Below are 64,541 nucleotides of genomic sequence, written 5' to 3'. Positions count from 1 at the left end.
AGGACTACATTGATCATCCTAAAATTAGCAAGGGACCGCCAAGGGTTGACCTTGATAAAAATCTAAAAAATAGAAGAAAACTAAACAAGAAGATAAAAGGTTAAAGAAAAAATAATGCTATTTATCCTGAATTTAATTTCACGACATGTATTTTCCACCAAGCCATTTTTGTTGACTTCCCTATTTACATAATAACTCCCCTATGATTTCCGTTAGTCCTTCTTTTTTATTGGTGGATTGTTGTTTCGCGGTGCATTCGGGAAAACTGCATTCGCTGTATATAGCATTTCTGAAAAACTATTTTAGCCAAAAAAATCAAAATGTGCCACTTAAAAACCAAAGAGCATGATATAAGTAATAGTGCAACATCGAAATGGTTTGTTTAAAACATTGCTTGAAAACTAAATTATGGGTGAAAACATAAGCATTAAATCAAAGAGGTGGGGGACGCAAAAGTAAAAAAATAAATAATTTGTTCAAGAGATAATAGTTTCACCTTTGTTGTTTATGTCATCTACATTATTGATCGTTGTTTCGTCTCAATAGCATTAGCCAAACGAAACAAAAAAAACTCATATTAAACGGGTTTGTTTTCAAAATCAAAATATCTATGTATAATTTTATTCACACATCAACATGAAACCATGAACACAACTATATACCCCCAGAATCTAAATGTTGTTTTAGACTATTTGTTAATCTATCAGATATTCATCCAACAAATAAATGTCGTGGTCGTCGTCATCATCATTATGATCAATAGTAATAGAATTCATAATATTACTTCGATTGCATTTTGACACCTTCCATGGTATCATTTTTTAATAGTAAAGTCCTTTGATTTTGTGAAAGTGTTGCCTTCATCTTCACTTTGTTAGTACAATCGGTTACAATATTCAGACACTACATCTCATGCATCACCATCGAATCCCCCGACTCATATATGAGTTTTGGCAAAAAGACATAATTGCATTTTCAAGAGATTCACCTTATCATCCTCAAATATTTAAGTATCACTAATTTCTAGTGGATCATTTAGGGCTTCAGTAACCTCATTATAAGTCACCTCGATTTTCATTCGAAAAAGTTCTTTTACAAATTAGTCTTTAACATTCACATGAGATTTTCTAGTCTTTTGGTTTTCAAACCCAAATGGTAGATCATGATTTGATCTTCCTACCACAACGCATGCTTTTTTGAGTTTCTTTGGCTTCGCCTTTTGAAATTGTCACTTGGCCTATTTGCCAACCTTTGGTTGTTGGTAGCTATAAGCTTCTTTGCCTTCACCTTGTAATGTTTGAAATACTCTTCACAATGAAGGCACGGGATCAACAATCTTTCCTTATTCTTTTTTTTCATGAAATAAGAATGAATTTCATTTGGATGTCAATGGAAGTTGTGAGGTTCTATGGTGACAAGTCTTCTTGTAACAGCTTTAACCATATTGACAAGCATGGAAAACGAATAAATAAGGACAAGAATAATGAAGAAGTCAACACTTGCATGCCTTATCATTGCCATGTCACTAAGGAGAACGATAAATCATCAAAAAATTACGAGGGACTAAAAATAACCAAGAATTATAAAATAGGAGGTCCAAAATAGCGGTTTTAAAAATGGAGAGATTAAAATTTCGATTAAGTTTAAGTAAGGAAATAAAAAATGCATTTAAATCTTTAAAGAATAACTCTTTCATACATACGAAAGATGAAAAATATGGCTAAAATTAAAATAAATTAAAATTTAAACGGAAAATTTAATTAAATAAAAGGTTACAAAAAGAAATTTGCAAAATCACCTATCCTAAAGCCAAAATAACAGCCAATATAATAAAGTGGTACGAGACCAATTGAAATTATTCGAAGCATATATATAACAATATAAGATACTGCTAAGAGCTACTGACAAGAAACACAGAGGAACAAACATGACTCCAATAACAAAAAATATTTTTGATATGATCATCTTTCTTTCCCCATTTATTGTTACAATGAGCATGAGAGGTAAAACAATTTTTTTTCCTTTTCAACATTCTTCGTTACTTCGTACTTAATATTTTCTCACATTTTAGTAACATTTTTTTTTTTTTTTTATAGTTCTATGCGGCAGGGATGGTCGTTGTCCAAATTAAGTTCATGTGCGGACCTGATATTTTAGCAAAGTGTGTAGGACGTTTTTGTGAGTGTTAGAATGATTTCATATATTACAAAGTACAGGACCCAAGCGAGACACAGATTCTCTCCTGGATTATTCAATGAGCTTTCATTTACTTATTGTGTTGTCATGCAATAATTTGATTTTTTTTTTTTTAGTTTTTCTTATTGTTTTGTACTCTAAGATTATGCTAATGAAATGAAATAAGACATCAAAAATTATTATCTAGAATCTAGATTGTCTTCTTCTCTCATAACTTCAGAGATATTATCATGACCTTAAATTAAAGTATATCACATTTACTTTCCAACCCTACCAACTACCAAAATATATTTATAATTTGATGTTATGCTTATAATTTTATATTTGTGCCATAATCTTGTTACACTTTTGGTTTTTACCACACTTCAACTTAAATTTCTCAATCTTGTTATCAAGTCCGTGAAATTCTACATGTGAAAATAATTAAGAAATGCAAGATGTGTTTTTTTTTTTTTTTTTGTGTCCGGGGTGTGAATTTCAGACCTTGCATATATTATGCATTGTCCCTACCAACTGAGCTAAGCTCACGATGACAGAAATGCAAGATGATTGTCACAAGAGGACGTGTTCCCAACAAAAAGATGTAACCTAGGTAGCGGAAAGCATGGTGAGCGAGTTGGCTACATCCTCTTCTTTTGTAGGATTTTCGTTGTAGTTAAACACAAAGCAAGTGATGCTTGAGGTGCTAGCTCACTTTAAAAGTTTGTCTTTGCAACCTCAATTTAGCCTGTATTTTTATCTGATGTTATTCGACAGGTAAAAGAAAGTTTCAAGCTACAAAATTCTCTAAGTCCAAGTTGCTTAGTTCGATAGATGCTGAGAGTGTTCGACATAAACCATAATTCGATAGACAGTTAACTTAGCAAAGAAGTTGGTCTCAAGTGTCCAGACACGTAGAAGGCATGCAGTTTTCGACAAAGACATGCAGTTTCTAGCAGTTTAGGTTCTGCAATTATTTTCTCTATGTATATATAGTAGTTTTTCATAAGAAAAAAGGGTCTCAAATCACTTACAGAATTCTAGCACTCGAAGTACCAAAGTCTGGAGAAAAGAGTCGCACAGAATGTATGCAATCTAACTGTTGAACCACATTTACATTAATGCAATGCAATTTACCTTTTCTTTAAGTTTCTGCATTTAAATTTTAAAGTCTTTTACTTGCATTTTCTTCACTAATCTCTGTCGAAAGACAATTATCTTCATACAAAAAACAGTTTTCTTCATCTTGTTCATAAAGCAACCTATGAATATGAAGAACATTCATATAATTTTTAAAAAAAGATTGCACAACATGTTCTAGGACTTCTGGTTTGATCCTGCTTGTAATAATCGAAACTAGTCATATTGTTTACCAAAAACACCGGTAAACACAAGAATGATTGTAAAATGAGAAATTGAGCCACCTTAATTAACACTAGTACAAATTTTCCCCTATCTTAGTTATTAAAAAAAAAAACATGACATAGATTTGGATCCTCGATAGCCCAAATCCCTACAGCTCCCTCTGCTGCTCCATTTCCAACCATCATATCAAATGAACGGTGGATAAAACTTTGAAACAATAAAATAAAATGTAAAAACAAAATACCAGACACCGATTCAGAGAAACTATTGATGTTAAGAAAATAGTTGATATTTTCAATGCATATTCGGTGTAAGTATATACTATTGCAACAAGTAAGAAAGTGTAAATAAAGTATCGACCTAACGAGGATTAAAATGGATAAGTTCTAAGTATTTCCAAATGTGAAGTTTAGTTATTTAAGATCCAAAATGACAAACAACAAATATAAAAGGGTTGTTTAAAAAAACAAACATAAAAGGGATTTAGAGATTCAAGTGAAAAAGTGTGATTAATGAATTAACTTGATAAAAATAAAGGTTTGCAAGATTTAGAAAGTTACAACTCTGAGTTATGGAAGTTATAAATCCGTACATTGATAGAACTATGTAGAGAGCTATAGCTTCGCACAACTTACTCGCAACCTGGTGGCCGTTGGGATTTTTCAACTCAGTCATCAATCATCATGTTAAACATGGGAAGACACACATTTTAAAGTACGATCACATACTTTAATATGCAACGTTTTACTAGGTTAAGTCATTAGTAGCTTTCCATCATAGGAGAGGTAGAGCCGTGGCCGCATCTCAATGCATTTCCAAGATATGGGTTGAGAGAAAACACATTATTTTTTGTAAGAATAAAAAATAAGAGAGAGAAATCACACTTTTTTCTCTTAAATGTAATTACTCCATTGTCACCGTCTCCACCAACTCTCCTCGCCATTGCCAACTCTAAGACCATCTACAATGCAGCATTTCATTTGGGTGTTTAAATGGATTCCGACTGTACATGTCATTCGTTTTATAATTAATACTGAATAAACACTCAATCTCTACAACCCAGCACCTCAAAATAATTATGAATTGGGTCTCATCAATAACTCTATCATCAAATTTTAACAATAATTTATATACTCATTCATAATTATATAATTTTAAAATATTGAAGTAATTTAATTATAAATTATAAAAGAAAAGCGGACATTTTTTTATTTTTATTAATAATTCAAGAAACTATTATTTGCAACTATTATACTCCATCCGTTTCAAAATGAATGTCGTTTTAGCCAATTGCACACAGATTAAGGAATGGAATGAAATAATCATTAGACATAAACCGCCCTTACTTTATAAGAAAAAGACAAACTTAAAGTTGAATTGAAAATTGTGCGGGAGAAAAGTTGGAGTATTTATTGAGGGTAAAGTTGGAAGAAAAAAATTAAAGTTGTATTGGAAATGTAAAGTGACATTCATTTTGAAACAATTTTTTTTTGCTAAAGTGACACTCATTTTGAAACGGAGGGAGTATAATTTAACTATTATTTGCAACTATTATATAATTTATTTTTAATAGTAAAATAATACAATATTTGAACATAGAGAAAAAATAGAATTAATTGTACATGTAGGACCCATGAGTAATAGGAGAGAGATGATGCCTATAAAAGCATCCATCTTTATAAGCATCATATTCATTGATGTCACAATGGAGGTGCCTATTTAACATGGTGTTAAATAGGGGAAGGACCCCATTCTAGATGGTCTAAGTTGCAATCTCTCCTGGTTTCCGTTTCAATTACAAGTTATAGTGACGGTGAAAAAGAGGAATTATTCTAACCTTTTCCCTTTTGAGAGAAACTAGCAATAAACCCGTGTGCTAAGCACGGGCCCGTGCTCCGCACGGGTTAATTCAAAGTGGTGGGCTATGTATCAAAGCGCATTGCAATGCTATATAAATTGAGAAATTAAGAAAAAAAAACTAATGATAAAGCCGACGTTAATGATAAAAGGGCAAATTACTTTGACTTCCCTTGAGATTTTCTATAACACAAGCAACCCTTCTAATATTCAAACACATCAATCTCCCATCATTTTATCCATTTCAATAACTTTGTAAATATACAATTTAATTTCAGTCATTTTGGTTTGTTTGTATCTGTTTTCTCTTTTCACAATTAAGTTAAATAAGATTTTTTTCTTGATTTGTTTGTATCTGTTTTCTCTTTTCAAAATTAAGTTAAATGAAGTTTTTTTTTTCTCGCAATGGAGAAACAACAACAACATTTGTTTTTACCACCAAATAGAATCAAACATCGGCAATTACATAAGAGATCAAAGGAGAATATAGAGATGAGAAGAATTTTGGTGGATGAATATTGTGGTTGATCGATGAAAAGGAAATAATCTTCGATATATCCATTTTATTACATTAGAGATTAAAAATTAAACCACCTTGACTGAGGAACAATAAGTTGAGAAAAATCACCAAGTGAAAATTGGAAGAAAAAATTGTTAAAAATTAAATGAAGAAGTTAGTTGCTCAAAATAAATAAAATTAACAAAGTTTAAATCGTGTTATATTATAAGAGAAATGCTTGTCAATTTGATAAAAAAAAATAAGAGAGATTGGTGTTTAGTTAAATAATAGAGAGGGTGTTGTGTTATTTAAGAAGACCTTAAGGGAGGTTAGTGTAATATTATGTAGAAATATTTAAAATAGTAAAGATTTCATTATTGATATAGATGTCGTTATGAGTCGCGTGTATGAATTGTACAACAATATTATTTAGTGACTCATTTATCATGTTTTCATTGTTTTTTATAGTCATTTTTCTAAAAGATATAATAATTAATATACAACAATAAAAAATAATATTTTATAATATGACATGATGGTCTGACTTCTTTGATTCTCAGTTGTTTTCAAATATGTTGAGATATGCAGGTTTGAAAGTGTGTTGTTTGTCTACACTCTGGTTCTTCAAGCTCGAAAGAGTTTTTATGCTTGTTGATTTGTTTAGGGAGTTCTTGCCACTTGGATTTTGATATTGTGCTCACAGTCGATCCATTAATTGTTTTTCGCAGAGGTCCACTTTTCATTTTTTTTTTTGTAACCTGGTTTCGCGCCCGTGTATATGTTCGCTTGTTGATTAGTGAATTTTTATTATGATAGATTTGGGTTGATCCACTTGTTCTGATTTATTATGTGTATCCCCGTTTTTTGTTGTACCTGAGTCAGGTTTAATGCCCTCAGTCTCTTTATCTATTTTTTTATTTAATATATTTTTTCTTTTCACTATAAAAAAGATAAAAAAAAAAACAAATGCAAATTCTTTTTTTAAAAAAAAACAAAATTGAAAATGTGTAATTTTTTGAAAAGTAGGTATATGCCTTGTAATAAATATTTTGTAATTTTGTTTACCTCTTTAAATATTTAAAAGTTGAATTATAGAAAAATTTGTTTTAATTGGAATTAAGATTATATTTGTTTGTTCTTTAAAAAAATATTCAGTTGGTGTGTTTTATTGAGTGAATTTGTTTTATTTTGTTTTTAAGAGAAAAAAATATGGGGAAGTTGAAGCAAAAAACACAAAAGGATATAATTTTGATAACGTGTCAAATTTAATAGGGGGTAAGATTGTATTTTTGGTAAACATTAATTTCATAATTAAAGAATAGAAGATTGTATTTTTTTAACTCTTGATATTCAGAAGTTGAATTATAGGAAAATTTGTTTTGATTGAGATTAAGATTAAGTTTGTTTGTTTTTTTAAAAAAGATTGAGTTAGTGTGTTTTATTGAGTAAGTTTGTTTTAATTTGTTTTTTGAAGAGGAAAAATAGGGGGAAGTTGATGCAAAAGACACAAAAGGATATAATTTTGATGACGTGTCAAAAAATTAAGAAGGGGTATGACATGATGGTCTGACTTCTTTGATTCTCAGTTGTTTTCAAATATGTTGAGATATGCAGGTTTGAAAGTGTGTTGTTTGTCTACACTCTGGTTCTTCAAGCTCGAAAGAGTTTTTATGCTTGTTGATTTGTTTAGGGAGTTCTTGCCACTTGGATTTTGATATTGTGCTCACAGTCGATCCATTAATTGTTTTTCGCAGAGGTCCACTTTTCATTTTTTTTTTTTTGTAACCTGGTTTCGCGCCCGTGTATATGTTCGCTTGTTGATTAGTGAATTTTTATTATGATAGATTTGGGTTGATCCACTTGTTCTGATTTATTATGTGTATCCCCGTTTTTTGTTGTACCTGAGTCAGGTTTAATGCCCTCAGTCTCTTTATCTATTTTTTTATTTAATATATTTTTTCTTTTCACTATAAAAAAGATAAAAAAAAAAACAAATGCAAATTCTTTTTTTAAAAAAAAACAAAATTGAAAATGTGTAATTTTTTGAAAAGTAGGTATATGCCTTGTAATAAATATTTTGTAATTTTGTTTACCTCTTTAAATATTTAAAAGTTGAATTATAGAAAAATTTGTTTTAATTGGAATTAAGATTATATTTGTTTGTTCTTTAAAAAAATATTCAGTTGGTGTGTTTTATTGAGTGAATTTGTTTTATTTTGTTTTTAAGAGAAAAAAATATGGGGAAGTTGAAGCAAAAAACACAAAAGGATATAATTTTGATAACGTGTCAAATTTAATAGGGGGTAAGATTGTATTTTTGGTAAACATTAATTTCATAATTAAAGAATAGAAGATTGTATTTTTTTAACTCTTGATATTCAGAAGTTGAATTATAGGAAAATTTGTTTTGATTGAGATTAAGATTAAGTTTGTTTGTTTTCTAAAAAAAGATTGAGTTAGTGTGTTTTATTGAGTAAGTTTGTTTTAATTTGTTTTTTGAAGAGGAAAAATAGGGGGAAGTTGATGCAAAAGACACAAAAGGATATAATTTTGATGACGTGTCAAAAAATTAAGAAGGGGTATGACATGATGGTCTGACTTCTTTGATTCTCAGTTGTTTTCAAATATGTTGAGATATGCAGGTTTGAAAGTGTGTTGTTTGTCTACACTCTGGTTCTTCAAGCTCGAAAGAGTTTTTATGCTTGTTGATTTGTTTAGGGAGTTCTTGCCACTTGGATTTTGATATTGTGCTCACAGTCGATCCATTAATTGTTTTTCGCAGAGGTCCACTTTTCATTTTTTTTTTGTAACCTGGTTTCGCGCCCGTGTATATGTTCGCTTGTTGATTAGTGAATTTTTATTATGATAGATTTGGGTTGATCCACTTGTTCTGATTTATTATGTGTATCCCCGTTTTTTGTTGTACCTGAGTCAGGTTTAATGCCCTCGGTCTCTTTATCTATTTTTTTATTTAATATATTTTTTCTTTTCACTATAAAAAAGATAAAAAAAAAAAACAAATGCAAATTCTTTTTTGAAAAAAAAACAAAATTGAAAATGTGTAATTTTTTGAAAAGTAGGTATATGCCTTGTAATAAATATTTTGTAATTTTGTTTACCTCTTTAAATATTTAAAAGTTGAATTATAGAAAAATTTGTTTTAATTGGAATTAAGATTATATTTGTTTGTTCTTTAAAAAAATATTCAGTTGGTGTGTTTTATTGAGTGAATTTGTTTTATTTTGTTTTTAAGAGAAAAAAATATGGGGAAGTTGAAGCAAAAAACACAAAAGGATATAATTTTGATAACGTGTCAAATTTAATAGGGGGTAAGATTGTATTTTTGGTAAACATTAATTTCATAATTAAAGAATAGAAGATTGTATTTTTTTAACTCTTGATATTCAGAAGTTGAATTATAGGAAAATTTGTTTTGATTGAGATTAAGATTAAGTTTGTTTGTTTTTAAAAAAAAGATTGAGTTAGTGTGTTTTATTGAGTAAGTTTGTTTTAATTTGTTTTTTGAAGAGGAAAAATAGGGGGAAGTTGATGCAAAAGACACAAAAGGATATAATTTTGATGACGTGTCAAAAAATTAAGAAGGGGTAAGATTGTATTTTTAGTAGACATTAAGTTTCATATATAGAGAATAGACGATCGATACAATGGCTATGGCTGCTACCGAAGAGAATGGATTTCAATTCCACTTCTCCTGATTATTCTCAACTCAATAATTTATCCTTACAATCCAATCTTTTCTTAATAAACTCTTTCACGAATTTTCAAATGCATTCCAGCTTGATACCCTCACACTGTGAGATAATAAAAATTTGTGATAAAAATGCTATCTCATTCTAAAGAGTTTCTAAGCTCATCGAATATACCCTAAACTCTAAACCCAAAACCCTAAAATATTTCAGTATCACTAATTTATAGTGGATCATTGAGATCATTTAGGACTTCAATGACCTCATTATAAGTCATTTCCGATTCATCGAGCGATCAATTTGGCTAAAATATTTGTGATTGCTTATCTGGGTCTTAGAAAAGGTTCTTTTACAAATTTGTCTTTAACATATTCACTTGAGATTTTCTAGTCTTTTGGTTTTCAAACCCTAATGGTAGATCATGATTTGATCTTCCTACCACAATGCATGTTTTTTTTGAGTTTCTTTGGCTTCACCTTTTGAGAATTGTCACTTGGCCTATTTACCAACCTTTAGTTGTTGGTAGGTATAAGCTTGTTGGCCTTCACCTTGTAATGTTTGAAATACTCCTCACAATGAAGGCACAAGATCAACAATCCTTCCTTATTCTTTCTTTTCATGAAATAAGAATGGATTTCATTTGGATATCAAAGGAAGTTGTGAGGTCCTATGGTGACAAGTCTTCTTGTAACAACATTAACCATATTGACAAGCATGGAAAACGAACTAAAAAGGACATGAAAAATGAAAAAGCCAACACACGCATGCCATATCACTGTCATGTCGTTAAGGCGAACGACAAATCACCAAAAAATGACGAGGGACTAAAAATAACCAAGAATTGTAAAATATGAGGACCAAAATAGTGGTTTTAGAAATGAAGAGATTAAAACTTTGATTAAATTTAAATAAGGAAATAAAAAATGCATTTAAATCTTTAAAGAGTAACTCTATATTCATACATACGAAAGATGAAAAATATGGCTAAAGTTAAACGGAAAATTTAATTAAATAAAAGGTTAGGTGCTAACCCAAGCAAGATAAACAATGTCTTAATCGACACAACCAACCACAATACAAAAAGAAATTTGCAAAATCACCTATCCTAAAGCCAAAATAACAGCCAATATAATAAAGTGGTACGAGACCAATTGAAATTATTCGAAGCATATATATAACAAACAATATAAGATACTGCTAAGAGCTACTGACAAGAAACACAGAGGAACAAACATGATTCCACTAACAAAAAATGTTTTTGATATGATTATCTTTCTTTCCCCACTTATTGTTACAATGAGCATAAAAGGTAAAACAATTTTTTCCTTTTCAACATTCTTCGTTACTTCGTACGTAATATTTTCTCACATTTTAGTAACATTTTTTTTTTATAGTTCTATGTGCCAGGGATGGTACTTGTCCGAGGTTCATGTGCGGACCTGATATTATACCAAAGTGTGTAGGACGTTATTGTGACTGTTAGAATAATTTCATATATTACAAAGCACAAGACCCAAGAGAGTACACAAATTCTCTCCTAGATTATTCAATGAGCTTTCATTTACTTATTGTGTTGTCGTGCAAAAATTTGATTTTCTTTTAGTTTTCCTAATTAAACCGTTGTAGTTATGGATTTGTACTCTAAGGTTGTCATGCAATAATTCAATTTTCTTTTAGTTATTATAATTACACGGTTGTAGTTATGGTTTTGTACTCTAAGATTATGCTAATGAAATGAAATAAATCATCAAAGAATATTATCTAGATTGTCTTCTTCTCTCTTAACTTCAGAGATATCACCATGTCCTTCTATTCAAGCATATCACATTTACTTTCCAACCCTACCGACGACCAAAATATCTTTAATAGTTAAATTAAAAAAAATAATTTTACGTTACTTCTAAGCTTATAATTTTATATCTGCGCCATAATCTTGTTACACGTTTGGTTTTTCCCACACTTCAACTAAAATTTCTCAATCTTGTTACCAAGTCTATGAAATTCTAGATATGAAAATATAATAATTAAGAAATGCAAGATGATTGTCACAAGAGGACGGTTTCCCAACAAAGGATGTAACCTAGGTAGCGGAAAGCATGGTGAGCGAGTTGACTACATCCTCTTCTTTTGTAGGATTTTCGTCGTAGTTAAACACAAAGCAAGTGATGCTTGAGGTGCTAGCTCAGTTTACAAGTTTATCCTTGTAACCTCAATATATAAAGCTCAAATATTTTCAAGGATGATTGCAAAACGAGCATTCATGCCACTTTATTTAATTAATAGTAGTACAAACTTTCTCCTATCTTAGTTATCATAAAAAAACTAACAAACACAACAATTTGGATCCTCGACAGCCCAGATTTCTGCAGCGTCCTCTGTTGCTCCATTTCCAACCATTAGATCAAGTGAACAGTGGATATAAACTTGAAACAATAAAATAAAATGTAAAAACAAAATACTAGACATTGATTCAGAGCAACTACTAATACTTAGAAAATAGTTGATTATTTTCAATGCATATCCGGTGCAAGTATACACTATCGCAACAAGTAATAAAAATTATGTAAAGTATTGATCCAACGAGGATTGAAGGTGATAAGTTCTAAGTATTTCCAAATACCAAATTTAGTTATTTAAGATCCAAAATGACAAACAACACATAAAATTTTAAGATTCTGATATACTAAAATAGAATGCAGAAGTAAATAAAGCGTATAAAAAGGATTCAAAGATTCAAGTGAAAAGTGTGATTAATGAATTAACTTGGTAAAAATAGAGGTTTACAAGATTTAGAAAATTACAACTCTCAGTTATGGAAGCTATAGCTTCATGTACATCGATAGAATGATGTAGAGAGTTATAACTTTGCATAGCTTACTGGCAACATAGTGGCGTAAGAGTTTTTCAACTTAGTCATCATGTTAAGCATGGAAAGACGCACCTTTTAGAGTACAATCACAATACTTTAACATGCAATATTTTACTAGGTTAGATCATTAGTAGCTCTCCATCATAGGAGAGATGGAGCCGCATATATATGCTTTTCCAAGATATGGTTTAAGAGAAAACGCATTATTTGTTGTAAAAATAAAAAATATGAGTGAGAGAGAGATCACATTTTTCCTCTTAAATTTAATTACACCATTGTCACCATCTCCACCAACTCTCCTCGCCATTGCCAACTCTCTAAGTTGCAATCTCTCCTGGTTGCCGTTTCAATTGCAAGCTATGGTGACAATAAAAAAGAGGAATTATTCTAACCTTTTCCCTTTTGGAGAAAGGAATGATTTGTTCTTGTGTTATCTCAATGGCTATGGCTACCGAAGAGAATGGATTTCAATTCCATTTCTCCTAATTAATCTCAACTCAATAATTTATCCTTACAATCCAATCTTTTCTTAATAAATTCTTTCACGAATTTTCAAATGCATTCCAGGTTGATACCCTCACACTGTTAGATAATCAAAATTTGTCACAAAAATGCTATCTCATTCTAAAGAGGTTCTAAGCTTTAGCTATTGAATATACCCTACACTCAATCCTATAATTCAAAATCATTATAAACACAATAAACATGGATCACAAGCAAGACTCTATGAAAATTGGAGTGTTGCATTGTCTAACAATATTGTTCTTGTTTTGAGATTTCCCATTGTCTTTCATGAAAGGTTATAAAATAATGAAAATTTGGTAAAAAAAAAAAAAGAAGAGAATTTTTATGATTGGTAAGTTTTTTACGTGACAATTTTATCAAGTGGGCAAATACAACATATTGATATAATTAAGAGACATTTAGTAATTATTATTATTACTATTATTATTATTATTATTATTATTATTATTATTATTATTATTATTATTATTACTATTATTATTATTATTATTATTATTATTATTATTATTATTATTATTATTATTATTATTGTTTTATCGTAATTTAGAGACATTTAGTAATTAATTATTAACATTATTAATCTTGTTTTATTGTTTTTTTCTTTTCAAATAATTCAGTGGTAAAAAATTCACCTCTTAAGAGGGTTGTTTGGGGTTCGAACTTCACCCACCACATCGTTTTCCTTTTCTATCATGAAAGGTTACAAAGTAATAAAGAATTGGTAAAAAAAAAAAAAAAGAAGGAATTCTTTGGTATATGGTAAGTTTTTTATATGACCTCCTTTTTAAGTGTGGTAAAGGGTCAAAAACAAGACATTGATGTAATTAAGAGATATTTAATAATTTTAAAATTTTTTGAAAGTTTTATTTACAACTCTATAAGCGCTAAAATCTATTACTTGATTTAAAGAGATCACAAACTTTATAAATTTTAAAATATGATTCTATTTCAAATATGCAAAGGATTAAAAATATGACTAAAATTAAAAAAAAATTAAACGGAAAATTTAATTAAATTAAAAGTTAGACACAAGGGGTGCTAACCCAAACAAGATAAACAATGTCTTAATCGACACATCTAACCACAATACAAAAACAAATTTGCAAAATCACCTATCCTAAAGCCAAAATAACAGCCAATATAATAAAAAGTTAGGAGACCAATTATAATGATTCGAAGCCTAGATATTACATTATAAGATACTGCTAAAAGCTACTAACAACAAACACAGGAACAAACATGATTCCACCAAGAGCAAATGTTTATGCCGTCTTTTCATATTTTTTGTTACAGTGATCGTTAAAGGTAAAACCATTTTTTATCCTTTTTTAATTTTTTTTCGTTACTTCATACTTACTATTTTATCATATTTTAGTAATATTTTTTTTTTCTTGTCTTTCTTCATTATAGTGAGTCATTCTCATTGTGTCATTGATGCTGATTGTCCACGCAATATGTGCGGATTTCATTTTCCACCAAGGTGTGAAGAAGGTGATTGTGTCTGTTAGAATGGTTTCATTTCATTTCATATATTACAAGAGTACAAGACCCAAGAGAGCAGTCAAATACTCTACTGGATTATTCAATGAGCTTTCATTCATTTATTGTGTTGTCATGCAATATTTCTAATTGCACGGTTGTAGTCACGACTTTGTACTCCAAAATTATGCTAATGAAATGAAATAAGGTATCAAAAAATATTGTATTCTTCTCTCTTAACTTCAGAGATATCACCGTGACCTTCAATTCAAACATATCACATTTTCTTTCGAACCCTACTGTCTATCAAAATATCTTTAATAGTTAAATTGAAAAATAGTTTCATGATACTTCTAAGCCTATAATTTTATATTTGTGACATAATCTTGCTGTACTTATAACCTACTTGGGTTGGCCATCGCAAGTCGCAACAATTTTGACGACACTGATTGTTGTTAATCTGCATTGTATCTGATTCATAAAAAAAAAGTGGTTATTACTGTTTTGGATGGCTATCACTTGTTAATTTTGACAAGTTTCCAAGGCTATAGTTCCATGGCCGGGAAACACGAACGAATGAGAGGGAAGTGTAACATACTTGACCTTTTGTTGTTAATTGGCTTGAAAACATGTCCAAAAGTTTGAGTACAATCAAATCAATATTTTAAGTGTAACATACTTCTGTTAAAAAAAGTGAAACATTACTTTCAAGTTGACATAATACATTGATTTTTTGAAAAAAAAATTTATGGTATCCCAGCTACGCAGTTGATTTCTATGATTCAAATGTTTTTTTTCTTTAACATTTATGGTATCCCAGTTATGCAGTTCATTCAATGATGTTCTTATAATGATATTTTATTCTTTAAATAATGAATAAAATAAAGGGTGTCAACGTTGCACATGATAGGAAGTAACCAAAAGTCAGAGGAAATTAAACTGATCATAGATGCACCCTGTCATTCACATGAGATGAGATGTGAATAATGATAATACACGCCTAATACTAATAGCCATCATCAAGAATCTATTACCTCCAATCAGACATTAGTTTCTACAATCAACATGGTATCCAAATGTCTCAACCTCAATGTCTCTTCTTCTCATCCAAATAATTTTCTCACATCAATTTCAAATTCAAAATATCCAAAGCTCTCTAACTCTCTTACCCTTCTTCCATCATCAAAAAAACTAAACAAGACCTTCCATGCACAAAACCATGCCTTGCATAATAATGTTTCATCGAGATACTCCAATTCTATAGTCCCTTTTTCTTCACATGGTTTTGAAATAGAGCCTGATCCCACACTTACCAATGATGATCTTAAGCCAACTACACCTAGCCAAAGGACTTTTTCTGGGTTAGAAATGGCTAGCCTTTGGGTAGGACTTGTTGTGGGAGTCCCTTCTTATTACCTTGCTGGTAGCCTTGTTGATCTTGGGATGGCTTGGTGGCAAGGCATAGCTACGGTGGTTGCAGCCAACATTATCCTTTTTGTTCCCCTGATCCTCACTGGTCATCCAGGTATAAAGGGATGGATCAACATGTTATACATTAGAACTTAGAAGCATTTTCTCCCACTGATTTTGATCTTTCTCAATATATAGATTCCTAACTATGTCTTGGTTTTTGAGAAATTTTTTGTGACTATTTATATGCTATTTGCAAGTTCAAAGGAACATTAACTATTATCACACAAAGTTAAGTGATTAGATGGTAAACATAGAAGGATATCATAGGAAAAAGACAATTTTGCTAAACACATTAAATTAATTGATTTTCTTGATACGTGTAAATAATCGTATGCAGACACAAAAATAGTGTATATATTAGCTGCCAAACATATATGGTTCCATTATATATTTGGTATTCCACTTGAAATTATATATGAGTATTGTCTCGTCAACTTAAAATCTATGGATCCGTTACTGCAGGTATGCGTTATGGCATATCATTTCCGGTTCTTGCTAGATCATCTTTTGGAATCCATGGTGCTCACATTCCCACCCTTTTAAGGGCCTTAGTTGGTTGTGGTTGGTATGGAATTGAAACATGGATTGGTGGAGAGACAATTTTCCTTCTTTTGCCAAATTCAATAAAACAAAGTACATTGTCAAAATCTCTACCTTGGCTTGGCACTTCCCCACTAGAATTTTTTTGCTTCATAGCCTTCATGGTGGTTCAATTATCAATTGTATGGAAAGGAATTGAAGGGATTAGAGAACTTGAGAAGTACTCAGCTCCAATACTCATTCTACTAACTTCCTTACTCTTGATTTGGTCTTATGTTAAAGCTGGTGGATTTGATCACATGCTCTCTTTATCCTCTAAACTCTCAAATTCAGAATTTTGGTCTTTATTCTTCCCTTCTCTAACTGCTAATATAAGTTTTTGGGCTGCTCTAGCTCTTAACATACCTGATTTTACAAGATATGCTAAGAGCCAAAATGATCAAATTATTGGTCAAGCTGGTCTTCCTATTTTTATGGGAGCATTCACATTTGTTGGTATAGTAGTAACATCATCAACAAAGATTATATTTGGTCATGTTATTTCCAACCCAATTCAATTACTTGGTAAAATTGGTGGATTTGTTACTACAATCTTAGCAATTCTTGGTATAAGCCTAGCTACAATTACAACCAATATTGCTGCCAATGTTGTAGCACCAGCAAATGCTCTTGTAAATCTTAGTCCAATGTGGTTCAATTTTAGAAGAGGAGCTATACTAACAGCATTTCTTGGAATTGCATTTCAACCTTGGAAGCTTCTTAAGTCAAGTGAGAGCTTTGTATATACTTGGCTAGTTGGTTATTCTGCATTGATGGGTCCTATTGGAGGAATTATTCTAGTGGATTATTATCTTGTGAAGAAAACTAATTTAAGCATTGGAGATTTGTATTCAAGAAATCCTTATGGTGCTTACTATTACACTAAGGGATTTAATGTGGCAGCAATTGTGGCTCTAGTTGTTGGAATTTTACCTGTGATTCCTGGTTTTTTGCATAAAGTTGGAACGTTAAAATCAGTTTCAGAAACTTTTGTTGTTGTCTATAATAATGCTTGGTTTGTAAGCTTCTTTTCTGCAGGATTGTTTTATTGGATTCTGTCGAGTTTGATAAAGAAACTGGATGAATCTGCTGCTGCTAGAGACAACTCTTTGCATTCTCCTAAGTAAAAACAAAGGAAATCATAGTCACTTGTTCAATGTCCGAAACGTTTGTAAATTGGATATTGTGTTATATTATTGTTCCACACTTCCAATGATCAATTTAAAATATTGTGCTGTATGGTATTTGAATTATGAAATATATCGATGTTACCAGTCATTTCTACGATTTTACTGTCCTTGTCTACGATTTTAGAAAAAACGAGGGACGCGCGAGAGATGTTGAAGGGGGTGGTGGGGGAAAAGAATGTCACGAGTTAATATGATCGTTCTTAGGAGGTGGACTCGTGATGTTGGCTTGTAAGTTGAATGTGAATGAATCTCTTTGCTATGATATTATTTAATTGTTAGATGCGATAGGTTCATCGTGACGTGATGCATAGTGGCTTAGATTATTGGCTTTGTGCATAATCTTGAATCATGTGTGCTTGTAAACAAATAAAGTTGTAGTAATGCAGTGTTCAAAGGAAAATTATTTGACATGTGATTGGGTGACAGAACATAAAATATTTGTTATGAAACACAGCTTCTAGTTCACGGTACAACATTAACGTGAGGTGGGACAACTTACCAATTAGGGGAAAATGGTATCCAATGAATTGAGGAAATAAGACAACACTGAAGCTTCTCAATCATCAAAACTAATGGCAATACAGGAGTGAGGTCGATTCAGGTTATTTTGTATTTTTGGTACTTATATTTATTCCTTTTTACATTATTTGATTATTATAGTTGTCAAGAAAATATCTCAATATTGAAAAAATATATAATCACTAACAATATATAGGCCATCATAGGTAATAGCATCATAAGACCTGACCAAAGTTTTTTTTAGAGGAAGACATGACACCAAAGTTGAATGACATGGAACCGCGGAAATTACACTAGAAAGTATTTATAAAACTAGGTTTTGCGCCGGTTATAAATAGTCCTTAGCTTAGATCCCTTTTTTAGTCGCTTGTCTAAATAAATGGCTTCAAATGTAACAATAATTTGGTATGTATTATATTTTCAACTTAATTTCAAAAATGTTACCATAAAGTATCATGTGATTGAATCGATTAATTGCACTCGATAAATTAATAATTAAATAATGAGGTCAATTGACCATTATTTTTTACCATTAGATTATATCATCTCACAAAATTTTATCATGGTTCCCTCGCCAAATCTAATCGATAAACTTTATCTCGTTCATTGTACTCTCTCTTTAAAAGAATAGAAGGTCATGGGAATGAGAGGAGTATCATCTAGTCCAACCATGGTCCATGCCTCTAAGGATCCATGAAACCTCTTATTTCTCCCTAATTTGGTCTTAGTTTTTCTTTTGAAAACCATCATGTTGAATTTTTTTAGAGAGAAAACAAATGTGGTAGTTCATACCTTAGGAAGAATAGTCCTTAATCACATATGGACACCTTGGTCTCGTTTTTATTCTTATAGTACAAACTATGCAGCAACAAGGGAATCACTTAGAGGACAAAAGAAAACGAGTAAAGTTAATAAACCACCTAGAAGATTTGACATGTATCACATTCGAGAGACCATTCAAACAAACGTAGGAGCAATGAACAAATTAAAATAAAGGAATCAGAGTATACAAATCGATCGATCGATCGAGAGTATATGTATCCTGGTAATTAAAATATTGCCACAGCTACAAAACATGCACATAGCCACTAAATAAATGTTTTAGCATGATGACGTGGAAAGTAAATAAATGAACATGAGACACACTTGTCTTTTCGATTAATAAATAATTCTAGATGGCACTAACAGCCATCAAAAATGAAAACTATAGAACTAGACTAGAAGGTGATTGAATTCAAACATTAACCAAGTTACCAGAACAAAGGAGCATAAATAGGCTGCTATATACATATACTTAGCAAATTTAAGCGGAGCCAAACTGGAATAAATAAAGGTTTCGTATATTTTTATCACCATATTAGATATATTATAGGTATAAAGTTTTCATCATTGTAAGCGATGGTGATCAATCTTCGTTGAAAAATTTGTGAAGTATATAATGTAGACTCTCCTCTCTGAGCTAAAATTTCTCAAAACATTTGAATTTTCAGCGGTAATTAGAATTTATGGAGCAGGTAATATTCTCCTCTGAAACACAATTTTCTTCTTTCGAAAGAGTCAATGATCCAATCTGTTATGAACAACTTTTGGGTTGTTCATAAAAAGAGGGATAATATTCTAAAAGAGATAATAAGTTATAACTAAGACTAATCTAACAAACTAATTCTTCATTCATTCTTTTCATATCATTACAATGACCAACCCATGATTTATAGCATTGACATTCCAATGACTCGTCACAAAAATGATCTATCTAGATCCTTCTAGAACATGGTGACTCATCCACTAAAATATCTAATACAACTAACTCATCATAATCTTTCCTTGCTTGGACTACTCTATTATATTGGGCTTATATATCTTAAGTCATTACACAATCTTTGACCATTTATTCAAAAAGTATGAGTTTCTTAGTACTTGCATCAATAAATTACAAGTAAGATGTTCTTGTATACACACAATTGGGTAGCGGAGGGAGGGAGGGAGCTAGGGTTGATAATTAGGGGGGTCTAAAAAAATTAATTGTATTAAAGAAGAAGACTTTGTGGTTATTCAAACTTGTTAACTAAATACATGAAAAATATGTTGACTTGCATTCCAAATGAATTCAATATTTTTATTTTGCAATTCAAAAAACATATTAGGTTTTAAAAAAGCTAGCAGGGACTCAAGCCTCTGAAGATGTATGAATACCTCCAGTCCTCCACCCCCAAATATACAAATTGGTGGAATCTTATGACAGGGAAACTAAGATGCACGCAAAGCCCTAGTCAACTTCAAGGGGGGACATGGGACTGTGATCGATGCCTAATTTTCCTTTAAGTTTGTATTGCATTTTATAGACAAGTAATTAAATAAAGGGGAATTAGTTTAGTCCTGGAAAATGAATAGTGACTTTAGTCCCTGAATGCAGAGAAATTGCAAAACAGTTCATGAATGTAGACTATGTTGGTTAGTTTGAGGGAGTAAAGTGATTAACGTAGTCTACATTCAAGGACTAAATTGACTAACGGAGTCTGCATTCAGGAATTAAATTGACTAACAGAGTCTACATTCAGGGACTATTTTGCAATTTATCTGCATTCAGGGACTAAAGTGACGACTCATTTTCTATTCAGGGACTAAAGTGACTAATCTCCCTTAAATAAAATTATACTTCAAGTTAATTCTATTTTTTTATAAATAGACTTGATAGCTAAATACGTAAATAATTTATCCAAATGATAAACACAGCCAACGTAAATATACGGGCAAATGTTGATCTATTTTTTCTTATTTGTATTTTTTGTCCACAACAAAGGTTCAATTATTAGTTTACAACCAAAGAGGTATAACAATAGTTCAGCAATGGGGTGCAATATATTCGTAAGGAGACTTGAGGTAAGGGCTTTAGTGGTCTCCTACTTTGACCAACCCCATCAACGAATTTGAATAATTTTTTTAGAGAGTTATGTGAATGATCTCATCGTTAAATTACATTCGATCTCACTTGTTATTTTTATAAGTTGTACAGTATAATATATTTTAATGATTATCATCAACATAATTTTTTCACAATTCAAAAGATCCAAATTCAACATCCACCGGTAAAAAAGATGAAGGTCGAATATGGTGATGCTATCACATCACATACTACATACTTACTGACATGACGCACAACGACCTTCATCTTGAGAATAATAAAATCAACAATAGTTCAGATGGTGTTGTGATGAAGATAAACAACTTTTTTTTTTGTCAAATAGCTTAGTAGTTAAGAATTCACTTTAGGGGTGTCTGAGGTTCGAACTCTAATAACTGCATATATTATGTAATATTCCTACCAACTGAGCTAGACTCACAGGTACAAACAACTATTTCTATTTATGTCCCAAAGTAACATTTTAAAGTTGTGTTTTTCGTTAATTATTTAATTTTTCTGTTTACGGAAAATAAGTTTAATTTCCTTAAAAAAATAAATAATTGGTCAGTGGGAAAGGAGCAGTAATATATATATATATATATATATATATATATATATATATATATATATATATATATAGGGGAATTAGTCACTTTAGTCCCTGAATGGGAAGGGATTCGTCACTTTAGTCCCTGAATGCAGATAAATTGCAAAATAGTCCTTGAATGTAGACTTTGTTAGTCAATTTAGTCCCTGAATGCAAACTTCGTTAGTCAATTTAGTCCCTGAATGTAGACTCCGTTAGTCACTTTAGTCCCTGAAATTGACCATGCAGGGACTGTTTTGCAATTTCTCTTCATTCAGGGACTAAAGTGACTAATTCCCCTATATATATATATATATATATATATATATATATATATATATATATATATATATATATATATGCACATCCAAAGTCAGCTATGCCTATATATAGTTTTCAGTAATTAAATAAACAAATAAATAACGTAATGCTATAACTATAAGAACATTTTATAAAAATAAAAAATACAATTAAATAGAGGCAATACAATTAAATAGAGGCAATACAATTAAATAGAGGCAATTAAATAAACTCGTTACTTATATGAACATTACCTCAACAACTTCTGTTCCACCATTTTGAATGCGATTTGTCAGGTATTCGGTTTCTTCTGCAGTGAAGCTACTAGGAGGCTTAACCTTTAAAAACCAAGTTTGAAGAAGGTTTAGTGACTTGTTTAACAATGTCATAAATTTTAAGTAAGGAAGTATCAAGTATCCTTTACAAAACCTGTGATAAAAGAGGCAATATTGTGACTCCTGCATGACCTCCTACCACTGGAACATCAACTTCTCTTGGATCAACACCGAGTACCTCTGCCTGCAAGAGAAAAATAAAATAAAATACACCAGCATATACTCATACAATAGTAGGAAGGAAATTCAATTACGAGATAGAAGAGGAAAGCTATGCTTACCACAAAAGTATTTGCCCTCACAACATCGAGGGCTGTAATGTAACTCCTAAAAGTCGCTTTGGATCATATGTACCAGCTTTCTTGAAGACCTCAGCAGCAATTGGCACAGTGGAATTCACTGGATTGCTAATCAAGTTGACAATCGCATTGGGGCAACACTTGGCAATTCCTTCACAAAGAGTCCTCACAATTCCAGCATTTATCTTAAATAAGTCGTCCCTGGTCATTCCAGGTTTCCTTGGCACACCAGCAGGTATAACTACCAAGTCCATGCCTGTGAGTGCATTCTCAAGTTGTGGTTGCCCCAAAAAGCCGCGAACCTAGAAACCCAAATATACTTGCATCATTCGAACATAATAGAAGCTAAATATTGTTAAAACAACTCGCATATCCTTAAAATAAATAGTGCCTTATTTTATAAACAAATAAATTAATGATTATCATCCAATTTTTTCACAATTCAAAAGATCCAAATTCAACATCCACCGGTAAAAAAGATGAAGGTCGAATATGGTGATGCTATCACATCACATACTACATACTGACATGACGCATAACCACCTTCATCATGAGAATAATAAAATCAACAATAGTTCAGATGGTGTTGTGATGAAGATAAACAATTTTTTTTTGTCAAATAGCCTAGTAATTAAGAATTCACTTTAGGGGTGTCTGAGGTTTGAACTCTAATAACTACATATATTATGTAATGTTCCTACCAACTGAGCTAGACTCACGTGTACAAACAACTATTTCTATTTATGTCCCAAAGTAACATTTTAAAGTTGTGTTTTTTTTTAATTTTTAATTTTAAAATAAGTTTAATTTCCTTAAAAAAAAAAATTAATTGGTCAGTGGGAAAGGAGTAGTAATATATATATATATATATATGCACATCCAAAGTCAGCTATGCCTATATATAGTTTTCAGTAATTAAATACCTTATTTTATAAACAAATAAATAACGTAATGCTATAACTATAAGAACATTTTATAAAAATAAAAAATACAATTAAATAGCATGAAAAGAAACAAAATGAAAATAATTGTAACAAAACTACAAAGTGATAGAGAGTGTAGGGTATATAGCTAAGAAAGAGACAATCTACTTATTAGAAATTTGAGAGTGATGAAAAGAGATGGATGCAGTCTTTGTGTAATGGATCTCGTGGTCTGACTGAACTTTTGTCAACGGTTTTATTCTGTTAAAAAAATTGGACTTGAAAATGAATAGAATAGAATCAGTCTTCTACGGTTTTAGAAACCTCAAAGTGGTTTCTTCAAAACTTGCAACTTTTTCCCTGCCCCTTTTTCTTCTACCCTTTACTATAAATACACGTCAAATTCAACATAACGTTAACATTCATTAACCAACCTTCTTTCTCAATTTCCAACTTTCTAAGCCCCATTTTGAACCATCCATATATTTCTCCACCTAAGGTAGTTAACTTGGAAAAATCTTAATTCATATAGCATATTAACATTCTTTATACATGCACTAAGTTAAAGTAGAATTGCATACTTTTTTCTATAGTCAAAGTTGGGGAATTACTATAGTTTTCATGCTTTAAACTATCTTATAATTTAAATCAATTCTTACAAACTGGTTCAAAACCTGAAGATTGATCCATATATAAACACATGTTCATGTCATATTCATTCGATTCAAAACTCTTAACATTATTACATGTCACAAAATTTCACATATAGTTTGTTTTTTCTTCACATTCTTGGAAGATTACATATGGTATTTACTAGTTTTGATATAATTTACTTTTACAGGTTACGCATGTCTCCTGCAATGGCAATGAATGATGAAAAGAATGAGGATTGTCATACAATAGAAAATGAATATCATAAAGGAGTGAAGCATTTGTATGAGAAAGGTTATCTTCATAAGGTACCAAAGAAGTATATGTTTCCAGCTTCGGAAAGACCCACAAAGAGTATGGATGATTCAAATGTTGCTAAGGAAAATCTTCAGCTACCCATAATTGATTTCACTGATCTTATTGGTCCAAATAGGCTACAAGCTCTTGAGTCTCTAGCCAATGCTTGTGAACAATATGGATTTTTCCAGGTAGGAAATTGGTAAACAACTGTCACAAATAATGTTTAAACTGTAATGTCTTAGGTGTCAATGAAAATGATAGCATATTATATTATATCTCTCATTGTCTTTTCTATTAACAGGACTTTGATGTCTTCAACTGAAATTCAACTTTTTCTTACCCTAACAAGAATCAAATACTATATCCCTTGTGGATTTGGATTGTGTGTTGTCGCAATTTCATGCAGTAACACACACATTCAATTACATCGGCATTAGTTCGAACAAGATTGAATGATCCAAATTTAAATGTAGATTTTGATTTTAAAGGTCATCAATGTAGTGATTGATTGAGGTTGTGAGTGCACACAACTTAAATTCATCACTTGTCTTTATGTTGTCTAATGTGGGTCTTCTTGATTCCTAGAAAAATTTCAATTTGGAGCAAAGATGAGAAATGAAAAAAATACAACATTCGTATTTAATTATGTCACTAATAATTAAAAAATAACCTAATTTATTTGTCCAGCAATAAATTGAATAGACGGGACACAATTTTTATATAAAAACATAGATAAGATATGAAGCCTAATGCATGTTGAGCTATATTCGATTTTTATATTGGTCATAATTCATTTAAGGATGTCCTTCTTTATAAAAACAAGTTAGACCTTATTTCTCCTAAAAAAAATAAAAGTTAGACCTTATTTTAATATATGTGAGACTTGATTTTTTTCAATACACCTCTTCACGCTCGGTATTATTGAGCATAGTTTATGTATATGAATGTCGGACAGCTGAATCGATAGACTCTGATGGAATATTAGTATTTTATATTAGACATAATTCATCTTTATAAAATCTGTTTTTTTAGATGAAGAGTGTCAACTTTTATAAACTAGTCGAACTTTGTCTTTAATATACGTGGGATTTGGTTTTTTCAATAAGTTATACAATAAAGAGATTTTGAGAATGAATGTTATTGTGTTGGATTGATGCAGCTAGTAAATCACAACATATCAGATGATATAACAAGGAGCATCATAGATGTTGTAGGAAGATTCTTCGATCTTCCATTGGAGGAGAGAGCTAAGTATATGACAAGTGATATGAGAGCAGCTGTGAGATATGGGACCAGTTTCAGTCAAACAAAAGACTCAGTGTTCTGTTGGAGGGATTTCTTGAAACTCATTTGTAATCCTTTGCCTGATTGGCCTGCCTCCCCATTGGACTTTCAGTAAGTGTTGTGATTACAACAGAGCTCACCTTAATTCATATTATTATTTCATTGATTTGGAACATATCTATTAAGTAATCAAAGCAAATTCATCAATGGATCCCATTGGGGTCTATCTTATAGTAGACAAACTTTTGTTAATTAATCAAATTTGGTTACAGGATTAAAAATGACAAAAAATATTAAAATAGTAAGGAATGATTAGACAAATTAATCCTTAAAATTCTACACATTGATAAAAATAGTTCAATACTATGTAAATTGGTATATACTTAGCTAAAATTGTAAATCATTATTCAAAATGGCTACTTTATTAATTTCTAACGTTAGAGGATGTGTAGTTCATTAACCAGACATGTGACACTATACGTTGATCTCATATTAGTGTCAATTTATTAGAGACTTATTTTTCTATGAAACTTAGGTCATGTACAAGACAAATTTGTAGGTAAATATACTTGCTAATGGACTAATTTATTGACAAATTAGTTCTTGTATGATGGTGTGGATGTGAGAATCAAATAAAAAATTATATATTCAATTAATGTGTCACGCCGCCATAGTCTATTTTTAGGCAAGTGTCATGTCATAATCACTAACTATAAAAGAATAATTTAGACAAACTCTATAATTTTAATGATGTATTTGTCGATTCATGAAGAATCCCAAAAACTGTTAATTGATGTCCACAATTTCAAAGACTAATTTATCTATTCACTCTTTTAGATTTTCACTAATTACAAATTTATGATGTGAGTGCATCTTTTTAACTTGTTACTATTATTTTAAACAGGGAAGTGGTGGCCAGCTATGCAGAAGAAACCAAACATTTGTTCTTGACAATAATGGAAGCCATCCTAGAAAGTTTAGGGATTATGGAAGCCAACCAAGAAGAGGAGGCCAAAGAAAATGACAACAACAATAATAATATTATGAAAGAATTGGACAATGGGAGCCAGATGTTGGTAACCAATTTTTACCCACCATGCCCTGAACCAGACCTAACCCTTGGAATGCACCCTCACTCTGATTATGGCTTCCTCACACTTCTCCTCCAAGATGAAGTAGAGGGTTTGCAAATCCAATATCAAGACAAATGGCTTACTGTTCAACCTATTCCCAATGCTTTCGTTGTCAATATTGGTGATCATTTAGAGGTAATATATATTTTGTTCGTATTCAAAAATTACACATGTCAACTCATAGTATCCAAATTAATAAACTAACATTAATAAACTAACTCATATGGGTTTAGTAGAAGGAGATAGTCTATTATAACAAGAATCGAGATTCATTTTCCATTCAAAAAATGTTTACAATTTTTGGCCCACATTACCTCAAATAAGATTACCTTTTCATGGAAGAATTCTATTGAAAAATAAATAAAACTTTAAGAAAAAAAATCTTTGAGGCAGAGTTTTACTGTTACGTGCAAATGATATTTGGTTCAAACAAACGAATATTGTGATGTCACTTAATTTATTATATTATTTTTAAAAATATTTCAATAAATATCTATGAATTGAATCATTTGAGTGGCTTTATAAAAGAATTTTACATTGTTAGTAACTTTTAAACTTTTTTTATTGTTTGTAATGTGTACTGACTTTTTTTATGTTGGTGGTTATTTATCAGATATTTAGCAACGGAAAATACAAGAGTGTATTACATAGGGTTCTGGTGAATGAAGCTAAGAGCAGAGTATCAGTGGCTTCTCTGCATAGCCTTCCTTTTGACTGCACTGTGAGACCGTCACCAAAACTCATTGATGAAGAGAATCCAAAGCGTTACATGGACACAGATTTTGCTAGCTTTCTTGCGTATGTGTCCACAAGAGAAACCAAGAAAAAGGATTTCCTAGAGTCCAGAAAATTAACATACACATAATTAGTATGCAAATTAATTAGTAAAGCAAATTAAGAGTATAGATATTAGATATTGAAGTGATCAAGGGAGACAATATGAGTAACATGTAGCAACAAAAATGTACACTCTGTCACCCACTACCCATGTATTATATAGTTTTGTGTCAATGATCATGCTCATGCTTCTTTAAGTGAAAAATCAGCTTTCTTTGTAAGAAAAAATGAAGGAAAAAAATTGAAATTGTGATTTTGGAGATGGTTGATGAGATTGTATATTTGGTTAAATTATTTAAGAATTATATGGATATGTTCGGTTTTTAATGTTGTAATAATATTGTATGTTTGAACGATCTAGTTTTAGTATGAGTAGGAAGAGGTTTGACCCACTACCCATGTATTATATAGTTTTGCATATAAAATAAGGGAAAAACTTCAGTGACATAATGTCACGGTACCATTGTGCATAGAGCCAATAAAATTTTGACACATGTGCAGTGAGGGTTTATGTTTACAAGATCTTATGGACCAAATGCAATGGCACAAGATCCTATGGACCAAAACTAATGGCACCGTGCCATTAATGGCACCGAAGTGCTACTCATAAAATAATAATAATGTATACTAGAACAACTAACGACTCCTGTAGAAACCAAAATAGGGTTGCATGGCTCAAACCCAGCTCAAGAAATATCAAAATAAGGGTGCGTTTGTTTCAGCTTTATAAAAAATAGATTTTGTGTCAAAAGAATCTAGAGATTTTTTTTTAGAGATTTTTTAAAAAATCTGAATCTATTTGTATTTGCCTACTATCCATAAAAATCTATTTTTTTTAAAAAAATGAGTTCTAACATGCACATGTGTTATCTCCTTGTTGTTGAAAAAAATAGATTTTGAGAAAAGCTAATCCTAATAGCTTTTCATTTTAGGGTCAAAATAGATTTTTTTTGATAAAATGATTTTTCTAAAAATCCTAAACAAACACTTAAAAATGAAAAAAGTGATTTTTTTAAGGGAAAAAATAGATTTTTTTTGAAATTTTTTTGAAACAAACAGGCCCTAAATGTGATGATAATCTCAATCTTGTTGGTACATGAGGATTAGGAGTTGTTAGCAAAGATGAATACGACGAGGTACTAGCTGCAGCAATATGGAAGATCAACGAATTTGTAGGTCTCACTTTAGTTGAAGCATATATATGCTGTGTACACATGGCCGGCCTAACATGTCAAGAGGCCTAAAGCAAATTTGATAATGAAGTCTTTTGAAATCAAATTTTGTTGAATCCAAAATTTGACCTTAGGACTAAAAGGATTTGAGACCTTAAAATTGACCAACTAAGCTAAGTAAATATTGATTATTAATATGTCTTATTATATACTTATAGCTAAATTGATTTATTTTGAGGCTTTTTTTTTAACCCATAATCTTGAGGCCTAAAACCCTTGCTTGGGTGGTTTGGCCCTTAGGCCAGCCCTGTCTGTACATGGCCATGAACCTCACTGCATGTATACGCTTGATTGTGAAACATTGGTTAGGGCTTTGAATGAAAGAAAAACACCGTTAGATCTTATCAAGGAAACATCATTTTAGGTATAAAATATAAACAATGTCGTTTTAGGGAATGTTTGTTCCAGCAAATAGGTAAAAAAAGGGAACAATGTTGCTCATAGCTTGGTCTAATACGCTCTTGTAGAGTCTCAACAGAGTTTGGATTGAAGAAGTTCCTCGTACTATTGTGAATTTTCTCGATATGGACTAAATCCAATAATAATCCAATTCTTTATGTCAATTTTAAAATTTTATTTTTACAAGATCCACAATTTTACAAAAAATATAATGACGAAGGTTGAGGGTCTATCTTTACATAACCATTTTTTCCGAAGGTCATGTATGTTATAAAAACGGCTAATTCTATAATACACAAGTTAGACAAATCTTACATGATGCAGAAACTAGTTTTCACATTTAGATCGATAAATTCCACCATTAAATTAAATGAGATATGATATGAATTATTGATCATATGGTGACAAGGACACTTGAGGATGGTGCAAGACCATTTTGGTTGTCCATGTTAAACAAAGCTTATAAAAACACCCTTATTTTTTAGAAGAAAACTAAATATATATTTTTGAACCATAACATTACTAGTACGTAATTGATAAGTAGAAATGTTAAAGATAGAGTTGACCATTTGATCTCTAACCTCTTCAATTTTGGATTAGAATTCTCGGTTATAAGAGAACCTCACCATTAGTATTACACATGGTAAACGATCTCAATCGTTAATTTGAAACATAATATTCCATTTCAATTCAAAAAATTTATTGAACAGTTGAAATTGAAAATTGCCTCATAAAGTTCATGTATAAACTAATTTTTTTTTAAGAAGTCAAACTAACCTATCAAAATTGACACGTGAAGAATCGGAACCTGAGACTTTAAGGCTGTGTTTGGTTCCAAAGATAGAGGAAGGAAAGATAGGTGAAGGAAGGGAAGCACAAGTTTCAATAATCTTTTCATCCTTTGGATGCAATGAAAGAATGAATGGAAAAATTGGTTCAGACGTGGGACCCACGCAGAAAACTTTCCTCCCACTAGTGAAGAGAAAGTCACTGTACCATCAATTTTTCTGTTTTTCTTTTTTTGCCCTTGCTTCCTAACATATTTTATTTGTTTTTTATAATGTTTTTGTTTCTTCTAAACTAACGTGTTTTTTTACAGTTAAACACATATGAGATGCTTCTAATATAACTAATATTTTTCTAAGTACAAATATTTATAAATTGTAAATGTATGTCTTATCTTGTCAAAAAATATATGTTTTTAAATAAAAATATTTATATTTATGTTACATAAGGGCAATTATGTCATTCAATAAATATATACCTTTCTTTCCTCTCACAATCCATTTACTTTCACTTCTACCAAACAACCAAAAAAATCAACTCACTTTCTTCCCACTTTCATTCTTTTAACAATCATTCTTCTTACTATCTTTCCTTTTACTTTCTTTTCTCTTCCAAACATACCCTAAGGGTGTGTTTGGTTTGGAAGAGAAGTTGTGAAGAGAGAAATAGGTGAGAGAGAGATTGAGAAGAGAGAAATATGTGAGAAATAGAGTAGATTTGAGGGGTTGTTTGGTAGAAGAGAAAGATAAGAGAGATAGAAGAGAGAGAATAATATAATTGCTTTTAAAAGACAATAATACCCTTAAACAAAATAAAAAGAAGCTAAATAATTGTTTGGAGTAGAAAAACATAATTTATGTTCCCTTTTGCCAAATAAATAATTTATGTTACCTGCAATACATTTTTTTATCAACGTTAATTAAAAATGAATAATTTTGATTAATTAACTATGTTAATTAATAAACAGTTCAATTATAGTACCTAAGAAAATAGGTTAATTTTTTATAGGAAAGTGTGGTTCATATTATTTTTATTGCTAAGTTAATTTTTTTTTTTAGGAAACTTTATTATGAAATTAATTAAAAGTGCAATAACATTCACATACAAGATAGCATAACCATTTATATTTACCTTTTTGTTTTTTTTTATGCAATGGAGGGGCATAAATGGAAAATAACAAATACAACAACTCTCTCCCGTGTTTCTTCTCATCCATGGGAAGACTAAAAAAACAGTGGGTCCCACATGTTTTAACTCTCTCTTCTCTCTTTCTCACCACAACCAAACAGGAAAAGGGTAGGACTTCTCTCCTATTTCTCTCTCTTCAACTTCTCTCTCTCTCCTTTTTCTCCTCTACCAAACACAGCGTAAGTGAAACACACTTCAAGTTATGATGCCAACACCACCGGGTCAACCCATACGGGTTTATCAACTCAATTTTCAAAGTATTATTAAAGAAAAGTTGCCAATGAAGATTTGCTCAGTTTGTAAGAATTGATTCACTTGCAAAGTCAACTTTAGCTACAATGTAAGAATCTCGTTGATGGATGATCATTAAGTATCACCTAAAACGTTTTTTGCACCATAAAAACTGCTTCGAAACTCAATTCACATAAACAAGCTGAAATGATTCAAACAAAGTAAACATCTGCATAATACTTGGTAAATAAATTTAAATAACAAATAAAGATAACCAATTAAAAATTGAAACGAAATGATTCAAACAAAGTAAACATCTGCATAATACTTGGTAAATAAATTTAAATAACAAATAAAGATAACCAATTAAAAATTGAAACGTGAAACAAGAGTAACCACTCCATCGTGCTTTGAAAGTCCAAGTATGCTTCAGAAGTACTAGTATGAACTAGGAAGGGACATTTCAAGCCAACAATGCATGTCTTTCTAAAATGAAAATCCATGAAGTAACGACATGTACCTTTGTCTTTGACCTTAAAGAGATTAGTACGTACGTGCCAAATTGACTAAGTAATTTAGTCATAACCACATGATACAGGTCTTCCGTTTCAAAAAAATAAAAAACGTACCACTACCACCACATGCAGGTCTTTTGCTAGATCAGTTGACTTTAAATTATTCTATCTATTATATTTTACCAAAGGTATAATAACCTCTCAAAAAAAGGTAGTATAATAAAAAAACTATGATATCAAAGTCATCATGTTAGTGCTTCAGATAGTTCATACTACGCATTACGTAGAATTATAATACTAATTTATGATGTGGCATGTTCTCATACTAGAAATATTTTATTGCAATTGACTTAGTTATTTGGTAGTATTGGTGCTTTGTTATGGTCTGTAATACCTACCAACAATGCAGTTCTATTTGTTTAAGTTGGGTCAAATATTTCCACGCCATGCTTAGCTGGCACAAAGATGCAAATTAAGTGAGGGATCAAGGAGTACTCTTCAGAGAATAATTTAGATAATAAAGTTGTCTTAACTATTTTTTTTGGCAAATCCTATGGTACACTAAAAAATTTGAGTGTATTGGTACACCAAGTTCTTAAATTAACCGTTCAATGGGTTGTTTTTTGAAGGAAAAAACGTTATTTTCTATCACCTATAATTATAAGAACTAAATCTTATTTTTCTGAATTTTTATCACACATAATAGAGAATTTTGATTATTTTTTACAATTAAATGCAAAAAAATTAGTATGGTTTTTATAAACAATGAAATGATGTTTTTTCTTATGAAATGATATTTTACAAAATATAAATATCAACAAGTAACTCTTTATTTCATAAAAATAATATTTAATTTATAGATTTTTGAAGCAAGAGTACCGGTACACCTTAATTTGCGAGTGTACCATAGAAATTCCTTTTTTTTTTTTTATGAAAATAACAAAGTTGATTGTTGACAGTTTTGGTTTAACTGATAAAAATATCAAAATTGCTAAGACGGAGACTATGACAGAGGTTTAAACTTCAATTTTTCCATTGATGTGTGTTTTCAAAGTATTATCATTTCGTCCATAAAAAAGTAAATGCTTGACAAAGATAAACGGATTCATACATTACCCTTCATTCATGCAATAGCCAAAAGAAGAAGAAGAAAAAAAAATACACACTTACATATTTTAAGTGATAGTAAATGAATAAAAACTTTAGCTTTTTTTTTGGGTAAAAGAGGTAAATGAATTAAAATAAGAACTACATTATTTTACTAAAAAATAAGAAGATAATTAGAAATAGACTAATTATGAAATTAGTTTATGATTATTACCATTCAGAGAGAGCTCATGTTTCGTTGTTTTATCTTTAACACTTTACATTTTGTTCGAATTTCATAATTCAATTAGATGTGTAATATACGGTAGAAAAGAAAATGTACTCCCTCCGTCCCATATTACTTGACCTCTGTCACGTATGCCAATGCACAATTTTAAACTTAAATTTCTTTAATAATCTAGTAGAAAAAATTACGAAAATTTGATATTTTGAAAATATTAATCGAGACGAATCTAACAACATCTTATATGCTATATTTTGTTTTTATATATTAGTAGAAAAATAGAGTCAAAACATGTTACATGAATAGTGCAAATATTCTAAATAGGTCAAATAATATGGGACGGATGGAGTATTTACCTTCCATACTCATGTCATCTGAAAATTGAAAGTCCAATTTGATTGTTCAGCCACTTTTGAATTATTCACCTTTTTTTCTTTTTGAAATTATCGTTCAAAATAAATCTTCACCTAACACGCTGTGATGATAGACTGGAAGAAAAAAAAACACAGTTTTCCTGAAGATGACCAAAGTAAGCGTTGAAGTTCTACCATGGAAGTGTTGTTTTCTGCACCCCCAATTTAAAGGCATTCCACATTTTCCCCCCAATTTAAACTATGTTCTGATTAACATTTTTTTATAATAACACAAACATATGAATTATAATACTCCATTCGTCTTATAATAATTGTCTCTTTAACATTTTTTCTATTTCTCAAAATAATTACCACTTTAGAATACCAATGCAGCATTTTTTTTCTTTCACTATTATACCCTTATTTATTGAATTTCATTCTATTTAATTGCTTCACTAACTACAATTAATAATGATATTATAGTAAATGATACTAATTTTATCATTGAAATTAACACAATTAATCATTTCCTTAATAATCATGCACAAACCTTAAACGACTAATATTGTGAGACGGAGGGAGGGAGCATCATGTTAATTAATACTCCCTCCGTCTCTAAATTATAGTTGTTTAAGGTTTGTGCACGGTTATTAAGGAAATGATCAGCTGGGTTGATTTTGATAGTAAAATTAGTGTCATTTACTAAAACACCCTTATTAATTGTAGTTAGTGGAGTAGTTAAGTTGGATGAAATTTAATAAATAAGGGTATATTAATGGAAAAAATAATAAATGCTGCATTGGTATTCTAAAGTGACAATTATTTTGAGAAAAAGAAAAAAAATGGTAAAGTGACAATTATTATGAGATAGAGAGAGTATTAATATGTTATGAACGGAGTCACTGATCTAATTGCATGAATTTCACACACTAAATGAAATGATAAGAGTACACTAATTTTTGAAGTCATTCTCTTTAGGTTGATTTCATATTTTTGAATAACCTGAAAATTTCCTTAAAAAAAAAAAAGAATAACCTGAAAATAATCGCCAAAAGTGCAAAAAGTTTTTAATATTGTCATAAGTACATATATTTGAAGGGTATTTGTACGTACCTTTGTTTAAAACTCATGGTATCAAACTATACCCTTCAATTATAAGTTATCAACGAAAAAAATAGTCGTAAAAGGTACATTTGATTTGCTAAAACAACAAACACAAGACATATTTTTATGGTAGTAAATTATTTTAGTTTTATATAATTTTTGGCGGACAAAAAACTACTTCCTTTGTTTTCAAATCAAACAGTTTTACAAATCAAATATTGTACAATTAGTGTTCTTATGTCATGTATTTCATTTTTTAACAATCAACTGCAATCTAAGAGGACTACCTTTCAAGTTTTCATTATATTTTATTTGCTAACACAATATGTACATGAGAGAACAACACAAGACAAAACAACACATGACAAACTTCGGTAGTATTGAATAATTTTTTTTCTTATACTCCATCCGTTTCAAAATGAGTGTCATTTTTACCAAAAAAATTTGTTTCAAAATGAATGTCACTTTCGATTTTCAATGCAATAATAACTTTTTCTTTTCAATTGTACCATTCAATTAATACTATGTTACACTACTTCCAAAGTATTATTTTTTCTTTAATGAAAAACAAACCAATAGTTGATTAGAATAATTTGGTAAAATTGCTATGACATTTGATTACTTTATTCCATTCCTTAATATGTGTGCAATTGGTTAAAACGACACTCATTTTGAAACGGAGGGAGTATGATTTTTAGTAAACAAAAAATTATTTTTGCTTTTTAAATAAGGATAAAAAGTTTTGCTGTGGTTTAACAAGGGAAAAAAAAATTATACACAAATTTATGTTTTTGTCCTTTGCATTGAATCTAGTTTGTCCGGTCCCGTTTTACAAATCATCTGTAGAACTTAGACGTAAACGTTCATTTTTTTCCTTCGATGAGGACTAAAAATTTATCTAATTTAAGTAAAAAATAACGGTTTTGCCATTTACTTCCTTTCTGAAATCTCACTGTCTCCGACTTCGTTATCCCTTCCTTGTTCTTCCCGCAAAAGGTTTTTTCTGAAAAAAATAATTCAAAAACCCTAATTCTCATTCTCATGCTAATCACTTTCAATTCAATTCAATTCAATTCACCTCTCAATTTCTCAAATTCATCTCTCATGGATGCACGAAAAATTTCTATGGTGAATGGTTGCATTGTTTATACTCGAGCTAAGAGGTCTCTCAATTCGTCTAATACTTTTTCTGAGGAACTTCATTGCAAGAGATTCAAGGAAGATGCCGGGGTGAAGGAGGATGTGAAGAGCGAATCTCGTGAGGTTCCTGTGACGGCGATGCCGACGTTTAGGAGGATTACGAGATCGGCCACGAAATCGAAGGTTGAATCCGGTGAGGAAACGGTTACTGTGTTAGAACAGCGAGGTGAAGGTGATGCTGTTGCAGTTGGTAAAGGTGATGGTGAGGTGCCGGCGAAGAATTTCAAGCGAATTACTCGATCGGCGATGAAAGAAAAGGTTGAATCCGGAGAGGATAAGGTGAATGTGTTAGAACAGCAAGGTGCTGCAGCTGCAATTGGTAATGATGATGGTGCAACTCCGGTGAGGAAATTCAAGCGGATTACTCGATCAGCTAAGAAAGAAAAGGTTGAATCCTGTGAAGAGACAGTGAATGTGTTAGAACAGCATGGTGCTGCAGCTGCAAGTGGTGAAGGTGATGGTGTGGTGAGGACATTCAAGCGGACTACGAGGTCTGCGACTATCAAAGCGAATGCTGGGTCCGGTGAGGAGACAGTGACAAAGTTAGACCAAGAAGGTGCTGCTGTTGAGAGTGAAATTGATGGTGCATTAGCTGCTCGGAGAAACAAGATGGAGTTGAAGATGTCGAAGAAGATTGCAGTTGATAAGATGCGGCCTACAACAATGAAGGAGCTCTTTCGTACCGGTTTACTTGATGGTGTCTCTGTGGTTTATGTCAGTGGTATTAAGAAGGTTCGCTACTTCGTTTTGATATGCTTAGTGTTAAGTTATGAATTTGCATTTAGGGAAAAAAAAGCAGCTATGTATAACCTTTTTTAACTAGTAAAGATCGAAGAGGGAATGTCATTAAATTATTTTCATATAAGTTCAAAGTTGTTTTCTTACACTATCTAGATGAGCTCGTTGAAATAAACTAGTAAAGATCTAGTGATTGAAAATAATATAGTATGTGAAATTTTGTCATATATAATTAGGACAAGACTTTTCTTAGAATAGACAGGCTAAAAACTGTTTAGAGACATATCATAAGCTATATTAGCGACATTTCCAAGTTTAGTGCATAAACTCAAATACATTTAATTTCTAAATGCAAAGCGAACTTTAGTTGCATTGTCTTCATTATTGGATTTTTGGAGGAAAGTTTAAGTGCAAATGGAAAGGGAATTAATTTTTCCGTTGCTTAGAATTGAGATTGATGAATCTTCCTGACTTTTTATGCCTACCTCCCTTCATCTAAATATATTACATATATAACCGTGGATTAATGGAATGGCTACACATATTTATTCTTTTCTTTTTGAAGATGATTTTTTGTTTTTTTATTGTGTCGAAGATAAATTCTTTCTAAGATATGGTATAAATATAATCGAATGTGCTGCGTACTCATGCCTTGTTTTAAGGTTTTATTATAGAAAAAAGTAGGTAAGTTACTTGGGACTTATTGAGTAACTGATTGTCTGTGGCATTAGGAGATGGCAGAAGCATTACTAGTCAATAACCTTTTTACTAATAGGCATTATTAATTACACTCCAAACATGGCATTGACAGAAACTAAGAACTGGTTAGAGATAGAAGAAGGGACTGAGAAAATCAATGTATTGATCTAACTGAATTTGTTATGAATCAATAGTTAGTTACAGGAGAGAGAGTAGACAAGTATTTATAGAGGCCATCTCTGTACTGAGTTAGCAGTTAGTTACACAGTATTCACTAGTCTAGCTATATCTATTTTACTATTAGTTCCCCTCCAAATCCTAGGGGGCTTATTCTAGTGACAGTTTGTCAAAGACTTGAAACTTGTCCCTTAAGTGAAGAAATTTTAGAGCTGACAGGGGTTTAGTGAGCAGGTCAGCATATTGGTCAACTGCTGGGATATGTCTGACATGTTGACTCTTGCGGACGACCTTCTCCTTTAGGAAGAAGATTTCCATTTCCATATGCTTGGTCGTGCAAAGCAGGGTTGTGAGATAGGAACACTGTGTCCAAATTATCTCATATAAACATAGGACTGGTGAAAGAAACTCTTAGTTCTGTCAACAGAGATTGAATCCACAACATTTCAGCAGCTGTGTTAGCTAGGTTCCTGGATTCAGCTTCAGTGCTCGATCTAGCTACTAAAGTTTGTTTTCTGGACCTCCAGGAGACCAGATTAGGTCCCAGATATATGCATGACCCTGATGTAGATTTCCCATCATCTGGGTCTGCACCCCAATCTGCATCAGAGAAGGCAGTGATTGAGAGGGGTTCAAGAGAGGAAGCATTGTGCAAAAGTAGACCCTGACAAAAGGAACCGCTAAGATATCTCAGAATCCTCTATACAGCTGTCCAGTGACTCTCAAGAGGCTGGGATAAAAATTGACAGGCCTTATTAGCTGCATAGCTATTTCTGGCCTTGTAATTGTTGCATACTGTAAAGGCCACTACAATCGACCTACAGAGAGTAGCATCTGCTAAAATAGTCTGATCCATGCTTGGATAGCTTGAGATTTGAGACCATAGGTTTGGGCATTCCCTCCCTTAGCATCAGTAGTAGGTCTTTGATATATTTGGTTTGTGAGAGAAACTAGTTACCATGTTTGATATATATATATATATAAATATATTATTGATTTAGACACCAACTCTTTGAGCATCTAGTAATTCGATCCTGTGTTTATTTTATTTTTTTCATAATTAGGCTTCAAACTGGTGCTCTGTTTTTTTTTTTTTTTTTTTTTTAAAAAAAATGAAGTGTTGCTTTGATGTGTTCTCTGCCCTCTGTGTTTAGTATTGCAAGTTTGACATGTTTTTGTTACAGGTCTCAGGATTAAGGGGTGTTATTAGAGATGAGGGAATATTGTGCTCCTGCTGTCTCTGTGAGGGACGCAGGGTGAGTTGTAAATGTAATTCTATCTCTGCTTACCCATTTGTTTATTGGGTCTGAGACTGTCCCATCATTTATTTTGTTTTCTTAGGTTATTTCACCTTCCCAATTCGAGATCCATGCTTGCAAGCAATATAGGAGAGCAGTGGAGTATATTTGCTTTGAAAATGGGAAGAGCCTGCTTGATCTGTTGAGAGCGTGCAGGGGAGCTCCCCTGCATGATTTGGAGGCAACAATTCAAAATATTGTTTGTTCTCCACCTGAGGAAAAATATTTTACTTGTAAAAGGTGCAAAGGTGAGCTTTGTGTCTGCTATTCAGAATCATCATCATTATTTTATTTTTTAGTTTTACAGTTTGTGGTGCTGATCCTGATTTTGTGTGGTAACATTATAGGAAGATAGTGTATAATAACCTTTATTTTATTTTTTTATTTTTGATTGCACTGGTAAAGTTGTTGTCATGTGACCGTAAGGTCACGGGTTCAAGTCCTGGAAATAGCCTCTTGTGTAAAAACAAGGTAAGGCTGCGTACAATACACCAAATGGTGGGACCCCTTCCCGGACCCTGCATATGCGGGAGCTTCAGTGCACCGGGTTGCCCTTTTTTTTTATTTTTGATTGCCTTGGGTGCTTCTTGATATCATTATTTTACCCACAGGACGTTTCCCTTCTTCATTTATGGAAAGAGTGGGACCTATATGCAGTTCTTGTGTAGAATCAAGTAAATCTGAAGAAAGTTCGAAGAATGTAGTTAGCAAAAGAATCAGGTACTCACCATTTCTACCCAAGTTTGGCTCATGTTGAGTGACCTGCATCATGATGAAATTTTGGATAAATTTGATTTTTGATTGCTCTATCAACGCATTTTGAGCAGGCTACTACATAACACGTTTTTTTTTTTTTCTTCTTCTCATTTATAAGTAGGTTTACTATTGAATTCTCATATTCATGGATTTTTGTCTGCCATTACTGAGTTCTGTTAAAATTGAGAATTCACTAATGGCAGACAAAAATCCATGAAAATTGAGCTGCGACCAATAGTCATATTATTCCAAGCAATCTAGTCTAGTATAATACAACTATGACTATTCAAGTTTTTATCATGTTACTGCATGCCAGTGAACACAACAATTATGACTCGTGAACATACATTCATTCATTTTGGATCAGCAACAAGTCCAATTTAAAGTTGGTAGAGAATTATAATAACTTAATTCTGCCATTTGTCTTGTTAAGCTAAGTCCAGGAATACAATGAAATGGAGCGACATAATGTCACAGTTTAAAATGAAAATTGTTGGAAAGCCACCATAATTGCAAATTACCCCTAACACCTTTGGCCCTTAACTAGAACAACTTTGTGCTGCTTTTATTGCAGTGCCCAACACCTTCATTGTGCTAGGTGTAAGAGGGTGTGTCTAGTCCCCTATTGCCTAGAGAAATGGTTTACGTAGTGCTTATAAGGCTAAGACAATCCTCGTATAGTCTAGTTTTGTAGGGTTGAGTTAGGTCTTAAGCTTACGTTTTTGTAGGGTCGAGTTAGATCTTAAGCTTACGTTTGAAGATGGTATTAGAGTCTAACTAAATTGTAGTTACTTAGTTGCCTTAATTGTGTCAACTTTGAGATGCCTTTATTACAGCCTCCGACACCATCATGCTGCTGGGTGCGAGGAAGTGTGTTTAGTCCCACATTGCCTAGATATATAGCGTGCTTATACAAGGCTCGAGAAATCTTCACTTTACAAGCGAGTTTTATGAGGTTGAGTTAGTCTCTAAGCACAAAATCTAAGAGAAATGCTAGGTTCAATTTGTTGACACTTGCGACCATATGAAAGGTGCAATGAGACGTGTCTGATAGAAACCGGCACCGAACATTGAAATATAGTAGAAATAACTTACCCATAATAGCCTGTTGTTTCCCTTTTATTCACACACAATATATAACTAACTTAATAACTACTTATCACATAATAACTGCCATAATTGCTATTATACATATTATATTTATTTAATAATAATAAAAATAAACAGTCCAACAGTGTCCAAGACCTCCCTTTGCTCCTCTCTAATTTATATTTTCTTTTATCATTTTATATCAATATTTCAGGTCTCCTAGACCAGTGTTGGTCTCCAAGTCATCCTGTGCTTCTGAGATGTCTATCTCTCCAAAAATTAAGAGACGCGGGAGGAAAAGAAGAAAGTTAGTATTCACATCTATTTCAGATACCCTATACATCAATTGAATATGTAGTTTTTGCATAGTATTTGGTTTTCACTAGCCAATGCATGTGTTTACATGGTCTCAATTTTTTGGATTCCATGAATTGATTTTCTCTTTATAGTGGTCTGCTCTGGTGTTTTCTTTTAACGTACATATTGTAAACTGTGTTATCAAGGTCGTCAAAAAGGGTTAACAGCTCAAATTCTTCCAAGAGTGCTTCTGTGCCTATTCTACCCCGGAGGAAAGCTACGCCAAAGACGAAAAAGAAGTCTGTACCTGCCTTTACTTTCTTTGCACCCTTTATGTAGTTAGGATAATATGCATTTGGGTAATTGCTTACAACCAAATAATTTTTCGTCACCCTTTTATTCTAATAAAGTGTTATTACCAGGTCACTGTCCGTAAAGTTGAAGACCACTTCAAATTCGAATTGTTTATCTCCACAAAATAAGAGTGAATGGAAGATAACTAAGAAGTTAGTTCCATACTCCTTCCCCACTTGTGGGTAACAGCTGTAGTGTTTTTATTACTGTTCGGTGATGTTAATCTTCATTTGTTCATCCATTGTATTCTTTTAAAGGGATAATCGGTTGCACAAGTTAGTTTTTGAGGAAAATGGATTGCCCGATGGAAGTGAATTAGCTTATTATGCAGGCGGACAGGTTTGTTTGTGTTTGATGCAACAGTTATTGCATGTCTATTATGCTGCTGACAGTTATATTCTGATTGACAGAAATTGCTTGAAGGTTTCAAAAAGGGCTCTGGAATTGTTTGTAGATGCTGCAACACTGAGGTATCCCCAGTCGCACACATAGCTTGTACATTTGTAGGTATTCTTTGAGAATAATTAGATTGTGCATAATTTTCTTTCAATATTTAATGTTGTGCAGATTAGCCCCTCACAGTTTGAGGTCCATGCAGGCTGGGCCTCTCGCAAGAAACCGTGAGTCCTTTTTCTTTTATTTTATCTTGGGGTGGTGGGAGCCTAGGAGGGATATTAAGCAATGATTTGACCTGTTTGTTGTTCAAGCCTGTGAATTTTATTGGAAGTGCACATTTTTTGGGCAGTTATGCATACATTTACACATCAAATGGGGTGTCTCTTCATGAATTATCAATATCTCTCTCCAAAGACCGAAAATACTCTGCAAATGACAATGATGATCTATGTGTTGTTTGTTGGGATGGTGGAAATCTGTTGCTTTGTGACGGATGCCCAAGAGCATTTCATAAAGGTCAGATATACATTATAAAATATATGATGGGGAAAGTTATCTATTTGTCCGTTGCTACCATTGTGTGAAATGCAGAATTATCTATTTTTCCCCATTATTTGTCCTTTTTTTTTTTTTTTCCCATTTGCTTTTGTAACAAGAACTATGAAGATATTTATCACCATAGGTTGTTGATACTTGTAATGCAAGTGTTTCGATATGACTATCACCTATAATGCTAATGTACTTGCTTCTTTGAGAATAAAACTCTTGAAGGGATTATGAGGATCAGGAACACAGGTTCCCAAATTGTAAGATGCTTTTTTGGGACTGTCACATGCCTGCTGTACTACTCCCTACAAATAAAAATGGCGAAGGACAAAGATAAATGATTGTTTATCTATTTTATTTTTTGCAAAACATTTTTTCCTTCTCGGGCAAATTTAAAAACCTCATTAACAGTTGCATTGTACTAGATTTATTAATTTTTATTTTTTGATATTTGTACTAGATTTATTATCTAAATGCTTCCAAGATGGGATAATCACATGTTCAAGTTATGGAATCAACATCCTTGCTAGGACTATTTCCTTATAGCACTAAGTTGCCCTTTTTATCTCGATAGTGTCTCAGATATGATTTATCACATCTTAAATCATCTCCTATGATTCATAAGAAATGATTTAAAGTTATGATTGGCTTTCAAATTTCATTATTTATCATAATTTGTTTCCTTATTTAATTCAGTATAGGTGTCTGGTATTAGTATACATAAAGATTATTGCTTTGTCACTTGTAATAACATTTGACATTTTGTTAATGCCATATCAATACTAGTATTCCTTTTCCTCCCTCAAACCTAAAAGGCTAACCATATAACTTCAACATTTACTTTATTTGACAAATAGAAAGATAGTCATCAGTGAACTTTTATGTTCCGATTTTTGGAATGTACAGAGTGCGCATCTCTATCAAGTATTCCACGTGGTGACTGGTACTGTCAATTTTGCCAAAGCATGTTCCAGAGGGAAAAGTTTGTCGCATACAATGTCAATGCTTTTGCTGCTGGAAGGATTGAAGGAGTTGATCCTATTGAGCAAATCACCAAGAGATGCATTCGCATAGTCAAAGACATCGATGCTGAGCTTAGTGCATGTGCTTTATGCAGGTAACATTGTAAAGATTAGAAGCCATTTTATTTTTATGGACGTTATCTTCATTGTCCCTATGTGGACGTGCTTCTGTATTTAGTTAATTGTAAACCAATATTGTATATTTGGGATTTTTTATGAGATATCTATTTAAAGAGAAATGTTTGCACACACAGGGGTGTTGACTTCAGCAAATCTGGCTTTGGTCCACGCACAATAATACTCTGTGATCAGGTATGCACTCTTGTATTGATGTCCCTACAAAATCTTCTATGACATAGAGTTTATTTTTTCTTTCTTTTATTATGGTTTAGTGATTGATGCACATATGAATTATCTACTTATGGATTTGTATTGTTTTACTGAGCCAACTTGACGTTGCCCCCACTGTTGCTGCAGTGTGAAAAGGAGTATCATGTTGGCTGTTTGAGGGATCACAAGATGGCATTTCTAAAGGTGTGCAGCTGTTGCCCTACCTTTATATATGGATACATTAGTTTAGGCACCAACTTCTCTTTTGTCGTCTGAACATGTATGTGACCAATTACAGGAATTGCCAGAAGGTAACTGGCTTTGTTGCAATGATTGCACGAGAATACATTCTACTTTGGAGAATGTTTTAGTTAGAGGGGCCGAGAGACTCCCTAAATCTCTCTTGGCTGTTATAAAGAAAAAGCAAAAGGAAAAAGGATTGGATCCCATCAATGATATTAATGTGAGATGGAGGCTTCTTAGTGGGAAAAAAGCGTCTCCTGAAACCAGACCATTGCTTTTGGAGGCTGTCTCTATCTTTCATGTAAGTTCTTCCTATCCTTCTCAATTCATTATAATCCTTTTTATTCCCTCTTTCTTGGAATGCGGTAGTTGTCCATGTTTGTTTCCCAACATATGATGTAGCTGCTTTGGAATTTACATTCTTTTCTGAATTTTGTCTTCCTCTTCTTTGTCTTACTCTTTTATCTGTTTATATCATTTTTTTTGGTTAGTAACAAGTATCTTGCATATTGAATGAATGTTTTTTTTTAAAAACAAATTTAACGAGTATAAATTAATAAAAAATATTCAAAAGAGAAAAATATTAAACTGTGAAGATGCATCATGTATGCATAAATAATCTATGTTAGTATGTCTGCATTCCCTTTTGGTTTAATTCCATTGAAATTTTCTTCAAAGAGTTTGATCACCCAGCAGTCAAAGTCAATAAATTAACAACTGATTTGTCTTCATAGTAAAAAGTATCTTGCAGACATACTAACATAGACCATTTTTTTTGGTTAGTAACAAGTATCTTGCATATTGAATGAATGTTTTTTTTTTTAAATTTAGGTTAATTTAACGAGTATAAATTAATAAAAAAATATTCAAAAGAGAAAAATATTAAACTGTGAAGATGCATCATGTATGCATAAATAATCTATGTTAGTATGTCTACATTCCCTTTTGGTTTAATTCCATTTAAATTTTCTTCAAAGAGTTTGATCACCCAGCAGTCAAAGTCAACTAATTAACAATTGACTTGTCTTCATAGTAAAAACGTGGAAAATAATGCCGAAAATTCATATTTGTCTTGGATATATTGCCCATGTGAAGTTTTAAAAGAGAGTTCATTTTTGTCATGGAAAATTTGTTAGGCACTTTTATTAGGAAATACCAAAAGTATGCTGTATTACCTTGCAAAAGGTTTGTCTGTGCAGTTCTGTATTGTAAAAGGGACACAGTCGACATATGGACTCGTTGTCTTCTATTCTATGACATCCTCTTTCTTCACAGCTCTGATACCATTAATAATTTAGAAAATTGAGAGAAACTCAGGGAAAGATAGTGTTTGATCTGAAACTGAGTTATGAAAAATGTTATTGCCATTTTAAATCTGAAGACTTATATCTTGCTAAAAGTTATATAACGATCCTTGCTAACCTGCCTCCTGCAGTTAATTAACTGCATTTTCTAACATAATAATAGAAACTGCTAACTACAAGTATACAGGTGGGATGAGAGTACTGTTCATAGAAAAATATTACTAAGCTACAATTTACTCAACAGGTATCTACAAGTTTAGCCATTCCTCTGCAGTTTCAGTATAAGGCTAGGAACCGTCATTGAAGGTGAGAACAAGAGGGCGGGGAACACTTTCCCTTGTATCCTATTTTGGCACTCGTGATGTGGTGCTCTGTGCCACATAATTTGATACAACCCAGCTTAAGAGGGAACAAATGTGAGCATTTTTAGAAAAAGAGACTGAAATGATGTGCATTTCAGTAGGTACTAAAACCCAAAACAAGTACATGTTTATGGGAATAGAAGTCACCTAAACTATGGGTGTATGGAAAAATTATATATGAATCATTTTTGGGGAATCTTTGCGATATATCGAGTAATCAGCAAATGGACTCGATAGCACCACCAGTGTGTGTTGAATCTCCTAGAACTACTACTCCCTTTGTTGTGTATGATGCCATGTTTTGAATAAGTGGCCATAATCACGACTCAAAATCATGGCAAATAACAGTCGCCATTGGTGATACTGAAAATTCCTCCGTGTCCTATGGTATCTGTCAGACCTTACTTTGTGGTTTGAGATTCACCATATTTTGTCATTTCCTGACAATCCCTGGCATTTTGTGCTCTTCTCAGCAGCTATTATCCTGTTCTGTTTCTGTTCTTAAGGTTTTCATAGTGTCTAATGTGTGTGACTTAAGGAATCAAAATGGAACAAAAAAAGCTTAGGGGACCTAAGTGTCTAAACTTTGTTGCTTAAGGGACTAAAACGAAACGAAAAATCTTAAGGGACCAGAAGTGTAATTTAGCGAACTAATAAAATATAAATGTGATATACGTTATTAAATACTTTTTTTTTAAAATATCATTTAATTACTACCTGTTAAAAAACGGTTCAACCGCTGTTGAACCATGGAACATTTGTTCGATTTCCAAAACATTTGTCTAGACAATGTCTGTAAACATTATTCCTTATTAGTAATTTACTAACAGGTAATAATGTTTTATTTTTTGCATTCATGCATAGTACAATTTTTTGCATTCATGCATAGGACAAATTGTTTCTCTAACATAACTTTCAGTGGTGGCCATCACACTATTTGATATCATGCTGCTGAGGAAGACCTAGACACACTATAAGATAAAAACTATTAAGAAACATAGAGATTAGTGAGTTGGATAGAGATATGATATATGATAGAACTTTATAGCATCATTTGATCTATGTAGGGCCGACCACACTTTGTAGGATAAGACTTTGTTGTTGTTGTGGATTTTCACTGTACTTATGAGCTTTATATATATGGCTTGCGTTATTGTAATATTTCAATAATTGGATTTGTGAGTTAAACTTCCGTTGCTTCAGGAATGCTTCGATCCTATAGTTGATGCAGTTAGCGGGCGTGACCTTATTCGAGCAATGGTTTATGGGTTAGAAACTACGTTTAAAGCATTTGTTTTGTCCCATTTTTCTCTTCAATTTTTATTCTCTACCTTTGTCTCAATTGATGTATCCCTCACATACAGAAAGAGTGTGCGGGGTCAAGAGTTTGGAGGAATGTATTGTGCATTACTAATAGTCAAGTAAGAAGTGGTTCTCTGTCTCTGATGTTTATTATTTGATGCTTAAAAACTACAGTACTATTTACAGTTTGTTTCTTTGATATTGAAGTTCATCCGTGGTATCTGCGGGCATGCTTCGAATCTTTGGTACAGATATTGCTGAACTTCCTTTAGTTGCAACAAGTAACAGTCAACATGGGAAGGTGAGAAATTACTGGTTGTCAGCCTCACTTTCACGATATGATTTTCTCTATTTAATTGAATCTCTGTGCTCTGAGATTTTGATAGATTTGCTATGTATTGTGGTTACTTGTGGTGATGACATGGTGGTATTGCGTTACTTATAATTATATTCGTTTGGTTCAAACAGGGCTACTTCCAAGCACTATTCTCTTGCATTGAGAGGCTCTTGGCTTTCATGAAAGTAAAGAACCTTGTGCTACCAGCTGCAGAAGAAGCACAGTCCATATGGACAGATAAATTTGGGTTTAGCAAGATTAAACCAGAGGAGGTATAAAATCTGTTTTACTGCTTTCCAGGTGGTAGATATTGACATTTTTTACACTTTTCAGTCTAGCATTTTTTGAAGTTGGGTTTTAATTATGTTTCTGGGGCTGATAATTTCATTATCGGAATTACTTGTCATAACATCTCGCCTCCAACTTGAAATATTGAGTTTTCCCTTGTGTCCTGCAGCTTGCCAACTACAGAAGGAACTGCAATCAGTTTGTGACCTTCCAAGGGACAAATATGCTTCATAAAATGGTGCCTCCATGTCGAGTCATCAATAATCATCCCTGATAGTTTTTTTATTTATAAAGTCAATTGTGACCCCCCTAGCTTTCTAGCCTCCTTTTTTCCTTTCAGATGTTTGTGTATATAGACTGTTAGTTAGCTACTTGAAGCCATTCTTGGACAGGTTCTTGCCGATTGTTTTAACATTTATGATCCCATCGTTTCTATGTAAATTATAGTTTTAATAGAACACATGTTCTTGATAGTGCTTCAAAATATAACAGGCTCTACTAGTTCATTGTTGCCCACAACAGAAATTTCATGGTGCAACATTATTACTAATATTCTAGTGCAGTTTTATGTGTTGAGCGTCAATTTCTTTAATGATTTAGAATTTTGACAAAGCATATTAGTATTTGTTTTAATTCATGAAATGCATAGAGCAAGAAAGTGGTAGAGACCGTGGTCATCTTTTTGTGGGATCAGACGGCGAAAGAGTTTTACTATCCCTCAGCCAGTGTGCATACAGCAAGCAACTTTGGTACTGAGTTCATGAAACCTGCTCTATCCTTGTTTCCTCCTCCAATTGTTGAAGACCAACATAGCACCGTCCTCATTCGTCAGCCAGAAGCTTGCGGGGGGCTCAAACCCAGAAAGTTTTCTTTCAATATGTACGACGAGAGAAAGTGGCCGGTTTGGTATAAAAGGTAAAGGTTTGTTACCACTTAAATCATATAGGCTCCACATAATTTTAGTGGAACCCATTTAAAATCCCACCAATTAGAGAATGTGTTGAAAAGAGTGTTACCACTTAAATCATATAGGCTCCACATAATTTTAGTGGAACCCATTTAAAATCCCACCAATTAGAGAATGTGTTGAAAAGAGTGTGTTCGTGTGTTGGTAGCATAATTCTTGTTACAATACTAGGATATGTAATTGACTCCGTCAGGACACTAGGTTAATAGTCACCGAGGTTACTAGCAATAATTGGCTGTTGAACTGATAGATATATCTAAGAATACTATATATTTGTTCGTAATGGTAGTATGTTTTCAAAAATAAAATGCCCTCTTGATATCCTCATAATCATATCGATTAAAATTCGTTACACTTCTTGACCAAAAAAAAAAAAATCTTTGCACTTTTACCATTTAGCCACATAAAATGCAGGAATCTCTAAGTATTAAACTCAGCTTTATTACTATTATTAATGTCAAGCAATATTCTTACCAATAAGTTTATGCGTAAGAAAATTGGCATTGCCTGTTCGAGTTTGCTTAGATATCTTGCGTTCATACATCGTCTCTAGTGTAGGCGGTGCAGTGGATTCAATTCAAAGTTAGTGTAATAGAACTGAACACATGGTGCATTAGAAGGTAAGAATCCAATGTCATTCTCTAATTAGAACGAAACATTAAATAATAAAATGTTGATAAAGAAGTCCCACCCCCACCACCCCAAAAACAAACGTCGATAAAAAAAACTTTCATTTAGTTATCTTCACCTTTTTCTAATGTCAATCTTTCTGCAGTTACTTAACGTGTCCATCTTCCAATCTCTAATTAACTACAACATATCTTTGTCGTACCACCAAAATTTATCATTTTTCATTGATCCATAATGCTTTTAAAAGCCGTCATTTTGCAATAGAGACTCCTCAATACATTTCTTACCTCCTACTCCAATCATGCATCACTACCACACATACACATACCCTTTTCACATGCACATTATAAAAGCATTAGTCACTACTCCATGCATCATTCCCTCTCTCTACCCAAAACTCATTTCTTAGCCCAAAATACAAAAATATACTAACCAATTCATACAACTCAAACATGAGATTCAACAGAACCCTCTTTTGGCTTTCTGGTTTTATCATCTTTCTCTTTTCTATTATCATTGTTCATTATACCACACCACCTTCCAACATCTGTAACACTACTACCAGTAGTTCTCAAGGTAGTTTTACTTTTCAACTTGGCATATTAAGCAAGATTATAAACCTAAGCGGTGCTCAAAATTTTGTGTCTTTGTTGATAACGAGTATTGCGAGTACGAGACATCATCGTTGGATGAGGCATATGGAAAAATGTGACACGGCCAAATGGGCTTCCCAACTAATTTTAGACTATAATGCGACCATCACTTTCACAGTCGATTTAAAAGGTCATGCTAACTTTAGCAGCGTGCAGAAAGCGATTGACGCCGTTCCTGAATCTAGCTCTAGTACAACCCTTATTATAATCAATTCCGGTACATACAGGTTGATATAATTATTTGTTTTTATGCTTTTCCCAGTATTTATTTACTTTTAATAACATTTCTCAATATTTAAGAAGTCCATCAATATTTAACAAACACCTAACTACCTACTAACCAGTGTTTTCACTTGTAGATATACCGAGGCACACCATACATGTTTAATAATTACGAATTTAAGAATTATATGTTAAAAGTTTACTCACCTTTACTCATATTTTGCCATCTTAACATAATACTATAAACATATTTCTAAGAATTTATATTACGACGTGCGGAGATTCTAAAATGTGTTTCCATGTTATTTGTAAAAAGTCGTACTCTATCTTTACTTTTTTGGTGAATGAAAGAAAGGTACACTTATCAATATAAAGATATTGAACTCTATAATAATATAATGCACTCACTATTTCACTTCAAATATTTGTTGAATCTTATAGAGAGAAGGTAGTGGTCCAAGCCAACAAAACAAACTTAATACTACAAGGTCAAGGCTATCTTAATACAATCATAGAATGGAATGACACTGCAAATTCTACTGGAGGGACTTCCTATAGTTACTCATTTGCGGTTTTTGCTTCAAAGTTCACTGCTTACAACATTAGCTTTAAGGTAAGCAGTTTCCTTGATATTCTTAATTCATAGTTGCAGATATATGACATATACTTAAATATGGTGAAATCTTCATTAACCATTTGGATTGTGTGAAAAGAACAGAATACTTCTCCTCCACCTTCACCAGGAGAGGTTGGAGCACAAGCAGTGGCACTGAGAGTCACCGGTGATCAAGCCGCATTCTATGGATGTGGTTTCTATGGTGCGCAGGACACACTCAATGATGACAGTGGAAGACATTATTTTAAGGAATGTTTCATTCAAGGATCCATAGATTTTATATTTGGAAATGCTAGATCACTTTATGAGGTAATACAAAAAACTATCATGATGGATTTAGAAACTCAAAACGTCCAATTAGTAACTAAATTGATCACCAACATTAACAAGTGGTTTAATGGCTTTTCACAAATCGGCCTCAATCAATCCCAAATTTAGTCTCTATGGAGACGGAAATAATCTAGTCACTCAATTGGTTGATAAATAAAATACGTGTCAAGAAATTTGACGGTGTTGCATTTTCATGGCTAGTTTCGAACTCACGACATCTAATTATCGTGAAAAAGATCCTTACCATTTTATTTAAGTGCTCTTGAGTCACCTTTCAATCATTTGAGAGAACTTTGAAAAAAGATTATTTTAGAAGGAAAAAAAACATAATAATCAAATTAGTTACTGTTGTTTTGTATTTTCAAAGGAAAGTTATTTTGTACTTTTTTTTCTTTCAATTTTGCCATAATAAGAAACCATTCATGTATTGCTGCAAAAGTTTAAACTACTAGGTGGTAGTAAAATTATTTAAGTTGTTTAGTTATTATTATTTTCTTTTAATTCGCGTGCAAATTCTTTAAACAACGCTTAATTTAAAACATAGGGGTTAGGGAGTATATACATACATATACACACATACCTTGTTAAATTATTTGTAAATAAATCACTTATATTCAGTTGTGACACAGGATTGTACCATAAACTCTATAGCAAAACAAGATATGGTTGGGATTGGTGGATCTATCACAGCTCATGGACGACAATCATTGAAGGAAGAAACCGGATTTTCCTTTGTGAATTGCAACATTGTTGGAAGTGGAAAAGTGTGGCTTGGAAGAGCTTGGGGAGCATTTGCCACAGTGGTTTTTTCAACGACAAACATGTCTGATGTCGTAGCTGCCGAAGGATGGAACGATTGGAGAGATCCATCTAGAGACCAGTTAGTAACTACTCCATTTCTTCACTTATTTATTTTTTAGTTTAATTTTTTAAATTAAGACATGATTGACACAGTTTATTTTGTGTTAACACAGGAGTGTCTTCTTTGGGGAGTACCATTGTATAGGACTTGGAGCAAATTATACATCGAGAGTCTCTTATGCAAGACAACTCAGGGATTTTGAAGCAATCTCCTATATAAATGTTTCATATATTGATGGAAATGATTGGCTTCTTAACTATTTAACTTAATTGTGTAATTAGACTGTTTATTATAGTCAATGTATGATTTTGATTTTTTTATAATAAATTTGTATTCAAGTTTTTTTCCATCCCTTTTTAATTATTGAGTTTTTTTTTTACTAACTTTATTAAGTTCTTTTTTCCTATTCTATTTCATTTATGTTGAGTATTAAACTTAGCACATAATACATTAAAATTACAATATAAAAAAAGATTTCTCCGAATAAATTACATCAATACATAGTCTCATACATTTGATAAAAATTACTAATTGACGAGTACATGACATAAGTTGTATATGAATACAAATGCACTACTAGCTAGTACATAATGTAAATCCTTGTCTGAGTAATTACTGACTAACGAGTACACAATACATAAAGAAATACAACTAATAGTCTAATATGAGACATGTATACATAAATCATCCCTTCTCCCACGCAACCTGTTTATCTGAAAAGAAAATAAATGGATTGGGATGAGACATAAGGTCTCAGTGAGTTCCACCTATCCTTGGGTGATAGTGATCTTGGGGAAAACTATGATCACTAACAATCTGTAAGGTTAGTGTGTATCATATTCAGTAGTTTTTCTTATAAGGTTAGTGTGTATCATACAAATTATTTGAGTTGATTTTACGGAATGGTCGGGGTGAGTAGTCTCGAGTCATGATCTCATGCATAATTCGGCTAAAATCCTATCACATCAGGCTAGAGCACGGAACTCATCTTATCGTCGTGTAGATTTTTCCTTTCGGGGAAAATCCCATCCAACCTAGTATGGAGCCTCGAAGGACACGACTTGTCATATTATATTTTTGTATAGGATTTTTCTATCATTTGCAAATTTGCACATATTAAGAAGTTTAAAATAATAACTTTGCTTTGAAACTTATATATTTTGTATTAAATATATAATTTTTAAATAAATAATTGTTGTTTTTCAATAAAAACTTATTATTTTAAGTTGTTTTAACATGGGTAATATTGCACATGTTAGACAAATTCTAAATTATAAAGTGTGTTGATATGGGCAATAGAAAGTAGGGTTAAATATGTTTTTGGTCCCTATAAATATACCAACTTTTCGTTTTAGTCCCTCTAAAATTTTCCTTCAACTTTTAGTCCCTAAAAAATTTTCCATCATCACTTTTGGTCCCTCTTTTAAAGTAAACTCATATGTAGAATTCATATTTTTGAATCAATTTTTTTAGAAAAATTCATTATATATAAGAATCTCTCTAAAAAAAATTAGAACTTTTTAACAAAACATGAATTTAATATGATTTTTTATATTTTTGAAGGTTAAAAATTCATATTTAATTTATATTCATATTTTTGAATAAAATTTTGCAGAAAAATTCATTATATTATAAGAACCTCTCTAAAAAATATTAGAACTTTTTAACAAAACATGAATTTAATATGATTTTTATATTTTTGAAGGTTAAAAATTCATATTTAATTTATGTTTTGTTAAAAAATTCTATGTTTTGCACAATTTCGTTAAAAAATACAAACATTAACTTAAAAATAGGGACCAAAAGTAGTGATTGAAAATTTTATAAGGACTAAAAGTTTAAGGAAAATTTTAGAGAGATTAAAACGAGAAGTTAGTATATTTATAGGGACTAAAAACATATTTAACCCTAGAAAGTATGTTGAATCCACGTAATTCTAAGCAATAGTGAGCCATTGATATATGTATTAGTTACATTTCTTTTAACCTATAACAAAAACAATTTTCCAAATTTATATTTTGGCAATTCACAAAAACTATGACCATAATTGCAATAGCATCATGTACACGTCACATTCTTCAAAGAAAGCAGGTTCTAAAGGGAATCAAATATCATATTAGCTTCAATCAAAATGAAAGTTCATGAACAGATCAGTTCATTACTTTTCAAGTAATTATTACGATGAAAAGTTTAAGTGTTAAAACTTAACACATCAACACCACTCACCATCAAAGATCCATCAACTAATGCAAATAACAAACGAATAAAAAAAGCCTTAAAAAAACCCTAACAAAAAAAAAGCTTGTTCTACTCAACCTTGACATTAACCACATTATTCATTTCCTCTTTCTTCATTTTAGGTACAATAACCTTAAGCACGCCGTTTTTCATCTCAGCTTTAATCTGATCGATCTTGTAAAGCTTTTCAGGTAAATCAATTCTACTAGAGAATTTACGACCACCTTCTTCAACTTCCTCACTTTCTTTAGCACCTTCTCCTTTAATGGTAAGAGTGTTTTGTTCAACAGAGATCTTCACATCTTCCTTACCAAGTCCAGGCATATCCAAACGAAGAAGGAGAGAATCCTTTGTCTCTTTTGCATCCCAGCCGCGTCGAACTCCATCGGCTCCGATTCCACGTGAAGCAGATAGGAACGGATTGTTAAGGACATGGCTCAAGTTCCTAGTAGAAGAAAACGGATTGAACACATCTAAAAACAATAAAACAGAAAGGAAAAAAAAAGTTAAGTATTTATTAATCCAAATATAGATTGAAATTGAATAGTTATATTTTTGTTAGGGTTAGAATGAAACAATTTGATGAGGATAACAAGTACCAGAAAAGAAAGGGCGACAAACAGAGTCCATGATATTGCGGTCATCGAAGAGTTCATCGTACTGCCGCATGGCGTTGGTGTTGAATGAGCGGGAAGCGGAAGAGGCGGCGGGGCGAAGAAGAGAATTTGAGAGAAGGCCGGAGGAGAGAAAACGCTTGACTGCAAGGGAAGAGGCCATTGAGATTGAAAAAGGTTTATGAGAGAAAGAGCTTGATTGCGGGGTTGTTTATTGTTTGGGTGTAGAGTGATTAGGGCAAAGCGAGTGAGAGAGATATATTTGAAGGAAGCAAATAATTTTTTTCTCGAAAGATCTAAAGACTTGGGAAACAAGTTATTATTATTATTTTTAATTTGACATTCATGCTAAAAAAGCTTTTTGGGATTTTTGGGATATGTTCTAATTTGATTAATTTAAAACTAACGTTGATATACGGGCTTTCATCCCCCATTTGGTTTAGTTCACTATGATGTTGTTACTTTTATTGATGATTTTTTGCATTGAACGATGTTATTTTTAATGAAAAATAGTTTTGAGAATTTTATAAAGAAATTAAAATTTAATTTAATGTGTCAATTTGTACCTTAAGAAGTGACATTGTTTGTGAATATTTGTTCCATCGATTTTAAAATTTTATGACTATCAATGACATTCTTCACCCAATATCATGTCGTCTTACACTTAAATAAAATAGGATAGTTGAATGTGAAAATATGCATCTATTTGAAACCACTAGGGTAACATCTAGAAAGATACCTGATATTAGGGTCCAAGATAGATTTTCAAATATATAAACTTAAGTAAATCTTGAATACTTTCCAAACCTCAAATGCAACAATTACATTAAATATAATCAAATCATACTTTCCAAACGAGGGTATACTATTCATTAAAGCCCTAGTATCTTTCTTCACATGTTGAAAAATCTTATTATTTCTATTCCGCCAAATCTCAAAACAGGTTACTATGAACATAGTAACAACCTCAATAGTAGCATGGTGTTCAACCAAACTTGACAATGCATGTAAAATTTGTTAGGATAAACTTGATGAAAATACTTCTATATATATATATATATATATATATATATATATATATATATATATATGAGTTAGGATCCGTTGACACCTGGTGTCAACGGATTCGTTGACACCAAATCTCAACCGTAGATTTTATTTAATCAAAAGGTTCATAATTAATTCCCATTTCTACTTGGTGAGTATCCTTTCTCTCGTTCACATACTATTACTTTCACGAACTTTGCTTATCCTATTTCTGCATATCACACCATTTCAAGTTTCATATCTTTGTTATCTCTCTCCTTTTTGTTATTGTTATTATGATTGATTATTGTCCAGATTCCCCCCTCTGACATCGGTTGCAAATTATGTCTTCTCCGTTTCAATATATTTTACGGTTCTGATTTGGGAATTCAAATATGAATTTACGGTTCCAATTTGGGAATTCGAATATGAAGGGAGGATTATGATTTATTCCTCTGAATTCAATTTGAAAATCATGGTCGATCATTATCAACATACTGGATCATTTCATAAACTCAATTGCCAAACCTAAAATCACACAAACAAAATAAATCACATCAAAAATATCCATACAATCTTGTATTCACTACCTTCCGCTCGTGTTGCTATTGTTTTCATAAATTTTACATAAATTGCCTTCATCGCCTGGAATCCATACGAGTAATTAACCAAGAGGGGATAGAGATACAATCAGGAATAATATTAACACGCTGTGTGTGGCAGTGTAAAAAAATTCCAGAAGAAAATAATAGTTTGTGAAGGAGAGAGAAGATACTCACCAAATAAAAATGTGAATTAATTATGAGCCCTTTGAAATAAAAATGTGAATTAATTATGAGCCCTTTGATTAAATAAAATCTACTGTTGAGATTTGGTGTCAACGAATCCGTTGACACCTGGTGTCAACGGATCCTGACTCTATATATATATATATATATATATATATATATATATATATATATATATATATATATATATATATATATATAGGGATAGGATCAAATGACACCAAGGTGTCAAATTAAATTTGACACCAAATCCTAACCATTAATCCAACTTTAATCTGACGTCTCTCATCAATTCATTAAATGCTCACATGTTTGATAAATGATCCATATTTTAATTTTAGAAATAATTTATTCTTTCTTCTCTTGATTAGTTACTTACCATTTTTCGTTATATTTTGCACCAATAGGAAGATGATTGCCATTTGATTTCTCTCTACTATTTTTTTTAGAGACTCTGTTTACTAATTTTTGTTGGATCATCTTTTGTATCCTGTTTGCATTGCTACTCTTTCATCTGTAAGACGATATTATTCTTGAGTTGATTTTATTTTTTTGACGAGATTATTCTTGAGTTCATGATGCTAATATCCTTGTATCGGGTGCAATCGTTTATTCATTATTCCTGGTGCTCTTTATAAATCAATTTTCTTAGGGCTCTTCTCTTCTAAGAAAAATAAAAATAAAAAAGGTTAATAGGAAAAAGAAATAAGGATGATAATCCCTTAGACAAAACGATGACAACGAATAGTGAAAAGAAACCATAACAATATCATCAAAGAAAAACAATATCATCAAAGAATTTTTGGGAAATAATTAATCAAGAAAGAAAGAATAATTTTTTTCTAAAATTAAAATATGGATCATTTGATCAAGCATGTGAGCATTTAATGAATTGATGAGAGACGTCGGATTAAAGTTGGATTAATGGTTAGGATTTGGTGTCAAATTTAATTTGACACCTTGGTGTCATTTGATCCTATCCCATATATATATATATATATATATATATATATATATATATATATATATATATATATATATATATATATATATATATATTGCACTAGGGCTATAAAGAAGTATTAGTAGTAAGATGGTGTAAACATCTAAAGGCGTTAGTAGAAAAACTGTCATGTATCACCAACCAACAAAAATGTGTATGGTTTTTAGTAACTGGTAGCTGCCAAATCTAGTTCCAACAAGTAGTTGGTGCCAAATTATGAGTTGAATCCTTAAAGAGTCACTCCAAATGAGTTTATCCTCAATGTTATTATCAATGATAATGCTACAAATATAAATACAATCTAAATAAAAAGAAGAAAGTTGAGTACAAATGTTGTTGAAGTTCCAGACTCCATTTTCTCTAAGATCACAAAGGAGAATTTTTGTGTCACATATATAAACATACTGCACAACATTGCGAAGACAATTAAATGATTTAATTTACAAAATTGCAAATTGAAACTAAGCGTAGAAATAATAGGTTGAGTAATATTTTGAGTAAAAAGGGGTTAATCCACGCCGCCCCTTTGTCATCTTGTGCGATTTGCGATAAGAATTATAAATACATAGACATAATATTATTTTAGGATTAATCAAAGATTAACTTATCATATTCTGTTGTGTCATCAAATACTGGACTGCGACAGGATATGGTACAACTATTATAACTTGTCTCTTATCATATGTCCACTCGTAAAAAAGAACGATAATAATGAAAAGATTGTGCTAATTTTTATTTTGCCAACAAAAGATTGTGCTATTTATAACGGTTTTTTTACAGAAGATATTGATACATATTATACCTAATATGTTTTTATTTTTTGAGGGAATATACGTACCTTTTTTTTTCGTTGAGAGGGGAATATACGCACCTAATTAAGATGTCATAATTTGACAAAAAAATATGAACAAAAAAAATACTGATGTGAACAAATATGAACAAAATATGTTCTTAAAAAAATATGAACGAAATATGATAAAAAAAAATACTGATATGAACCAAAAATAAAAGATATTGATACACGTCAGAAAAGTTTGTACACTATCTAATTATTATTACAATTTATTATTTTTTATTCTACCAATAATGTATTAAGATTAGGGTTATGACTTATGAGTTAGTCATGAATCTCTATAAAAAGGAGGTTATTTCTTGGTCTACCGTAAGAAGCTTTAGGTAAGAATTGAAAAACCTCTCTTAGCAAACATGAGATTCAACAAAACCCTCCTTTTGCTTTCTTTCTTTTTCTTCTCAATCATCATTCTCCATTACACCACGCCGTTTTCCCCTACTACTAGCACTACCATTAGTAATGGTAGTTTCTTCAATATAAGTGTACAAGATGGCTTATTAAACAAGATTATGAATCTCATTAGCCCTCAAGACTACTTGTCCTTGCTAATGACAAATATTAAGGGTAGGATAAATCATATGTACAAGGGAAATTGTGACGAGACCAAATGGGATTCTAGACTAATTTCAAAATATAATGTAACTCGTGTTCTTACCGTTGACTCAAAGGGATGTGGTAACTTTACTAAAATACAAGAAGCTGTTAACGCTGTTCCGGACTCAAGTTCTCATACCACCCTTATCATACTCAATTCTGGAACATATAGGTTATCTTCCCTTAATGTTTTTATTGATACATATTTTTTGGCGTTTGATTAATGATCAAGTCAATTCTTTAATTTATATTTTTGTTGCCTTTATTTATTTGTTTAATATTGAACTTAAAGATACTTGACTAACTAGTGTTTTATATCAACATGTGGAGATACTTGCTTAAAAATTATGAATTTTATAACTATACATTAATGACACAATTTGACAAAATTCAATCGTATGTATATATAGTGTGCATAAATTTTAAGAAGAAATATTATGATGATGAAATATGATTGGAATATTAATTATAAACAACTTATACAAAAATATTGAACTTTATACAGAATAGATATTAAACTTTTTACATTTATACGCCATTTCATTAAACAAAAATATTTGATGAATCTTAGGGAGAAGGTAATGGCTAATGCCAAAAAAAAAACTTGCTACTAAGTTCATTGCCTACAACTTTAGCTTTAAGGTGAGCAATTTCGTTTGTTCATTATTAATGTGTTGCTCTTGTTATTTATGGATATTCATATTAATTTGCATAACGTATAGTAAGATCATAGTTAATTAACACATGTATATTTGGGATTGTGTGGAAACAATAGAACACGGCTCCTCTAGCAAACCCCGGAGAGAAGAACAAACAGGCAGTGGCGCTAAGAATTAACGGTGATCAAGCCGCATTCTATGGATGTGGGTTTTATAGTGGACAAGATACACTCCATGATGATCAAGGGAGACATTATTTTAAAGAATGTTTCATCCAAGGATCTATTGATTTCATATTTGGAAATGGTAGATCACTTTATGAGGTAATTAACCAACACTAATTACTAAATTCCTAATCTCATCTTGTATCTCTTATCTTGGCTAGTAAGCTGGTCCTTAATGTTCAAATAGGTTATAGATTTTTGTTATATTTTTTTATAATGTTTATGCTAGAATTTCTATTATTTTCATATATATATAGACACGTGACTTATTATAAATTGTAACATGCACCAGAAATGCATCATAAATTAAATTCTATAGCGAAACCAGAGTGGGGTGGAAATGGTGGATATATCATAGCTCAACGACGTGAATCGTTGAAGAATGAAACAGGGTTTTCCTTTGTGAATTGTCGCGTTGATGGTACTGGGAAAGCAGTGGCGGAGCCAGAATTATTATAAAGTCTGGACAAAAAAAAAATTGCAACACATTTATATGGGTTTATATAAGAATTGCAAGCAAATAATCAAAAAATCTAAAGAAATTGCCCAATTTATATGAGTTTATATAAGAAATTCATAGGGATTTAAATAAGAAATTGCAAAAAATTTGGGCAGGAGCTCGAGAGAGTGTCCGGGGTCGCCGGGCCTTATAACCGCCCATGCACACACATATGTTTTACATAATATTCTTATGTTAAAAGGAATACTTTACATTGGTTTCTATTTCACGTTGTAATAGTTATTTGACTCATGCTCATCGGTATTTTTTAAATATTATTTTTTGTTAATTCTCCAGTCTTTTGAGAAATGAAATTCTGACAATCCAAAGTTCGATTGTGAGATAAATATAACTTGAAAAAAAATTCTTCCACCCAAAAATCAAACTCAACTGTCGGAAACTAAGTAGAATACTAAGTACAGCTCCATTACATGTTATTTCTGTTGTTGGGTATGTTGATTAATGCAAATGCTTTGCGAATGGGAGATCTATATATATGATATATATGTGGATACTGGCAAGTAAGTGGCAGTTATAATTGGTAGTATATTTAGAGAGATTGTCAACGATTTGCAAAGAAAAAATATAGTCTTGAAGTCCCACATCAGAGGTTTTGTTAAACATGAAGAAGCAAATGGGTTATAAATAAGTAGTGTAGTCTTCATTTTTACTTAGGAGTCCAGTGAACATGTCGTCCACTTCATGAAAATTGTATATTGGGCAAAGGTGCAAATTTTTGGGGAGTTGCTGCAACTTTTTTAGTGTAAATTGAGGGTGTAACTCTCTAGACTATAAAAATGTTGCAAGGACTTCCACGACATTTTGCATCTGTTTCTCCCTTAATTTAAAGTTTTAATTTATTTTCTTTGGGTTCATTTTCCTTGTATATTTGTTTTTTAACCAATTCTTTGTATAATTGTTGTTGACTTTTTGATTTTTTAGGGATTAATTTGACTCTTCCTGCAGGGATTAAATTGACACCTTTTTATTAACTAAGAGACTAATTTAACATAAGAGAAATCCATTACGTTTCACTATGAAAAACAAGCTAGAAGAATGCTGTGTATTTTGTCAACCACTGATCAAAATTTGGAGTGGCACATATTATGTTTCAGATTTGTTGGTCACATCAGAAAACCATATTGATTAAAGAAATGTACAAGGATTGTGTAGAAATTTGGGAAAGTGTTGCTTGGAAGACCTTGGAGACCATTTGCCACATTGATTTTTTCAACAACATACATGTCTAATGTTGTAGCTGCTCAAGGATGGGATGATAAAATGAATTCGATGAATCGGTTCATAATTACTTGATATGCCCACTCTTATTTATCTCTTCGCTTATAAAGAAATTTGGGAAAGTGTTGCTTGGAAGACCTTGGAGACCATTTGCCACAGTAATTTTTTCAACAACATACATGTCTAATGTCGTAGCTGCTCAAGGATGGACTGATAGAATGAATTCTATGAATCGGTCCGTATTTACTTGATATATCCACTCTTATTTATCTCTTCGCTTATAAATTTTTATTAAGACGTGATGATGATCGACCCATTTTTTTTTTTTTTTTTTATGTTTACGCAGGACTTTTTTCTTTGGAGAGTACAATTGTACGGGACTTGGAGCAATCAAAACATCACCCCCAAGAGCCTCTTATGGAAAGCAACTCAAATATTATGAAGCTGCTCCCTATATGAGTATTGCATACATTAATGGAAGTGATTGGCTTCATGACTTTTAGCTTAATGTGGTGGATGGGTGCTGGTAGATGCTTGAGGGGTTAGCTTGATGGTTAGGGAGTTGCCTTGTTTTATTTGTTAGACACTTTGATTCATGTAGTTGTGTAGTTTTTCTACAATGCATGTGCATTTGAAGTTTGCTAGTAACTTTCTAGTCCAAGCTCTAATCATTGTACACTATGTTCTTGGTTTAATATTAATTAATAAAGTTTTCTTTTTAAATGGTCAATTCAATTCAATGTCACACTATTCAATTCTTCTGTTTGACTTCTTTCCCTAATAACATAAATAAATGGTCTTTATTTCACAAGCTTCCAATGTCATACCAAGCTCTATGAGTTGCAAACAAGTTAAACCATATATACTTCCTAAACATACAATGATAACAGCATTTGGATTTTGCAAATTAAGTCACTTTAAGCAATTTTCCACATCAAGAAAAATGTTGCAAACAACATCAATCTACTCTGTTGAGTGTTGAAGGATATCTTGAATCAATAGTGTGACATTGAAGTGAGAAGATCCTCCTTCTTCTACACCTCTCTTAGCCATCTCTGCAAGCTCCTTAGCTCTTTTTCTTCTCTCTTCACTTTCATGATTCGTGTCATCCATCAACTTCTCTATAGCCCTCTCGACATCTTCTTTCTTCACCAACACGCCAACATTCTCTTCGTCTCCCCAATTTACAGGACTCTCCACTCCAACCATCACGCCAACCCTTAATATTTCCACAACAAACCTCTCATTAAAAAACTGATCTCCGAATAACGGCCATGTAATCATTGGCACCCCAGCACACATTGCTTCTAACGTCGAATTCCAACCACAGTGCGTTAAGAATCCTCCAATTGAAAAGTGTGATAGTATCAACACTTGAGGAGCCCAACCCTTTATCAAAAATCCTTTCCCTTTAGTCCTTTCCTCAAGAGTTGATTCCTTGATCCATTTATTCAACTCTTCTGTTTGATTTCTTTCCCTAATAACCCAAATGAATGGTCTTTCACATGCTTCTAATGCCATACCAAGTTCTATAAACTGCAAAGAAGTTAAATTACATATACTTCCTAAGCATACATATATAACAGAATTTGGTTTTTGCAAATCAAGCCACTTTAAGCAATTTTCTACATCAATTGAAGAAGCCACCTTGTTGTTCCCTCTTTGAGCGTTATTCTTGTTTCTTAGTGAAACAGGACCAACACACCAAACTTTACCATTCCTAGTTTTCTTCAAATCACTTGCATATTCAGGTTCCAATTCCTCAAAAGAATTTACAACAACACCATATGAAACCATTTCAGCTGCAGCCATTTTTTCAACAAAATCCTTCCAATCTCCATCATTTGATGATGGGGTTTGTGCTTTTGTGATCACAACTTTGTGAGGAATTTCAGGTATAAGAAAATACTCAGAATCTGTTGCTATTTTCTCCATAACATTAGAGACTATCAAGTTTTGCTGCCAAACAAGACAAAAGCAACTAACACCATAAAAAGAAATTCTTGGAATGTTGAATTTTGTTGCAATTTGAGAAGTATAAGGAAAACCAACATCAGAGATTATGCAACTTGGTTTTGGTGTTAACTTTTCAAAAGCTTTTTCTGCTTGATCTTGTAGAAGGGTGTTTGCTACTTTGAAGAAAGTATGAGCCATGGACATTGATGGAAGCATGTCAAAATTCTCACACCCTTCTGGAAAGCCAGCATCTTTAGAAGGGAATTGAAGTTGAAGTAATTGGATTTGTGAATTTTGAGAAAAAGTTTGTGAAAAACGAGAAGCGTTGTGTGGAGTTGTGACAATGGTAACGATGATGTTTTGTTTTTGTTGTGTTAATGTTGTTGCAAGATCTGTCATGGGAAGCATATGTCCTGGGGACATAAGTGGAAATAACACAAAGTGAAGTTGAGGTGCTTGAGACTCCATTTTTTTTTGGATTGAACGAATGATTGAATGAAGAATTCAATAATGCACTTGTTTACTTTAGAACAATATTAATTGTTTATTTATTTATTTATGGGTAAAATATGCTTTTCGTCCCTGTAATTATAGGCCATTTGAATTTTCGTCCCTGAGCTTACTAATCCTCCCATTTCGTCCCTGTAAAAGTTAATCACTTGAAATTTCGTCCCTCGCCCCTTTTAATCACTGCCACGTCAGCAAATTACCAAAATGGCATGGGAAATGACGAAAATACCCCTGGCTTATTTTTTTTTGTTTTTTTTTCCTTCAAAATTTTTTTCCCAGCTTTTTCCCGAATTTTTTTTTACGATTTTTTCTCCGAAAAATTTCAGTTTTTTCAGTTTTAATTTTAACATTTTTTTTCCGAAATTTTTTATGTTTTTTAATTATTTTTTCAGATA

General features: G+C 31.9%; 5 protein-coding genes, 3 long non-coding RNA genes and 2 pseudogenes across 14 annotated transcripts; 7 read left to right on the top strand and 3 right to left on the bottom strand.

Moving 5' to 3' along the window:
* Positions 1–1,863: 1,863 nt before the first annotated feature.
* LOC146910620 (uncharacterized) lies at positions 1,864–2,385 on the top strand. Its single transcript, XR_015018583.1, has 2 exons — positions 1,864–2,003; positions 2,097–2,385. It is a non-coding gene; the product is annotated as an uncharacterized LOC146910620 (long non-coding RNA).
* Positions 2,386–10,775: 8,390 nt separating this feature from the next.
* LOC146910619 (uncharacterized) lies at positions 10,776–11,367 on the top strand. Its single transcript, XR_015018584.1, has 2 exons — positions 10,776–10,912; positions 10,998–11,367. It is a non-coding gene; the product is annotated as an uncharacterized LOC146910619 (long non-coding RNA).
* A 2,749-nt stretch (positions 11,368–14,116) lies between these two features.
* LOC146910618 (uncharacterized) lies at positions 14,117–14,770 on the top strand. The gene is made up of 2 exons (XR_015018585.1): positions 14,117–14,302; positions 14,408–14,770. It is a non-coding gene; the product is annotated as an uncharacterized LOC146910618 (long non-coding RNA).
* Positions 14,771–15,094: 324 nt separating this feature from the next.
* Positions 15,095–17,806, top strand: LOC146910617 (purine-uracil permease NCS1-like). Its single transcript, XM_085725604.1, has 2 exons — positions 15,095–16,001; positions 16,412–17,806. Exons 1-2 carry the CDS (start codon positions 15,542–15,544, stop codon positions 17,653–17,655), a joined length of 1,704 nt encoding a protein of 567 aa, XP_085581730.1. The 5' UTR covers positions 15,095–15,541; the 3' UTR covers positions 17,656–17,806.
* A 4,456-nt stretch (positions 17,807–22,262) lies between these two features.
* On the bottom strand, positions 22,263–22,992 carry LOC146910616 (malate dehydrogenase 2, peroxisomal-like; annotated as a pseudogene). The gene is made up of 3 exons (XR_015018566.1): positions 22,642–22,992; positions 22,455–22,544; positions 22,263–22,363 (listed from the first exon to the last, which is right to left on the bottom strand). The product of XR_015018566.1 is annotated as a malate dehydrogenase 2, peroxisomal-like (transcript).
* A 1,007-nt stretch (positions 22,993–23,999) lies between these two features.
* Positions 24,000–28,157, top strand: LOC146910615 (putative 2-oxoglutarate-dependent dioxygenase SLC1). The gene is made up of 5 exons (XM_085725609.1): positions 24,000–24,081; positions 24,424–24,721; positions 25,693–25,928; positions 26,722–27,085; positions 27,564–28,157. Exons 2-5 carry the CDS (start codon positions 24,431–24,433, stop codon positions 27,813–27,815), a joined length of 1,143 nt encoding a protein of 380 aa, XP_085581735.1. The 5' UTR covers positions 24,000–24,081; positions 24,424–24,430; the 3' UTR covers positions 27,816–28,157.
* Positions 28,158–35,857: 7,700 nt separating this feature from the next.
* Positions 35,858–48,213, top strand: LOC146910614 (uncharacterized). Of its 5 annotated transcripts, XM_085725598.1 has the most exons (20): positions 35,858–36,857; positions 38,924–38,995; positions 39,081–39,285; positions 39,649–39,757; positions 41,097–41,189; positions 41,386–41,478; positions 41,602–41,685; positions 41,791–41,872; positions 41,944–42,003; positions 42,101–42,153; positions 42,279–42,445; positions 43,382–43,592; positions 43,752–43,809; positions 43,975–44,031; positions 44,126–44,371; positions 46,940–47,004; positions 47,101–47,157; positions 47,246–47,339; positions 47,507–47,647; positions 47,833–48,213. In XM_085725598.1, the coding sequence occupies exons 1-20, from the start codon at positions 35,967–35,969 to the stop codon at positions 47,935–47,937; spliced, it is 2,943 nt and encodes a 980-aa protein (XP_085581724.1). In that variant the 5' UTR covers positions 35,858–35,966; the 3' UTR covers positions 47,938–48,213. The 5 variants fall into 5 exon arrangements, with proteins under 5 accessions (XP_085581724.1, XP_085581725.1, XP_085581726.1 ...); XM_085725599.1 differs by lacking the exon at positions 38,924–38,995; XM_085725600.1 differs by lacking the exon at positions 41,097–41,189.
* Positions 48,214–49,621: 1,408 nt separating this feature from the next.
* Positions 49,622–52,284, top strand: LOC146910613 (putative pectinesterase 14). Its single transcript, XM_085725608.1, has 5 exons — positions 49,622–50,140; positions 50,577–50,748; positions 50,854–51,060; positions 51,711–51,961; positions 52,056–52,284. Exons 1-5 carry the CDS (start codon positions 49,713–49,715, stop codon positions 52,210–52,212), a joined length of 1,215 nt encoding a protein of 404 aa, XP_085581734.1. The 5' UTR covers positions 49,622–49,712; the 3' UTR covers positions 52,213–52,284.
* A 1,797-nt stretch (positions 52,285–54,081) lies between these two features.
* LOC146910612 (heat shock 22 kDa protein, mitochondrial-like) lies at positions 54,082–55,078 on the bottom strand. Its single transcript, XM_085725613.1, has 2 exons — positions 54,781–55,078; positions 54,082–54,654 (listed from the first exon to the last, which is right to left on the bottom strand). Exons 1-2 carry the CDS (start codon positions 54,956–54,958, stop codon positions 54,251–54,253), a joined length of 582 nt encoding a protein of 193 aa, XP_085581739.1. The 5' UTR covers positions 54,959–55,078; the 3' UTR covers positions 54,082–54,250.
* Positions 55,079–62,458: 7,380 nt separating this feature from the next.
* On the bottom strand, positions 62,459–64,145 carry LOC146910611 (UDP-glycosyltransferase 73C11 pseudogene; annotated as a pseudogene). Its single transcript, XR_015018564.1, has one exon. The product of XR_015018564.1 is annotated as a UDP-glycosyltransferase 73C11 pseudogene (transcript).
* Between the last annotated feature and the right edge of the window lie 396 nt (positions 64,146–64,541).

The sequence above is a fragment of the Medicago sativa genome, chromosome 7, assembly GCF_051527215.1.
Source record: "Medicago sativa cultivar Bolivia chromosome 7, Bolivia_mono, whole genome shotgun sequence".
NCBI lineage: Eukaryota > Viridiplantae > Streptophyta > Magnoliopsida > Fabales > Fabaceae > Medicago > Medicago sativa.
The sequence above is the reverse complement of the archived record's forward strand: the minus strand, read 5'-3'. Positions and strand labels throughout refer to the sequence as shown.

Coding starts and splice junctions, on each gene's coding strand:
- LOC146910615 (XM_085725609.1), top strand. CDS start 24,431: ATGTCTCCTGCAATGGCAATGAATGATGAAAAGAATGAGGATTGTCAT. Junction 24,722..25,692: donor AACAATATGGATTTTTCCAG/GTAGGAAATTGG, acceptor GGATTGATGCAG/CTAGTAAATCACAACATATC. Junction 25,929..26,721: donor GCCTCCCCATTGGACTTTCA/GTAAGTGTTGTG, acceptor TATTTTAAACAG/GGAAGTGGTGGCCAGCTATG.
- LOC146910613 (XM_085725608.1), top strand. CDS start 49,713: ATGAGATTCAACAGAACCCTCTTTTGGCTTTCTGGTTTTATCATCTTT. Junction 50,141..50,576: donor ATCAATTCCGGTACATACAG/GTTGATATAATT, acceptor TGAATCTTATAG/AGAGAAGGTAGTGGTCCAAG. Junction 51,061..51,710: donor ATGCTAGATCACTTTATGAG/GTAATACAAAAA, acceptor GTTGTGACACAG/GATTGTACCATAAACTCTAT.
- LOC146910617 (XM_085725604.1), top strand. CDS start 15,542: ATGGTATCCAAATGTCTCAACCTCAATGTCTCTTCTTCTCATCCAAAT. Junction 16,002..16,411: donor GATCCTCACTGGTCATCCAG/GTATAAAGGGAT, acceptor CCGTTACTGCAG/GTATGCGTTATGGCATATCA.
- LOC146910614 (XM_085725598.1), top strand. CDS start 35,967: ATGCTAATCACTTTCAATTCAATTCAATTCAATTCACCTCTCAATTTC. Junction 41,873..41,943: donor CTTATTATGCAGGCGGACAG/GTTTGTTTGTGT, acceptor TCTGATTGACAG/AAATTGCTTGAAGGTTTCAA. Junction 47,158..47,245: donor TGTGCATTACTAATAGTCAA/GTAAGAAGTGGT, acceptor TTGATATTGAAG/TTCATCCGTGGTATCTGCGG.
- LOC146910612 (XM_085725613.1), bottom strand. CDS start 54,958: ATGGCCTCTTCCCTTGCAGTCAAGCGTTTTCTCTCCTCCGGCCTTCTC. Junction 54,655..54,780: donor TTGTCGCCCTTTCTTTTCTG/GTACTTGTTATC, acceptor TATTGTTTTTAG/ATGTGTTCAATCCGTTTTCT.